The 64055-nt window shown below is 42.9% G+C and overlaps 1 protein-coding gene and 2 long non-coding RNA genes across 7 annotated transcripts; 1 reads left to right on the forward strand and 2 right to left on the reverse strand.

Annotated features, from left to right (window-relative positions):
- Window positions 1–7614: 7614 nt before the first annotated feature.
- Window positions 7615–9033, reverse strand: LOC116357803 (uncharacterized). Its single transcript, XR_004205792.1, has 3 exons — window positions 8710–9033; window positions 8375–8490; window positions 7615–8127 (listed from the first exon to the last, which is right to left on the reverse strand). It is a non-coding gene; the product is annotated as an uncharacterized LOC116357803 (long non-coding RNA).
- A 3532-nt stretch (window positions 9034–12565) lies between these two features.
- suds3 (SDS3 homolog, SIN3A corepressor complex component) lies at window positions 12566–31618 on the forward strand. 5 transcript variants are annotated; one of them, XR_002254217.2, is made up of 12 exons: window positions 12566–12783; window positions 20135–20204; window positions 20498–20553; window positions 21303–21374; window positions 21560–21579; window positions 21705–21861; window positions 22315–22410; window positions 22627–22713; window positions 23428–23533; window positions 28783–28947; window positions 29482–29566; window positions 31286–31317. XR_002254217.2 is itself a non-coding variant. In XM_020475705.2 (11 exons), exons 1-11 carry the CDS (start codon window positions 12672–12674, stop codon window positions 31382–31384), a joined length of 960 nt encoding a protein of 319 aa, XP_020331294.1. In that variant the 5' UTR covers window positions 12567–12671; the 3' UTR covers window positions 31385–31618. The 5 variants fall into 5 exon arrangements, 3 of the variants coding, with proteins under 3 accessions (XP_020331294.1, XP_020331308.1, XP_020331300.1); XR_004205795.1 differs by having other exon boundaries at window positions 28783–29566; window positions 31286–31618; XM_020475705.2 differs by lacking the exon at window positions 28783–28947 and having other exon boundaries at window positions 12567–12783; window positions 31286–31618.
- LOC116357806 (uncharacterized) lies at window positions 15562–18513 on the reverse strand. Its single transcript, XR_004205796.1, has 2 exons — window positions 16640–18513; window positions 15562–16478 (listed from the first exon to the last, which is right to left on the reverse strand). It is a non-coding gene; the product is annotated as an uncharacterized LOC116357806 (long non-coding RNA).
- Window positions 31619–64055: the final 32437 nt, after the last annotated feature.

Raw genomic sequence — 64055 nt, forward strand, 5'->3', positions numbered from 1 at the left:
TGACATAACATTGAAGGTTGTGCAATGTAACAGGAATATTTAGACTTATGGATGCCACCCATTAGATAAAATACGTAACGGTTCCTTATTTCACTGAAAGAATAAACGTTTTGTTTTCGAAATGATAGTTTCCGGATTTGACCATATTAAATGACCATAGGCTCGTATTTCTGTGTGTTATTATGTTATAATTAAGTATTTGATTTGATAGAGCAGTCTGACTGAGGGGTGGTAGGCAGCAGCAGGCTCGTAAGCATTCATTCAAACAGCACTTTTGTGCTCTTCACTGTGCTTCAAGCATTGAGCTGTTTATGACTTCAAGCCTATCAACTCCCGAGATTAGCTAGGCCTAACCCGGACAATGCTAGGCCAATTGTGCATCGCCCCACGGACCTCCCGGTCACGGCTGGTTATGACAGAGCCTGGGCGCGAACCCAGAGTCTCTGGTGGCACAGCTGGTGCTGCAATACAGCGCCCTTAACCACTGCACCACCCGGGAGGCGGTATCAGCTTTTTTTAGTACTCCAATAATCGGTATCGGTGTTGAAAAATCATAAATCGATCGACCTCTAGTACATACCCCAACCAGAAGCCATAGATTACAGGAACAACCGCACTGAGCTAAAAGGGTAGAGCTGTCGCTTTCAAGGAGAGGAACTCTAACCCGGAAGTTTATAAGAAACAATCAAACAGGCTAAGCGTCAGTACAGGACTAAGATCTAATTGTACTACACCGGCTCCGAAGCACATTGGATGTGGCAGGGCTTGCAAACTATTAGACTATAAAAGGGAAGCTTACCAGATGAGCTAAATTACTTCAACGCTCGCTTCGAGGCAAGTAACACTGAAACATGCATGAGAGCATCAGCTGTTCCGAACGACTGTGTGATCACGCTCTCCGCAGCTGATGCGAGTATGACTTTTAAACAGGTCAACATTCACAAGGCCGCAGGGTCAGACTGATTACCAGGACGTCTACTCCGAGCATACGCTGACCAACAGGTAAGTGTCTTCACTGACATTTTCAACCTCTCCCTGTCCGAGTCTGTAATACCAACATGTTTCAAGCAGACCACCCAAGTCCCTATGCCCAAGAACACTAAGGTAACCTGCCTAAACGACTACTGACCCGTAGCACTCACATCTGTAGCCATGACGTGCTTTGAAAGGCTGGTCATGGTTCACATCAACACCATTAATCCAGAAACCCTAGACCCACTCCAATTTGCACACCGCCCTAACAGATCCACAGATGACACAATCTCTATTGCACTCCACCCTGCCCTTTCACACCTGGACACGCCTCCGACCGCAAGGCACTACAGAGGGTAGTGCGTACGGCCCAGTACATCACTGGGGCCAAGCTTCCTGCCATCCAGGACCTAAAAATTGTCAAAGAGTCCAGCCATCCTAGTCATAGACGGTTCTCTCTGCTACCTCATGGCAAGCGGTACCGGAGCGCCAAGTCTAGGTCCAAGAGGCTACTAAACAGCTTCTGCCCCCAAGCCATAAGACTCCTGAACATCCAGCCAAAACTTCCGATTCCATTGTATCCCTCAGTAGGTTGGCAAAGAAGTTGCTGGGTCGAGAGCCAGCCTTCACTCCCTCTGCCAGAGCAACAATGAGAAGGTTATGACTTCTGGACCGGCGCTCCAAGTCGACCACATTCACGGAAAGCCTCTGTGCAATGTCCTGCAAAGATGTGCATAGCTTCTCGAACTCATCGATCCTACCAGCATTGAATTCAGAAGCCTTCAAGATCGACAATATTCTGGCCCTGCGAAGCAACTGTTCGAATGGTGTTCTCGATTTCTAAGTCCAGTTCATCAATAGCAGCTTTGAAATCCTCAGCTATAGCAACACATAGTTCTCCCAGAGCCAGGGTAAGTTCTGAAAGTGTCATGTTATTACCTGTGCCTTCCGCCATGGCCGTCTTGTTGTTTGGTGGGGAGGCCTCCGATGGAGATTTCTTGTCCTTTAGTCGCCTATTACTCAACATGTTGACATAAAAAGTTAAACTATTGTATTAAAAAGAGACGCATGTAAAAAAAGTGCGATGAAGTAGGTTAAGTTAGATTGTTTCGTAGAAAGTTGTGGGAGCCTCTCAAACAACCGTTCACTCCAACATGCTAGCGCCACTCCCCTATTATTCTACAATGTAGAAAATAGTACAAATTTTGAAAAACGCTTGAATGAATAGGTGTTCTAAAACTTTGGACCGGTAGTGTAGGCATGTGGGAGAGGGAATTGAACAGGTAGAGGTGTGGTTGGGAACATGGTATAGTGAACTTTTACAACCTGTGTTAGAGAGTTGATGGCCCTTGGGAATGTAGCAGGTCAAGATAGGAGACAGATAATGTGGTGTGGGGATTTTAATGCTCATAGTACGCTCTGGGGAGGGTTACGGACTGATGTCAATAGACAAGTGTTGGAGGAACTACTTGATGAGAAAGGGCTTGTGAGTCTTAATGATGGCATGGGAACAAGGATTGACCCAGTAACTACAAATGAATCTGCTCAGGATCTAACTCAAATTCAAACGGCAGGCAGATGTAGTTGGGAGGTTTGGGAGAAATCTACAGTGGGTAGTGATCACTATCATATCATGTGTATTGTAGGAATGAGGGTGGAAGATTCAGTAGGAAATGGATTGAGGAGATGGATATTTGGGAAAACGGAGTGGGGTCAGTTTCAGGAGTTAAGCGATATTTGATCTCGATTCAAATATAGAAACAGCAAATGATCGAGTAAGAGGAGCAATAGTAGGGGCCGCAAGGCAGGTGATTCATATGGGTATAAGGGGGAGAAAGAGTAACACAGTTCCCTAGTGGACTGAAGAGTGTAGAGAAGCTGTGAAGAATAGGATCAGGGCTTTCAGAATGTTGAAAAGGTCCCATAATTACCAGCACCTGATTCAGTATAAAGAAACATAATCAGTAGTGAGGAGGATCATTGGCTGAGATAACCCAGTTTAAGCTACTGCACTCTTTATCATCTCCTGGAAATTATGAGATGTGTTACATCATGATGGCTCAGTTCAGTGACAGGGAATGGGGAAAGTATTGGGCCTTTATACAATAAGGTGTGGCAGGAAGGGAAACTGCCTGGAAGTTGGAAGCAGGCTGTAGTGCCGATATGGAAACCAGGGAAAGAACCTACTAGTCCTTCAAGCGATTGGCCCGATAGCGTTGGCATCTCATGTATGTAAACTTATGGAAAGGATGATAACGGAAAAGCTGACTTACTTTCTGGAGAGTAGACGACTAATATCACCAAATCAAAGTGGGTGCAGGAAAGGAAGGGGAATGATGGATCCTGTACTATAACTTGAGTCAGTAATACAGAAGGCACAGGCAAATAAGGAGGTGGTGGTAGCTGTTTTCTTCATTGTTAAGAAGACCTATGATTTGGAAGGAAGGCCTACTTAAAGCTGGATATGATGGGGGTTGGTGGAAGGGTTTTTAACTAGATAAAGGATTTCATTTTTGGGCGATCAATACATGGGGAGCTCTATGTCAGAAAGCTATGAGGTAGATAATGGTAACCCCCAGGGAAGTGTCAAGTAATTTTTGTTGTTCTCCATAATGAGGATGTATTATACCAGGTGAGACCTGATATTGTGAGGTCATTGTTTGTGGATGACGGGGCACTGTGGAAGAGCTAAAGAAATATTGCCCATACAGCCAGGAGAGTTCAAGAAGCAATCAGTGAAGTTGAGCAGTGGTCCTTCGGGTTGGGCTTCAAGTTTTCAGTTGAAGTTTTCTAGAAGGGATATTGGGGTGGAAATATACTTGAAGTTGTATGGAAGGAATCTGGAGAGGATAGGAGTGTTTAGGCTCCTGGGGGTCTGGTTTGACACTCAAATGACATGGACAGAGCATATTAACAGAGTAGTTGTCAAAGGGAAAAAAAATATTGAATGTGATGCGTTGCCCATCAGGAATGGGGTGGGTGGCAGATAGAATGGAGTTAAATGCTATATATAGCGCTGTTAAGGTCATCACTGATTATGGAAGTGTAGCATATAGATCAGCAGCTCAGGCATCTTTAAAAAAGCAATATGTAATCCAGACCCAAGCCTTGAGAATATTTTGAGGAGCACTCAGGACCTCTCCAGTGGCAGCGATGCAGGTAGAGTTGGGAGTGATGCTGTTAAAGTTAAGAAGACAACAGCTAACCATGACATATTGGGTAAATCTACAACAACATATTGTTACACAGTCTACAGAAAAAGGTGCTCACAGTGCTGGGAACATGAACAAAATCTGAATACAAGTTTTGGGTGGATAGGCAATGGCATGGAGAGAGAGAGTTTAGCCCCTCTGTGGTTCTTTCTGCTATCCCACCTTGGTTGCTCCCTAAGCCAGTGATATATCTAGGGTTGATTGAGAGGGTAAGAGCTGTTGAGGAAGGAGTAGATTAAGTTGTACGTGAACATTTAACACAATACTATGCTTTCTTGAATATATTCACAGATGGATCTAAGGACCCTAAGCAGGAAGGACAGTTGCAGCTTTTAGTGTTCCTGAGTTTTACGGTGGCAGTGATAAAAAGAGCAACAGGTAATTTATCTGATTACACAATGGAGTTGATGGGCCTACTCTTGGCTGCAGAGTGGGTGGAGGTGGTGAGGTCAGACAGAGTAGTCATCTGCTCGGACTCCTGTGCAGCACTGATGAGCTTAAATTAATTTGCCTCTCAGCAGACAGGATGTGTTGTATGAAGTTTTGCAGTGCTTGTATAAGGTGAGACAGATGGGGGTATTTGTGATGTTCCTATGGGTACCAGCTCATGTGGGAGTAGAGGGGAATGAGGATGGCAGGTTATCACCAAGCAGGCTCTTAAATATCCTAATGTTGAGATGGAATTGTCAAATCAGTGAAGCCATGAGGTTAATTCAAAATAGTGGTTAAAAACAAAATGGCAAGGGTTGTGGAAAAGTAAGACACTTGTATAAGATTCAGGAACAGGTGGGGGCAGGGAGGTCATCAGGCTGAGAGAGAAGGGAGGAAAGTGTAATCACAAGGCTGAGACTGGGACACACAAGGCTCAATAGTACATTGAAATTGGTGGGGAAACATCCGACTGGGAGGTGTGATCATTGTCAGGAGGAGACGGACAGTGGAACATGTTTTGTTTCAGTGCCAGAAATATGGGAGGGAAAAGGAGCGATTTATTAGATTTGAGGCGTAATGAGGTTGAAGAGCCAAAATTAAATGAACTGCTGGAGAAATCTTCAGGGGGTGTAGTATTTCATTATATATTTTGTTTCCTTAGGGAGACGAGAATATTGGGTAACATTTAGACCTTAATAGGTTATTAAAATTATTAGGTTATTAAATTATTGCATCTGAGCTCCTAGAGTGTGCGAAGCTCCTTTTCTTTTTCAAGTGTTCTACTCCACTAGCCAGCACCTCGCCTAAACAGGTGTGGGTTTCTTTCGCCTCCAGGATTTAGACCTTCCCTGTCTCTGGTCCACACTCCAGTTAAGTTAATGGCAGTAATGCACCTTAAAGTTAGCTGCCAAAATCTACAGAAGAATAGAGGAGGAGGTGTGACAGTTTGGCCCTTTCCGACAATAACCTCGGACAGGGCCAACCAGGCAGGATATAACCACACCCACTTTTCCAAAGCACAGCCCCCACACCACTAGAGGGATATCAACAGACCTTACTTACTGCCCTGAGACAAGAGTGAGTATAGCCCATTTAGATCTCCTCCAATTCAGTTGCCCGAAAGGGTGCAAAACCGGACAAGAAGATCAAGTCAGTGACTCAACCCACTCAAGTCGAGTATAGCGGAAAAAACCCTGGCATGACGTGATGCACTTCCGACTTCAACTGTATGCATATATATACACACACACACACACACACACACACACACACACACACACACACACACACACACACACACACACACACACACTTCTTGATACATTTATTCCTGAACAGTCTTTATATCTATTGGACCTAGGTCTTAGGTCATGATACTGAAAGAACAGCAACTGTAATACCAACGCAGAAGTGCAATTTTGTAAAACACAAAGGGCCAGTGGTGTAGTAGATGCTATGTGCAGGTACAGTTGAAGTCAGAAGTTTACATACACCTCAGCCAAATACGTTCAGTTTTTCAAAATTCCCTGTCTTAGGTCTGTTAGGATCACCACTTTATTTTAAGAATGTGAAATGTCAGAATAATAGTAGAGAGAATGATTGATTTATTTCAGCTTTTATTTCTTTCATCACATTCCCAGTGGGTCAGAAGTTTACATGCACTCAATTAGTATTTGGTAGCATTGCCATTAAATTGTTTAACTTGGGTCAAACATTTCAGGTAGCCTTCCACAAGCTTCCCACAATAAGTTAGGTGAATTTTGGCCCATTCCTCCTGACAGAGCTGGTGTAACTGAGTCAGGTTTATAGTCCTCCTTGTTCACACACACTTGTTCAGTTCTGCCCACAAAATGTTCTATAGGATTGAGGTCAAGGGCTTTGTGATGGCCACTCTAATACCTTGACTTTGTTGTCCTTAAGCCGTTTTGCCACAACTTTGGAAGTATGCTTGGGGTCATTGTCCATTTGGAAGACCCATTTGCAACCAAGCTTTAACTTCCTCACTGATGTCTTGAGATGTTGCTTCAATATATCCACATAATTTTCCTTGCTAATGATGCCCATCTGTTTTGTGTAGTACACCAGTCCCTCCTGTAGCAAAGCACCCCCACAGCATGATGCTGCCACCCCCGCTCGGCTTGCAAGCCTCCCCCTTTTTCCTCCAAACATCATGATGGTCATTATGGCCAAACAGTTATATTTTTGTTTCATCAGACCAGAGGGCATTTCTCCAAAAAGTACAATATTTGTCCCCATGTGCAGTTGCAAACCGTAGTCTGGCTTTTTTAATGGCGGTTTTTGGAGCAGGGGCTTCTTCCTTGCTGAGCGGCCTTTCAGGTCATGTCGGTATAGGACTCGTTTTGCTGTGGCTATAGATACTTTTGCACTTGTTTCCTCCAGCATCTTCACAAGGTCCTTTGCTGTTGTTCTGGGATTGATTTGCACTTTTCACACCATAGTACGTTCATCTCTAGGAGACAGAATGTGTCTCCTTCCTTAGCGGCATGATGGCTGCGTGGTCCCATGGTGTTTATACTTGCGTACTATTGTTTGTACAGATGAACGTGGTACCTTCAGGCATTTGAATATTTGAATATTGCTCCCAAGGATGAACCAGACTTGTGGAGGTCTACAATTTGTTTTCTGATTGTATTGGCTGATTTCCCCATGATGTCAAGCAAAGAGGCACTGAGTTTGAAGGTAGGCCTTGAAATACATCCACAGGTACACCCCCAATTGACTCAAATGATGTCAATTAGCCTATCGGAAGCTTCTAAAGCCATGACATAATTTTATGGAATTTTCCAAACTGTTTAAAGGCACAGTCAACTTAGTGTATGTAAACTTCTGACCCAGTGGAATTGTGATACAGTGAATTATAAGTGAAATAATCTGTCTGTAAACAATTGTTGAAAACATGACTTGTCATGCACAAAGTAGATGTCCTAACAGACTTCCCAAAACTATAATTTGTTAACAAGAAAATGTGTGGAATGGTTGAAAAACAAGTTTTAATGACTCCAACCTATGTGTATGTAAACTTCCAACTTCAACTGTATATATCATATAACCACCTATTTTTCCAGTGAGCATTGCTTATACTCACTTCTTAATCCCCACTGATGCATATCAAAGTAGTGTAGGGATATGACTTATCAATTATGTAGTACAATCTATGTAGTACCATCATGCACAAATTAACCTACACAATCACAAAGTATGTGAAATAAAGTCACATGCGCGCAGCACACATAGCCTAGTTTCAGCGGAATATCATCTGCAGGCAGCAAGACCAACTGGTTTTGGCATGGAGCTCACAGAAGAATGTCATCGGTAGGGTAGATAGACAACTGCTAACTAAGGCAACAATGGTTATGCAAACCATGTATTGAATGAGTTGGGTCCAAAGGCTTTTTGTGATGCGCAGGTCAGTCATCGTGTACTGTTTGCATCAGGGGCGTGGGCATGAGTGGGCCTGGACACATGCCCACACACTAGTGAGCCAGGCCCACTAAGTCAAAAAACAAATAAAGAATACATTATTATTACAAAAAATACTCCTCACTTCTTCAAAATGGTCTCCTGTTTTAAGCATTGTTGTGGACTTAGTTTTTTTTAAATTATTACATAACATTTGTTGTTTTTCTTCTAAGTGTGATTGAGTGTTTAAATATATATGAAAACTTTTCACATAAGGAGCCTTTCCTTCACTGGGTGGGCCATTTGAGAAATCTTGGCCAAAATTTGAGTATACCCACTTCTCCAGGCACCACAACACCACTGCATAGGGCCGATGGAAAGACAGCAGTCAAACACAGCATGATGTTAAAGGATAAGCAGTCCATTCCTTCGGACATAATAAGCCAGTAGGTCCCTATAATAAGAATACAAAAACACAACCATTAGGCTAAGCATTTCCCAATCAAAATTGACCAATCTAAATTATTACTTCCCATTACAACAAAACATTTCACATTAAGCACAAAGTAACTAGGGACCTAAAGTTTAAATGCAACAATGTTTCACACGTTATTTTCAAAGAGATGGCTAACAACAGCTATCGAGCTCCAATAACAAACACAGTTCCACTCACCAGATGACGATAATTTGAAAATGAACTTCTTGTTGAAAGTTATTCTTGAAAAGGGAGAAGCTAACAAATTACAAACAACATCCTCTTCAATAACACCTGCTGCAGCCACTGCAAACAAGCCTATAACAAAAGATGGCTTACTAGTCTGTGGGAAAACTACAGCTTGCAATTGCACAGTGACCTGTTGGCCTTTGAAGGCAGAAGTTTCCATTTGTTTTTGTAAAAACGGTCCCACCCTTTAGAAGTCACAATGTGATTGGTTTATTCCCTCACAAAATTTGCCCTAATACAGTTAAATGGCAGATGCCTTCTATCTAGCTTCTGATGGCCTAGCCAATCAATGGCTTCTTCTTCGATGCGGTTCAACGGCGATGGGCATCCAATGTTAATGGTGCATTACCGCCACCAGCTGGATGTGGTATTGAATAAGAAACAAAAAACATTGCGGGAAAGGGGGAAAATAACACCATACAAAATTCAAAATTAAACACATCAACTGACAAAACCCATCCCACTTCTTCAATCACAGTCCACTCCAAAATACATCCCTACACAGGCTCATGGGCCTGTGATGGCAGAAGACTCACCGACAGGATTTCTTGCACAGCCTCGGCTCTGAAATCACAAAGACCCCAAAAACGTAGAGTCCACCTTTTTAACTTGTAGTATTTCACTATCCCTTGTTTGATGAAAAACCCTTACTGCTCATGGTGATGACTACTACAATTGTTTCTTCCTCGCTACTCATTCCTTCCAATCTTCGCACCGCCTCAAAAAAGGAGACACGCTGGACACTCCTTACCCTTGCCACCTCACTCTCCTTCACCCTAACGGAGCATTCCAGGAACTCAGGTGAATGTTCACCTCCACAGTTGCAGCTTTTCACTTCATCTGGCATACAATACTCTCCCCTTCTGCACACACTTGACATTTAATGACACTGAAGGGGATTGTGCACAAAACAATCTTACAGGACATGAATCCTAACTTTATATGAGAAGGGAGAGACTCTTCAAAGAGCAGTAGCATGGATGAAGTGAATTTATTTACCATACAGGTCAGTTGACGTGCACCAACCACTCCATCAATGTCTTCAGTAATATACTCTGCCTTTATTTCTTACGCAACCCCAGAAATAACCCCCTTGATAGGTCCCCGGCTACGAAAATCCATACAAGAAACATTCCATCTTTTTGAGACTTCTTCTGACGTCTCTCACCGACACCACACTTTCCTCCAACACATTTCAGATTTTCCTTGGAATGTTTCCCAAGTAGCATTGATCCAAAACCTTCACTCCGACTAAAAACGTGTCTAGTGGTTTCCTATTTTCCCACTACAGCTTTACTCCTCGTTTCTCTTTTTCTTTGCCAATGTAACCCACTCATTCCTACTTTCTGTACTATTAGCTTCACCCGACTCACTAGCAATTTCAAACAAAACTTAAGTTTCTGCCATCTCCTCCCCGTCACACCCATCCTTGATCGGCTTTTCTTCCCACCCTCTTTCCTAGCCAATGGCTGATTTAGCTAGATAGAATCTTCTCCCCAGAGACCACCAAAGAAAAATCCTGATTGGATATTTTTGCCTCGCTTCAGTGTTAACCATTTCCTTTCCAATAAAAACTGAAGAGATTAAATCAGAACATCATTGAAAATAATAGTAGAATTAGAGTTATTCATATTTTATTTTTTATAAGTCCTAAAAAGGCCCTCATTGTTTCCCACTGGGTTTGAGTTAGTAATACTTTGTAGAGTGGCTCTAATTTCCCTCAGCATGCATTTTTTCACCATTCTGAATGTCTTTTCCATATGTTTTTTTCTGAAATATGAACACAGAAATACTGGACATTTTGAACTCTTATTACTGTGTCGATTTGACAAAAATTCAATCATGGTCTTAAAGGACAGATACAGAGCATTGGTCTGATGCCATTTAAAGGTAATTTACCATCTTCACGAGTGCCGTCTCAGTACTATGATGGGGTCTAAAACCAGGCTGGAGCGTTTCGTATACATTATATGTTTATTTGACATTTATTTAACCAGGCAAGTCAGTTAAGAACACATTCTTATTTTCAATGACGGCCTGGGAACAGTGGGTTAACTGCCTGTTCAGGGGCAGAACGACAGATTTGTACCTTGTCAGCTCGGGGGTTTGAACTCACAACCTTCCGGTTACTAGCCCAATGTTCTAACCACTAGGCTACGCTGCCGCTATGTCTTCAGGAAGGCAGTGAGTTGCTGCTTAACAGCTTTTTCAAAAATGTTTTAGAAAAATGGGAGATTCGATATAGGCCAATCTTTTTCTTTTTTTTCCCGGGTCAAGTTTTGGATTTTTACAGGAGAGGCTTTATTACTGCCACTTTTAGTGAGTTTGGTACAGATCCGGAGGATAGGGAGCCAATTATTATGTTCAACATAGGAGGGCCAAGCACAGGAAGTAGCTCTTTCAGTAGTTTCATTGGAATAGGGTCCAGTAGGCAGCTGGAAGGTTTAGAGGTCATTACTATTTTCGTGAATGTGTCGAGAGATACAGGATTAAAAAACTTGAGGGACACCATTGATCTTAGGTCCTGGCAGTTCTGTGCAGACTCAGTACAACAGAGTTTTGGAGAAATATGCAGATTCAAAGAGGAGTCCGTAATTTGCTATATAATGATCATGCTCTTTTCATCAAAAATGTTCATGAATTCATCACTGCTGAAGTGAAGGCCATCCTCTCTTGGGAATGCTACTTTTTAGTTAGCTATGCGACAGTAAAAAAATAATGTTGGATGGTACTGTCTTTCCAAGCTACTCTGAAAACTTCCAGTTTGGTGGAGCGTCATTTCCGTTTCAATTTTCTGGAAGCTTGCTTTAGGGCTCGGATATTTTCTGTATATCAGGGAGCTAATTTCTTCTGACAAATGTTTTTTGTTTTTAGAGGTGTGACTGCATCTAGGGTATTACACAAGGTTAAATTTAGATCCTTGGTTAAGTGGTTAACAGATTTTTGTACTCCAACATCCTTTGGTGGGTGGTAGGAGTCTGGAAGGGACCGTTACAGTGTCTTGAATTTAAAAAGTTGGGCCTTGTGGCAAGTGTGTGCAGACGGAATAAATATGTTGTGGAAGAGTCAGTGGATACACAGTGCTGCAATTGTGGTGGAAACCACGTTCCCGAGTTCCAGGAATGCCCTGTATTGGTGAAGGAGGTCGAAGTAGCAAGAATCCGGGCTTTCCACCAAGTCTCCTATACAGAGGCAGGCAAATGGCAGGAGCAAGTGCAAATGAGTAAGAAATGGCAATGGATGCCCCGCAGCCTGCAGAAAGTATTGTTCATCAGTTGAGGGATCCTGAAGTGCTGAAAGTTTAGAAGGTTTATTTTGTTGTGTTTATTGTGCAGGTGATACATTGTACAAGTAAAACTAGCAAGAAATCGAAGAAACTTGACATAATTGTGAATGCAACAAAAAGGCTTTTGGATCTCCAGGACTTTATGGCTGAAACAATGCATTATGTTTTCGTTTTTCCCCCTGTGTTTCTGCGTTAAAGTTCCCCAGTTTTCACCACACACAGTAGGTGGCGGCATGCACCTCTAAATACTATAGAAGAAGAATCATCACAACAATCACAACAACAACAACAACAACACCACCTCGAAAATCGTGGCGCTCTGCACGAGGACTGACCTCGTAAATGCCTACTTAGACAACACACATCAGGTGCAGTTATAGGGAAAACGGCTATTTAACGTACACGTGATTCAATTAGTACATGTTTTAACCACAACGGTGTGATAAAATCACCCCCAAAAAATATAAATGTACTTTTGTGAATTTGAGATTTTGGTCAGGCGCGTTGGCGGCCATCTCACATATATTGGGGTCTTAACAGACGTAGGCGCTGTTTTGTTATGTACAGCAATTCAAATCGATTGTTTATCTAACGTTTGTTTACAATTTTACTAGCTAGCCATCATATGGCTTCCACTTTACTATCACCGATGGTAGATTATTACAATGATGAAGAAGAACTTGATAGTGTGGACGAGGACGATGATCGAAGCTTCAGGGGAATAGACTCGGAAGAAGGTAACGTTAGCTAAACTAGCTAGGTTCACTGACGCGTTAGTTAGCTTTAGCTGGCTAACGCGTTACACATGTTATATTTACTAAGGAACATTAATTCACGTTAGATTTTTTAAATATTATATTAACTTTTTTATATTTTTATAAACTCATTCCCATTGAACTGTAAAGGCAGTACGTTTGAGCTGACGTTAGCTTGAGCAACGATGTAACGATAGTTAACTTACAGTACTGTAGCTAACTAGCTAACCACACATTATGGAATATAGCTTTATTTGTACAATTTTACAAGGCTTTTGATACAGTTGAACATTTTCTTTTTGAGACTTCGATTTTGGGGGTTTGGTCTATTTTCGAAGTGTAGTTAAGACACTTTCCAATAATAGTAACAGCTCTGTTAAATTATCCCAATGAACTTCACAGAGATTCGACATTAGGCGCGGAATTAAACAAGGATGCCCAGCTTTTATATTTTGGGGTCACACAAGTTATGGCAAAATATCAATATGTATAGTTTTAGATACATTCAGATACAAGATAAAGAGAGAATATTCACAATTTGCTGACACATTTTTTATTAAATATATTGAAGTCAGGAAAGCTATTGAATATATTAATTCCTTCTCACGTGTATCTGGTTTATCCCTGAATATTAGAAAATGTGATTTATTTGCGTTGAAAAAATGTGACCTGAAACTCATTATGTAATATCCTTGTAAAAGATGTGATCACATATCTTCGTATTAAAGTTAGCAACGATCAGAAAGAAAGGGACAACTTAAATGTATCTCATATTGTAGAGAAAATTGTAAAGAGATTTAACTGCTGGTTATTAAGAGATCTTTCTTTATCTGGACGTGTACTTTTGTCAATCTGAAGGTCTGTCAAGGTTGGTGTTTACCTCCCTTGCCTTGGATGTTCCTCTACAACTAAAATGGTTGATACTAAATTATTTTACTTCATATGGTGGACTAAACCTCATTATTTAAGAAAAGCGGTAATATGTAGAACCCAAAGTGAGGGAGGGTTGAATGCTCTGGATTTTAAAACTTATAATATAATCTAAGTTAAAATGGATTACAAAACTATTTAAGAAATAAGGATTGCATTTGGAATATAGTCCCAAATTTAATATTCCAACAGATTGGTGGTCTAGAATTCTTGCTCAAATGCAACTTTGATGTGGGTTAGATCTCTATTAAGTTTGCTAACTTTCATAAACAAGTTCTTCTAACTTGGAACCTCATGTACAAACACAATTTTTCCCCACATAGATATACAATCTGGAATAATAGACATAAGATACAAAAACAAGTCTTTGTTTTTCCATAACTGGTTTGACAACAGCATTATCTGGGTTAAACAATGATTGAATAATGATGGACAACTATATGATTTTCCAGAATTCATGAGAACACACAAATCCCGAGGAATTTCAAATAGTTGTTAGAGCTGTCCCTAAAGGTGCTATTCTTCTTTTATGAGAATAACAGTACTCCAAGTGCTACTGTTGAGGATTTTGTAGCCTCTGTACGACTAGAATGAATTGACATTTTAAACTATAAATGTAATAACGTGTATAAAAGAACTGTCAAGATGTTACTATTCCCTCTGCTAGAATATACTAGAATGCAGCCCTAGGACAAGTGAACTTGAACAAAGTCTTGTTGTCTGGGAAATACTGTATCTAAAAAGGTGAAAGAAATATCATACAAACTAATTCAAAGAATCTACCCTGTAAAAACCTTTATTATACAGTTTCAAAATAACTATTGATAACGTGTATTTTGTGGTTGTAGCCCAGAGACTCTTGACCATTTATTTTGGGATTGTTCTTATTGTCAGAAGGTTTTGGGTTGAGTTAAAAGAAACTAGCTACTATTCATGTTTATTTGAAAGACTCTTATATTGTTTTAATTTGATCCAAATGATATGGACCCTGATTTAACTTTCATTTGTTTATTTTTCATGGCAGACAATTTATCCATGAAATGAAGTGGGCGGAGAACAAACCCCTCTACACATTTGTCAAAGAAATTTTCAAAATTACATTTAAATTCTATCAGTAAGTGTAAAAACCCAAAAGCAATTGGTATCATAAACCTTTTTGACAAATTGAAAATGTATCACTGTCACATCCTGGCCATAGAGAGGCTTTTATTCTCGATCATGGTTAGGCCAGGGTGTGACTAGGGTGGGCATTCTAGTTTCTTTATTTCGATGTTGGTGTGGTTCCCAATCAGAGGCAGCTGTCTATCGTTGTCTCTGATTGAGGATCATATATGAGTTGTCCTTTTTCGTTTGGGTTTTGTGGGTAGTTATTTTCTGTTTAGTGTCTGCACCTGACAGGACTGTTTCTGTTTTCACTCTTTGTTATTTTGTTTGAGTGTTTTGAGTAATAAATTTATCATGAACACTTACCACGCTGCGCTTTGGTCCATGCCTTCTGACAAGAGACATGACAATCTCGATATGTAACACTGTTAGGTTTTTGTACTCTTGTTTGTATATTTCTGTGATTGTATTTGTTTTGTTACTTAATAGAAAAAAAATACAAAACAAAAAAAGATGACGGGCCAGTTTAATCAACAACACCACAGTAGCTCTTTTCAGTGAGTTGGCTCAGCTCACCAAAAAGAGACGGCTCTTTTGGCTCCCTAACGGCTCTTTAAAAAATATATATGTTTTGTATTTTTTTCTAGTCAAGCAGTTTGCGATAGTTTGACTATAATAGATGTTAAAACAATTCTTATTAAATTAAATTATATTCTACCTTCAATCTATTTAAAAATGCATTGGTTTATTAAAAAGAATGCTACTAAACATTTGCATTTAAAGTATAACTAATGTATATAAACAAAGTGCATATAAATCTAACCATTCAAAACGAATACAATCTGAACAACATAATAATAGAATATTGCACCATATCAGAAATAAATAAATGTGCATAATTGCAGCAACCCACTTTAAACATTAAACTAGTCCCTCTTATCTCTCTTCTTTAGTGCCATGTTATAACCAGCAGCACACAGCAATGCTGACCATATTTTACTTTTATGAGAGATTTGCATTCAGAAATGCAAGCTGCCTCACTTGAGGGGCTGATGCGGTTTCTCCTCTTAGTAATTATTTGTCCCGTTTTCGAGAAGACCATCTCAGAGGGAACAGATGTGGCCACTATGCAGAGTCTCCCTGTCATGACTTTAGTAAGCTGTGGGTAGACAGAGGCTTTGTTCTTCCACCAGCTCAGAGGACCTGCAGATCTTTGTAGGAGGGGCTCCTCCAAATAGGATCGGACCTCCATTATGGCATCTGCTGAGGGATTCCTTCGTGCTGCATCCCCAGTTTCTCTCTCGTCAAACAGCAGACATTTGTGGCACTACTGCTGGTGCTTCTGCTCCATCTGATCCCTCTTCTTCCTGTTGCCCTGGTGCCTGAGCCAACTCACTGCTGGGGCTGTCCCTCCCTGCTGCTGAGGTTATTCTTTGAAGAGCCTTATCAATCGCTCTGGCATCAGTGAAGGCTAACTTCTTAAACCTGGGGTCAAGTGCAGCGGTTTCTGATAGCACGTGATTATATTCCATTCTGTGGAACTTTCTGTCAATTGATGAAAATAGGGTGTCCATCAACTCTGTCGCATGTCCTGTGGTTACATTTGCTTCTCTCTAGCGGCTGGCTGTGATTCGCTGCAGACCCTATCACAGGAATATAATTTGAGGCTGTCACATAGCTGAAAAAAGCTTCAAACAGTTCATTAGTTAATGTTTTGTCTACTGATACTACATTCTCATCTACTGCTCATATAGATATATAATACTGGATTAAATAATGATGTAGTAATAATTGCTTACTGTACCTCTCCACAGTGACCTGCTCAAAGGGTTCCTGGACTCTGCACACCTCCTCCACCACCTCCCATTCCTCTTGGGTCAGAGCATCAACGGGTGCATTGACAATGGCCATGGTAGAGATGATGGCATCCTTTGACTCAAGAAACCGCTTAAACATATAACATTTTGAATTCCACCTTGTAGTGCAGTCTTGTTTAGGCCTCAGCTCAGCCATCCCCATCCGGCATGTGTAGACTTTAGTTTTTCAGCACCTACTGTGCTCCTGTGGAAGTTTTCCACAGCTGCTTTCACTTTGTCCACAGTGGGCTTCATCACCTTCAGAGCATCTCTTACAATCAGTTTGATTGTGTGGGCAAGACATGGATGATAGGTCCATTTAAACATTTATGGCTTTGGTTATGTTAGCTGCATTGTCGCTAACACAACAGACTACTTTTCCATCTACTTGCCATTCTCTGGCCACTCTCAACAGTTCCTCTGCCAAGTTCTCTGAGGTGTCTGTCGCTGAACTCCAAGCAGTCCAGAAGACAGCTAGACATCGAAAAATCTTCATTGAAGTGACATGTAACCAACATGTAAGAACTGGTTACCCTTGATGTCCAGCAGTCAGGCAAACTGCAGTAGCTTTTTGGACTCCTTCCCGCACTGAAGCCTGTGTGCTCTCTTACAGTTGTGGAATAAGGGATTTTGAAAGGGTTTCCTGCTTAGAAATGATAGCGATAGTCTAAATCCAATGTACACAATTCCAAAACCTCGGTCCTCCACGATCGAAATTGGTTGGAAATCGGCGGCAATCATTTTAGCCAATGCAATATCAATTTGGCCTTGTTTTGCTACAGACACACTTTGGCATAAACCGGTACATAGAAGACTGTGTTGCTGTGGGTTGCGGAGTAGGCCTACTTAACTGAGTGGATACATCTCCACGTGTGGAGGTGCTGGCTCCACCACTATCACTAGCAGGCTCGCTAGTTTCTCGAAGCTTCACAGTTCGCATATGCCGGTGTAGGCTGTGCGTAGGACTGGCTTTATATGAGATTTTGTTTTGGCAAATTCTACACCGTGCTCTAACATTGTCTACATTATTAAAATGCATCCAAATGCTACTGTGCTTCCGACTAATTTTCCAGCTGTTGTTTTCACAGCTGTCCTTCCTCTCTCCTCTGCTGCTAAGTGTGTGACTGAGTGAGTTGGCTCGGCCCTCCCTCACGCATATTTGGTCATTGGTTGACACTGTCTGATTTGACAGGAACAGGTGAGGCTGTTAGTCTGAGCAGAGGGTCAGAACGAATGTGTGTGCGCTTGAGCATTTAGGCTTATTATTAATTTATTTTTTATTAGTTTTATTAATTAAAATCTTTTGATTATTCATATCTTCATTTGTTTATATTTGTATAAATAGATTCGTCTCTTCTGATATGCTCTAGATCCGACTCGTTCGCCAACGGCCCATCACTACACCACAGGCTTCTGATTCGTGGTGGATCTGGCACCACGACGAGTGAACCAGAATCAGGCAGGGTTTACAGGAGACGTTGAATATGGCGATTTTCATTTTAAACGCCATATTCTGGTTCACACGAGGAGTAATGTTAGTAGCTAGCTGGCAAGAAAGCTACCTGTCACGGAGGAGTTCATGTATTTTTCAACTTTCATGGTTTGCATCCAAGCCTGGTTGTAAAAGTCTTCTAACGAGTTAACGTTACAGCAAACCGTGTTCTGGTCTGGTGGTGGACAGATTGCTAAAGTTAACGTAGAAAGCGTTCATCTTGTTACCCCCATGCACTGGAGTCTCAATTCTGCCATCTGGATCGTTTGAGTTTGAGTTTATTTTTATTTTTACAGGGACAGTGCACATTAATCAACATTTCAGTAAAAGTGCCGGTTTTAGCCAACCGGCTAATTTTCAACCGCAGTCCCTGGGCAGGTTATTAAAAACAATTACAATATAGACAATAACAACATAGAACAAGCAAGACATAGCATACAGACAGAGCAACATAGGACAAGCAAGACGTAGCATACAGACAGAGCAGCATAAAACAAAAAGCAGCAAGACAAAATTCATAAAAGCAACAAAGTGTTTCCACACCTCACAAGCTACAGACAACAGACAACATGGAGTGGCAACACACAGCTAGGGACCATTTAATGTTTAAAATATTAGTAGTAAAGTTAGGAACAAGTCAGGGCAGGCAGTAATTCTCAGTAACGTTAGAACATTGACATGTGACAAGAAAATGGCTTTACCACCTATGATTTAATTGATTGGCCTGTTCTGACACATTCTTGGTGTGAAATATATATGAAACGTGTTTTATTTTTGTTATTATCCTTGCATGTCGATGAAGGTGGTTGGATAGTTAGATTGAGGCCCGGCCAAGCTCATTCAAATTTTCAGCAATGACGCTAGCCAACAATGTTAACTGACTTTGATGGATAGTTGTTTTATCAAAGGTAAGGTCATCCATTTTTAAACTGTCTAGCTAGCGTAATTTTTGTCGACTAGTAGATATCTAGCTAACGTTAAAGTACAATCCGCTGACAAGTAACCGGCAAAACCTTTGCGCTGGCAAGCTCAGTAGCTTGGCAACTAACGTTTGCTAGTTGACTAACGAACTAGTCAGGGTGGCTAGGTAGGTAATGTCACGCAACGTTCTGCAAAACACAGGTCAAGCTCACGAGATTGAATCTAAGAAACTCGCTTAATTAGCTAGCTAACCAAGTCTTCTGAGTGAGTCTTTGCTAAGCTAGTTAACGTTAGCTTGCCACATCACACCGCACGCCTGGAACTTGGTTCCATCAGCTACGCAATAGAAACTGTGCTAGCAAGTCAACATGCGGCAAACGTTCGGCGCTCAAGGTAAACAGTTCGCCATTGAGAATTAGTTGGATGGTCAAATGAGAAACGACTAATTACTTGAGTCGGTAGCTTTCTGCCGTAGTACATTTCTTTCTGCGACGTTTCAGCGAGAAGTTGATACAAACGAGCCAGGTTGTTCGCGGAATGTCTGGCGTGCTAGTTTACCACTTTGCTTGTGACCGTAGTAGCCTGCTAAGTCAGTTAGGTAGCGAACTACCTAGTTTATCCTATGACATAAACTAACTTAGCTACTACCCAAGCTATATTAGAATGTATCAGTGGGGGGGAACCTGTGCCCTTTTATCAGCCTCCGCACCTCGTTTTTCTGTGTTTTGGTATGCGTTTATGTAAGTTTAAACAAATAGCTGGTATCCGAGTCATGGGTGACGCAAATAATGTTAACTTTACTGTGTGCATATGTTTTTATTAGTCTAACGTTACTACGATTTCCGGTCTCTTTATGGAGGACCGCATGTCCTAAAAGTATTCATATCATTGATTTGGGAATGGGATTGACCAACGTGTTCTGAAAATGTCTTGGCATGCCATATGATATTGCCTAATTTGGTACCTTAGGTTTAAGGTTATAGCTAGTATACTTTAATAATTGACATCAGGCTTTTTTGCCCTTTTTCAGACACTGAAGACGCCAGTGAAACTGACCTAGCGAAACACAACGAGGATGACTATGTGGAAATTAAAGAACAGTGAGTTTTCCCCAAAATGCATGGATAGATTAATCAGGGCTCTCCAACCCTGTTCCTGGAGCGCTAGGTCCTTCACTCCAACTCTAATGTAGCACACTTGACTCTAATAATTTGCTTGTTGATAAGCTGAATCAGGTTAGTTACAACTGGGGTAGGAGCGAAAACCTACATGAGGGTAGCTGTACAGGAACAGGGTTGGAGAGTCCTGGATGTTCAAAATGTAGCCCGATATTGAAGGACTAAATGTACAGATACAGTAGTTGGTTGTGATAATCATGTTTGTTTTGTTGCAGGATGTACAAAGACAAGTTGGCATCATTGAAAAGGCAGTTGACGCAACTCCAAGAAGGTAATGTCACTGTTTCTAATTATCCTCACTGCAGTTATTTTATTGTTTTTGAAATTTAACTAGGCAAGTCCGTTAAGAACAAGTTCTTATTTACAATGACGCCCTACCCCCGTCCAAACCTGGAAGACACTGGGCCGATTGGGAGTCCCATAGAGAGCGGCACACAATCACGTCCGGTTGTGATATTGAACCAGGGTCTGTAGTGACGCCTCTACCACTGAGATACAGTGCCTTAGACCGCTGCCTCTCTCAGGAGCACTTTAATTTATGAATTCAACCTACTCCGTGGCCTTGTGGTTAGTGTCCGCCCTGAGATTGGGAGTTTGGGTCCTAGCTGAGTCATAACCAAGACTGTAAAAATGGGACCCGATGCATCTCGGAGATAGATTGGCGGTAGCCCTGTGATAGACTAGTATCCTGTCCATGGGGTATATTTGTACATCAAGCTGCCTCACGCTACAGAAATGGGCTCCTGCTCCTATGAGCTGTTCTGTCTCGCGCAAGCTAAGGCATGTGCAAGGCTACTTTATTTATGAATTTGGCCTATCCTATACTCTATTAATCATCCTCACTGTAATAACAATCTATTTGATAAGCAATGTCATAAATCCCTCAACATGCTGAAGTAGTAGCTTAGCAGACCTTTATCATTTGACACAACTGTTACGATGACACTTCAGAGGTAGTGTTGTTCCTTGCAAAAATTGGTTGAACGTTGGACGTTACATGCTGTTTCCTCATCTCTGCAGGAACACTTCAGGAGTACCAGAAGAGAATGAAGAAGCTGGACCAGCAATATAAAGAGAGACTACGCAATGCTGGTAAGATCACTGTGCACTGTTTTTGAACTAGATGGGTGTTTTAGTAGTTTTCCACGTGTAGAGTCCATATTCTTTATCATTTGATCTTGAACTCACCCAAGGATGTGCAGGTTTTGTGACATACAGGGAGTAACTGATGTTTCAGTTAACATGAGCGTTACCGTTGTGTTGTCTGTTTCCTACAGATCTCTTCCTCCAACTCGAGGTAAGACACGTTTGATATTATTACTTGACATTGTAATTCCATTGAATAATTAGCCTGCCATGATGTCCTTTTGACACAGTGAACATCCCTGGGCCTCTCCTCCTCTCTTTTTCTGTCTATCACAGACAGAACAGGTGGAAAGGAACCACATCAAAGAGAAAAAAGCGGCGGTGAAGGAGTTTGACGATAAGAAGGTTGAGCTGAAGGAAAATTTAATTTCTGAGCTGGAGGAGAAGAAGAAGATGATAGAGAATGAGAAATTAACAATGGAGTTGACCGGCGGTAAGGAGAATCACTGAAAAAGATAACAGAGAAATCTTCCCCCCTCATGTGGGGATTAAAAAGAATGAGAGAAAGAGAAAAAATTTGAGGAAAGAAGACTATGTAGGCTAATTTATTTCTGTTCATGCAGTAGAAGTGTTTTAGAAATGAGAGGGAGAGCTTTTAAGCCAATCTCAGATCTCACAGCCTTGGTATTAACATGGGTGCCAGTTGGCCTAGTCTTAGATGCATTGTGTTCTCTTACTCAAAATGTGCATATTTCATGCTAATCACTCAACTGATGATCTTGTTACTGTGCAGTAATGTTATTAAAACCTGTAAGGTCATGTAACTTTACGTAATGAAAATACTTTACATATATTATAGTTATCAATATACTGATATACATTTAATCTGTTTTAGTTATTTCTTTGAGTGTCAGCTGCAGTGAGCTCATGGTTTGTTTCCCTTTAGATTCTATGGAGGTGAAACCCATCATGACCCGGAAGTTGAGGAGGAGACCCAACGATCCAGTCCCCATTCCAGACAAACGAAGGAAACCTGCACCTGATATCCTTTACAACTCTCTGCTTGTTTATATAAGGTTTGACCCGAGCTATGCGCTGTGCAGAATCCATCTGTCTTCAATAACAATCTTGTCTTTACTTATTTTCTTTAGTTACAGTACATTTCCCATTTCTAATTTGCACAGATGTTATTTACAGAAATATTATTTGGAGTATCTGGGCACAAATTATGATATGAGTTGTCCTTAACTAGGCACACCTCAGTTAAACTATTTGCTAACAGACGAACAGATAATGGAAGATCTGCGAACACTGAACAAGCAGCTGAAGTCTCCCAAGCATCCAGGTTTTACTACTCTTATGATTGTTTCAGTTAGTCTAAAGACCTATTCAGCTAAAATGAGAAAGTACATCAAGTTATTAAAGGATGGCCTCCCGGGTGGTTAAGGGCCCTGTACTGCAGCGCCAGCTGTGCCATCCGAGTCCCTGGGTTCGTGCCCAGGCTCTGTCGTGACCGGCCGCGACCGGGAGGTCCGTGGGGCGACGCACAATTGGCCTAGCGTCGTCCGGGTTCGGGAGGGCTTGGTCAGTAGGGATGTCCTTGTCTCATCGCGCACCAGGGACTCCTGTGGTGGGCCGGGCACAGTGCCCGCTAACCAATGTTGCCAGGTGCACGGTGTACCCTCCGACACATTGGTGCGGCTAGCTTCCGGGTTGGATGTGCGCTGTGTTAAGAAGCAGTACGGCTGGTTGGGTTGTGTAGCGGAGGACGCATGACTTTCAACCTTCGTCTCTCCCGAGCCCGTACGGGAGTTGTAGCGATGAGACAAGATAGTAGCTACTACAACAATTGGATACCACGAAATTGGGGAGAAAAGGGGTAAAACTAAATAAATAAATGAAAAAAAGTTATTAAAGGATTTTAGTTCAGAAAATATTATATTAATTTTAGATACCATTGTTTAATTTAAAAACCTGCCCAGGCTGTGTTAGTAAGTTAACTATTTACATTGAAATGATTAGATAGATTTGTGTTCTCATGCCATGTTTTCTTCCCCAGTGTCTCCGTCTTCTCCAGACCATATGCCCACCACTCCAGTAGAGGCCCCTTCACAGCGCTATGAAGCCCGCATCGAAGAAGGAAAGCTCTACTATGACAAGAGATGGTACATACAGTGCATTCGGAAAGTATTCAGACTCCTTGACTTTTTCCACATTTTGTTACGTTATAACCTTATATTAAAATGTATTCAATTGTTTTTTTTCTTCCCCCCAATCTACACACAATAACCCATAATGACAAAGCAAAAACAGATCTCTCCAGAGATGTTCGATCGGGTTTAAGTTTGCGCTCTGGTTCGGCCACTCAAGGACATTCAGAGACTTGTCCAGAAGCCACTCCTGTGTTGTCTTGGATGTGTGCTTAGGGTTGTTGTCCTGTTGAAAGGTGAACCTTCGCCCCAGACTGAGGTCCTGAGCGCTCTGGAGCAGGTTTTCATCAAGGATCTCCCTACTCCGTTCATCTTTCCCTCGATCCTGACTAGTCTCCCAGTCCCTGCTGCTGAAAAATATCACCACCGCATGATGCTGTCACCACCATTTTTCACCGTTGGCATTAAGGCCAAAGAGTTAAGTCTTGGTTTCATCAGACCATAGAATCTTGTTTCTCATGGTCTGAGAGGCCTTTAGGTGACTTTTGGCAAACTAAGCGGCTGTCATTTGCCTTTTACTGAGGAGTGGCTTCCATCTAGCCACTCTACCATAAAGGCTGGATTAGTGGAGTGCTGCGGAGATGGTTGTCCTTCTGGAAGGTTCTCCCATCTCCACAGAGAGTGACTCTGGAGCTCTCAGTGACCATCGTGTTCTTGGTCACGTCCCTGACCAAGGAAGTTTTCCTCCGATTGCTCAGTTTGGTTGGGCTGCCAGCTCTAGCAAGAGCCTTGGTGGTCCCAAATTTCTTCCATTTAGGAATGATGGAGGCCACGGTGTTCTTGAGGACCTTCATTGCCGCAGAAATGTTTTGATACCCTTCCCCAGATCTGTGCCTTGACACAATCCTGTCCCGGTGCTCTAAGTACAATTCCTTCAACCTCATGGCTTGGTCTTTGCTCTAACATGCACTGTCAACTGGGACAATATGTAGACCGGTATGTATTTCCAAATCATGTCCAATCGCTTGAATTTACCACAGGTGGACTCCAAGTTGTAGAAACATCTCAAAAATAATCAATGGAAACAGGATGCACCTGAGCTCAATTTTGAGTCTCATGGCAAAGGGTCTGAATAGTGAAGGTATTTAAAAAAATATATATATATATTTTTTTTAAATACCTTTGCTGAAATACACTGCTCAAAAAAATAAAGGGAACACTAAAATAACACATCCTAGATCTGAATGAATGAAATATTCTTATTAAATACTTTTTTATTTATATAGTTGAATGTGCTGACAACAAAATCAATTATCAATGGAAATCAATTTGGATTTGGAGTCACACTCAAAATTAAAGTGGAAAACCACAATTGTAAAATGAGAACTTGTTCTCAACTTGCCTACCTGGTTAAATAAAGGTGAAATAAAAAAACTACAGGCTGATCCAACTTTGATATAATTTCCTTAAAACAAGTCAAAATGAGGCTCAGTAGTGTGTGGCCTCCACGTGCCTGTATGACCTCCCTACAACGCCTGGGGATGCTCCTGATGAGGTGGCGGATGGTCTCCTGAGGGATCTCCTCCCAGACCTGGACTAAAGCATCCGCCAACTCCTGGACAGTCTGTGGTGCAACGTGGCGTTGGTGGATGGAGCGAGATGTGCTCAATTGGATTCAGGTCTGGGGAACGGCCGGGCCAGTCCATAGCATCAATGCCTTCCTCTTGCAGGAACTGCTGACACACTCCAGCCACATAAGGTCTAGCATTGTCTTGCATTAGGAGGAACCCAGGGCCAACCGCACCAGCATATGGTCTCGCAAGGGGTCTGAGGATCTCATCTCGGTACCTAATGGCAGTCAGGCTACCGCTGGCGAGCACATGGAGGGCTGTGCGGCTCCCCAAAGAAATGCCACCCCACACCATGACTGACCCACTGCCAAACCGGTCATGCTGGAGGATGTTGCAGGCAGCAGAACATTCTCCACGGCGTCTCCAGACTGTCACGTCTGTCACATGTGCTCAGTGTGAACCTGCTTACATCTGTGAAGAGCACAGAGCGCCAGTGGCGAATTTGCCAATCTTGGTGATCTCTGGCAAATGCCAAACGTCCTGCTGTAAGCACAACCCCCACCTGTGGACGTCGGGCCCTCATATCACCCTCATGGAGTGGGTGTCTGTTTCTGACCGTTTGAGCAGACACATGCACATTTGTGGCCTGCTGGAGGTCATTTTGCAGGGCTCTGGCAGTGTTCCTCCTTGCACAAAGGCGGAGGTAGCGGTCCTGCTGCTGTGTTGTTGACCTCCTACGGCCTCCTCCACGTCTCCTGATGTACTGGCCTGTCTCCTGGTAGCGCCTCCATGCTCTGGACACTACGCTGACAGACAGAACCTTCTTGCCACAGCTCGCATTGATGTGCCATCCAGGATGAGCTGCACTACCTGAGCCACTTGTGTGGGTTGTAGACTCCGTCTCATGCTTCCACTAGAGTGAAAGCACCGCCAGCATTCAAAAGTGACCAAAAGATCAGCCATTTATTGTCAATCAGTTTTGCTTCCTAAGTGGACAGTTTGATTTCACAGAAGTGTGATTGACTTGGAGTTACATTGTGTTGTTTAAGTGTTCCCTTTATTTTTTGGAGCAGTGTATAATAAAACATGTTTTGTCTTTGTCATTATGGGGTATTGTGTGTAGATTGAGGGAATTAAATGTCTTCAATCAATTTTAGAATAAGGCTGTAACATCAGAACATTTGGGAAATGTGAAGTACTCAGAATATTTTCTGAATGCACTGTACATACATACTTTAAAACTTCAATTAATAGCCCAGTAGTTTCTTCACAATCACTGAACACACCAGCGGTTATTGGAGACGGGCTTCTATTTTAGCCACACAGCTTTTGCTTAATACATTTTTGAAAACTCAATACTACCACACTGTAATGACAAATCCATCAAAACTCAGACTTGGCTGCCAATCTTGCACCCCTGATTTTTGAGCTTCAGCACCATTTAAAAAAAATAAATAAATAGGTAAGTCGGTTAAGAACATTCTTATTTACAATTACTTCCTAGGAACAGTGGGTTAACTGCCTTGTTCAGGGGCAGAACGACAGATTTTTACCTTGTCAGCTCGGGGATTCGATCCAGCAACCTTTCGGTTACTGGTCCAACAATCTATCCACTAGGCCCCCTGCAGCCCCTTTTAAAAGGGACCGGTGGCTATCCGAGACTGCTTTTAATTTAAGTTTAATGTAATTGCATGCGAAGCTTGTTCAATCACAATGGCCTTTGTTTATCTTCACTTTAATTTGTTTTATTACTTTTTTTTTAAACGCAGAAGAAAAAGGGGATTTTCATTTAGGTTGATAAAGTCAAACTTAGGTCCACTGTGGTCCTTTTTATTGACACATTTTTTTAAATCCCCAAAAATGGGGCAAACATGTGACCTACTAAACTGGTTTATTATTATAGAATATTGAGTTTTTAATCCATGATGCAGTTGACTTATTAGCCACTAGATGGCCACACAACCGTATAAATACTATACAACAGGAATTGTAGCCTTTACTGGCTGTATTTCTGGCATGTCTGCAAAGGTTTTAGTGAACTTACCTACAAAATACTATCTGCCCTCTGGTCAGTAGAGAAAGGTTATGTCTTACTAATGGTGGGAATGTTGGTTATCTGCTACCATGGATTTACATTCCACTATCATGGAGCAAGAACATGGCATTGGCCATTCTGACAGAAAAGACTGAATGTTGGCTTTACTTGGATAATCCGTCCTCTCAGGCCCTTTGGGTAGAGAGGGAGAGTCTAGCGCTCCCTGCATAGGACATCAAACGTCAATGAATAATTCCTTTTGAAGAGTGGAAATTTGAAATGTGTTCCTTTTCCATGACTTTCATGTAGCCTCTAAATTTTGAAATGAGGGAGGGCTCAGGTGATGGACCACTAAGTAGTGCTTGCTGCTATCAGTCTCACTCTGTTGTTAACCGTGAAACTATATGGCTTTGGTGAGGATACTGGATATACCACAGTACATTTCCCCATGGACACATCTCCTTTCAAAGTGATTACTGTCTGTTTAGTCTGTTCCACCTGCTTCTGCTCTTACCTCAGGATGACTCTCCCCCAGACAGAGTATATGATAATCCAAGATTACCTGGCTGGCTGTCATACAGGACAAGCAGATTCTGTTAGATTACCTTTTAAAATTACATTAAATAGATAGCGTGTGTGCAGTACCAGTCAAGAGTTTGTACACACCTACTCATTCCATTTTTTTTTTTTTTTTTACTATTTTCTACATAGTAGAATAATAGTGATGACATCAAAACTATGAAATAACACATGGAATAAAGTAGTAACCAAGAAAGTGTTAAACAAATCAAAATATATTTGAGATTCTTCAAAGTAGCCACTGTTTGGCTTGACGGCTTTGCAACACGCTTTTAATTCTCAACCAACTTCATGAGATAGTCGCCTAGAATGCATTTCATTCAACAGGTGTGCCTCAAGTTAATTTGTGGAATTTGTTTACTTAGTGTGTTTGAGCCAATCAATTGTGTTGTGACAGCCCTGTTTGGTAAAAGACCAAGTCATATTTGGGCAAGAACAGCTTAAATAAGCAAAATGAAACGACAGTCCATTACTTTAAGACACGGTCAGTCAATCTGGAAGATTTCAACTTTTTAAAGTTTCTTCAAGTTTAGTCACAAAAACCAAGCGATAAACTGGCTCTCGTGAGGACCACCACAGGAAAGGAAGACCCAGCGTTAACTCGTCTTCAGCGGATATGTTCATTAGTTACCAGCCTCAGAAATTGCAGCTCAAATAAGTGTCAGAGTTCAATTAACAGACACAACTCAACATCAACTGTTCAATGGAGACTGCATAAATCAGGCCTTCGTGGTTGAGTTGCTGCAAAGAAACCACTACTAAAGGTCACCAATAAGAAGAGACTTGCTTGGGCCAAGAAACACGAGCAACAGACGTTAGACTGATGGAAAGCTGTCCTTTGGTCTGAGTCCAAATTGGACTTTTTTCGTTCCAACTACTGTGTCATTGTGAGAAGCAGAGTAGGTGAACGGATGATCTCCACATGTGTGGTTGCCACCGTGAAGAATGGCGGCGGTCTGATGGTGCTTTGCTGGTGACACTGTGATTTATTTAACCAGCATGGCTACCACAGCATTCTGTAGCTATACGCCATCCCATCTGGTTTGTGCTTAGTCCCACTATCATTTGTTTTTCAACAGGACAATGACCCAACACACCTCCAGGCTGTGTAAGGAATATTTGACCAAGGAGTGATGGAGGGCAGCATCAGATGACGTGGCCTCCACAATCACCCGACCTCAACCCAATTGAGATGAGTAGGACCGCAGAGTGGTGGAAAAGCAGCCAACAAGCTCTCAGCATATGTGGGTACTCCTTCAAGACTGTTGGAAAAGCATTCCAGGTGAAGCTGATTGTGAGAATGCCTTGACAGCTTTGCACATTCTTGGCAAAGGGTGGCTACTTTGAAGAATATTAAACAAATCAAAATATATTTTATATTTTAACACTTTTCTGGTTTCTACATGATTCCATATGTTTTTATGACATCACTACTATTATATAATGTAGAAAATAGTAATAATAAAGGAAAAACCCTTGAATGAGTAGGTGTCCAAACGTTTGTCTGGTACTGTATGACATTCTTACCTGAATGGACTGATCCCTGCTCTTACCCCCTCACTCAATGTCAGTCGATTAAACATTAGAGGAACTACATTTAAATATTTTGCCTTTTTAATTTAAATGTCCGTTTTTTTAAGGACACTGCTTAGAAATGTCTGAAATGGCTGACTACAAGGTAAGATAATGATCATACTTTCATTTCCAGCATGGGTGTTTAATTGCTACTGGTTGTTTTTTTGGCTCATGTAGTTTTGTTCTTGTCTTGACCCTGTCAGGTACCATAAGGGCCAAGCCATCTACCTGGAGTCAAAGGAGAATACCAAGATCAGCTGTGTCATCAGCTCTGTGGGAACAAATGAGGTGGGTGTCAGACCCTTATAGCACAAATAACTTACACCAGGCTACCGGCTGTCTTTAGTCCTTGCATACTACACTGAACAAAAAATATAAACGCAACATTTAAAGTGTTAGTCCCATGTTTTATGAGATGAAATAAAAGATCTCAGAAATGTTCTATACTCACTAAAAGCTTATTTCTCTCAAATGTTGTTTACGTCTCTGTTGGTGAGCATTTCTCCTTTTCCAAGATAATCCATCCACATGACAGGTGTGGCATATCAAGAAGCTGATTAAACAGCACAATCATTACAGATGCACCTTTTGCTGGGGACAATGAAAAGCCCCTCTAAAATGTCACAGAACACAATGCCACAGATGTCTCAAGTTTTGAGGGTATGTGCTATTGTCATGCTGACTTCAGGAATGTCCACCAGTTGTTGCCAGATAATGTAATGTTCATTTCTCTACCATAAGCTGCCTCCAATGTCATTTTAGAAAGTTTGGTAGTATGTCTAACCAGCCTCACAACCGTAGACCATGTGTAACCACATTAGCCCAGGACCTCCACATTTGGCTTCTTCACCTGCGGGATCGTCTGAGACCAGCCATCCGGACAGTTGATAGAACTGTGGGTTTACAAAACCAAATCATTTCTGCACGAACCGTCTCAGTGAAGCTCATCTGCGTGTTTGTTGTCCTCACCAGGGTCTTGACCTAAAAGACTTTAGTGGGCAAATGCTCACCTTCGATGGCCACTTCGATGGCTGGGGAAGTGTGCTCTTCACAATGAATCCCGGTTCAACTGTACCGGGCAGGTGGCAGACAGCTTGTATGGCATTGTGTGGGTGAGAGGTTTCCTGATGTCAACAACGTGAACAGTGTGCCCGTGGTTATGGTATGTCCAGGCATAAGCTACAGACAATGAACAGAATAGCATTTTATCAATGGCAATTTTAATGCACAGAGATACTGTGACGAGATCCTGAGGCCCATGTCGTGCCATTCATCCTCCGCCATCACCTCATGTTTCAGCATAAAATGTAAGGGCCGATGTCGTAAGCGTCTGTACACAATTCCTGGAAGCTGAAAATGTCCCAGTTCTTCCATGGCCTGTATACATGTCACCCATGTTTGGGATGCTCTGGATCGATGTACGACAGCGTGTTCCAGTTACCGCCAATATCCAGCAACTAAGCACAGCCATTGAAGAGGAGCGGGACAACATTCCAAAGGCCTCGATCAACAGCCTGATCAACTCTATTTGAAGTAGATGTTGCATGAGACAAGAGTTGGTCACACCAGATTTGGACTGTTTTTTGGATCCATGGCCCTACATTTTTAAGGTATCTGCGACCCACATGCATATCTGTATTCCCAGTCATGAAATCCATAGGTCAGGGTGTAATTAATAGAAATGGACAGATTTTTCCTCATGAACGGTAACACAGTATAATCTTTGAAATTGTTGCATTTTTATTTTTGTTCAGTGTAGTTCAAGACTGCACAAACTGATCTGGTGCCAGGCTACACAGCTACAGTTATGCGTTTTAGCCGTATGTCTTCTACAGTTTTGGAATCTTAGACTGCATGACTTAAAATGCTGTGGAATGTTAGGAATTGTGTGACATATTTAGATTTTTGCTGCTTTTTCATCCACTGAACTTGTGATTTTCCCCTACAGATGCTCTTTCTTATTGCATGGAGAGCTAATGAGTAATTTGTTCTGTTTCCCCCTCACAGATCTGGGTGAGGAAGACCAGTGACAGCACAAAGATGAGGATCTACCTGGGACAACTGCAGAGAGGAGCGTTTGTCATCCGACGGCGGTCGGCGGCATAGAACACATGCCCCTTCCTTCTGTTTCTCCATCCATCTCTATAGCATCTCCCTCATTCTGTTTCTTTTTCTTAGTAAAGTATGTGGCTTCCTTCATGTTGATCCCCCTGCCCTACTGTGTGCCTGAGGAAGTTTCCTCAATGACTTCCTGAAGTTTCAACTAGGGATGCACCGATATAAAATTTTTGCCCAATATTGATATTTTCCTTGCCAAATAAAACGATACCCGATATTTAACATTTTTGCGGCCTTTTAAGCATTCTAGTACAGTTAAATAGTTAACACGCAAACGGGCGCAGCGGTCTAAGGCACTATCTCAGTGCAAGAGGTGTCACTACAGTCCCTGGTTCGAATCCAGGCTGTATCACATCTGGCCATGATTGGGAGTCCCATAGGGCCCAGTGTCTTCTGGGTTTGGCCGGGGTAGGGCGTCATTGTAAATAAGAATTTGTTCTTAACCGACTTGCCTAGTTAAAAGTTACACACACCAAAATAAAGCAAAGCAGTGCGACAAAAACAGTTACACATAAATGTACAGTCAATAACACAGTAGAAAATCAATGTACAGTGTGTGCATATGTAGAAGAGTCAGGCGAGGCGGTAAGGCAATAAATAAGCCATAGAGGTGAAATATTTACAATTTAGCATTAACACTGGAGTGATAGATGTGCAGATGATGAATGTGCAAGTAGAGATACTGGGGTGCAAGAGGGTAAGTAATAATATGGGGATGCTGTAGTTTCGGTGTGCTATTTACAGATTGGCTGTGTACAGGTACAGTGATCGGTAAGCTGCTCTGACAGCTGATGCTTAAAGTTAGAGAGGGAGATTTTTTTTGTTGCAATTCGTTCCAGTCATTGGCAGCAGTGAACTGGAAGGAAAGGTGGCCAAAGGAAGTGTTGGCTTTGAGGATGACCAGTGCAATATACCTGCTGGAGCACGTGCTACGGGTGGGTGTTGCTATGGTGACCAGTGAGTTGAGGTAAGGTGGGGCTTTACCTAGCAAAGACTTATAGATGACCTGGAGCCAGTGGGTTTGGTGATGAATATGTGGTGAGGGCCAGCCAATGAGCATACAAGTCGCAGTGGTGGGTGGTGACAAAATGGATGGCACTATGATCGACTACATGTAGTTTGCGGAGTAGTGTTGGAGGCTATTTTGTAAATGACAGCGCCGAAGTCAAGGATCGGTATTATAGTTTTACAAGGGTATGTTGGCGACATGAGTGAAGGCGGCTTTGTTGCGAAATAGGAAGCCGATTCTAGATTTAATTTTGGATTGAAGATACTTAATGTGAGTCTGGAAGGAGAGTTCACACTAACCAGACGCTTAGGTATTTGTAGTTGTCAACATATTCTAAGACAGAACCGTCCAGAATAGTGAATCTAGTCGGGCGGGAGGGTGCGGGCTTAAAGAGCATGCACTTAGTTTTACTAGCATTTAAAAGCAGTTGGAAGCCACGGAAGAATGTTGTATGGCGTTGAAGCTCTGTTGGAGTTTTGTTAGCACAATGTCTAAAGAAGGGTTGGATGTATACAGAATGGTGTATAGGTGGATCAGAGAATCACCAGCAAGAAGAGCGATAACGTTGATATATACAGAGAAAAGAGTCGGCCCGAGAATTGAACCCTGTGGCACCCCCATAGACTGCCAGAGATCCGGACAACAGGCCCTCCGATTTGACACACTGAACTCTATCTGAAAAGTAGTTGGTGAACCAGGCGAGGCAGTCATTTGAGAAGCCAATGCTATTGGCTCTGCCGATACGAATGCGGTGATTGACAGAGTCGAAAGCCTTGGCCAGGATGAAGACTGCTGCACAGTACGGTCTTTTATCAGTGGAGGTTATATCGTTTAAGACCTTCAGCGTGGTTGAGGTGCTTGGGCAAGTTGCTGCAGGGAGTGCTGAGATGTTGGCCGGGGTAGGGGTAGCCAGTTGGAAAGCATGGCCAGCTGTAGAAAAGTGCTTATTGAATTTCTCGATTATCTTAGATTTATCGACTGACAGTGTTTCCTATCCTCAGTGCAGTGGGCAGCTGGGAGCAGGTGCTCTTATTCTCCATGCACTTTAGTGTCCCAAAACTTTTTGGAATTAGTGCTACAGGATGCAAATTTCTCTTTTGAAAAAGCTATCCTTAGCTTTCCTATCTGACTGAGTATATTGGTTCCTGACCTGATTATTCAACGCTAATGCAGAACGCCACAGGATGTTTTTGTACTGGTCAAGGGCAGTGAACTCTGAAGTGAACCAAGAGCTATGTCTGTTCTTAGTTCAATTTTTTTTTGGAATGGGGCATTCTTATTTAAGATGGTGAGGAAAGCACTTTTGAAGAGCAACCAGGCATCCTCTAATGACAGGATGAGGTCAATATCCTTCCAGGATACCCGGGCCAAGTCGATTAGAAAGGCATGCTCGCTGAAGTGTTTAAGGGAGTTTTTGACAGTGTTGAGGGGTGGTCATTTGACAGCGGACACATTACGCACGCAGGCAATGAGGCAGTTATCACTGAGATCCTGGTTGAAGACAGCAAATGTCTATTTAGAGGATGAGTTGGTCAGGATGATATCTAAGAGGGTGCCCATGGTTTTGGATTTAGGGTTGTACCTGGTAGGTTCCTTGATAATTTGTGTGAGATTGAGAGCAACTATCTCAGATTGTAGGACAGCTGGGGTGTTAAGCATGTCCCAGTTTAGGTCACCTAACAGTACGAATTCTGAAGATAGATGGGGGTGATCAATTCACATATGGTTTCCAGGGCACAGCTCGGGGCTGAAGGGGGTCTATAATGGTGAGAGACTTGTTTCTGGAAAGGTGGGTTTTTATAAGTAGAAGCTCAATTTGTTTGGGCACAGACCTCTGCAGGCTATCTCTGCAGTAGATTGCAACTCCGCCCCCTTTGGCAGTTCTAACTTGTCGGAAAATGTTATAGTTAGGGGTGGAAATTTCAGGATACTTTGGTGGCCTTCCTAAGCCAGGATTCAAACACGGCTAGGACATCCGGGTTGGCGGAGTGTGCTGAAGTAGTGATTATTATTTATTTTTTAGGGAGGAGGCTTCTAATGTTAACATGCATGAAACCAAGGCTTTTATGGTTACATAAGTCAAAAATGAGAGCGCCTGGGGGAATGGGAGTGATTCTGGGAGCTGTAGGGCCTGGGTTTACCTCTACATCAACAGAGGAGGAGTAGGGTAAGCGTACGGCTAAAGGCAATAAGAACTGGTCATCTAGTGCGTTTGGGAACAGAGAGTAAAAGGAGCAGATTTCTGAGCACGGAAGAATAGATTCAAGGCATAATATACAGACAAGGGTATGGCAGGATGTAAGTACAGTGGGGGTAAACCTAGGCGTTGAGTGAGGATGAGAGAGGTTTTGTCTCTAGAGGCACCATTTAAGCCAGGTGAGTTCACCGCATGTGTTGGGGGTGGAACAAAATGACTAGATGAGGCATTTTGAGCTGCGCTGGAGGCTCTACAGTGAAATAAGACAATCTCTAACCAAAACGGCTGTAGACAAGGCATATTGACATTAGGGAGAGTCATGTGTATCTGAGTGATCATAGGGTCCAGTGAGTATCTAGGCTGGAGACATGGCGATTCAGACAGCTAGCAGGCCGGGGAAAGCAGATGGACCTGCGGGGGACATCAACGGAAGAGCCTGTAGAAACCCCCTCGGACGCTGTCGTCGGCAGATCAGTTGTGATGGATCGGCGGTGCTCAGTGTCGGCAGTAAAGGGGTCCAGGCCAATTGGCAAAAGAGGTATTGAAGCCCAGGAATTGGATGATGGATCTCTTCAGCTAGCCGGGAGATGGTCCTAGCTCCAGGCTAACTGGTGCTTGCTTCGGGACAGAGACGGAGGCTGTCCCGAAGAGGCTGGCTTATGTCCAAGCTAACTGACTACTAACTAGTTAGCTGGCTAGCTACTGATTAGGGTTTCAGTTCTAAACTATAAAAAAAAATCAGATTCTTACCACATTGGGTGAAGCGGTTTGCAGGAGAGTATGTTCAGTCTAGACGGAAATGGAGAAAAAAAAAAAATTCTATAACTAGATTTGCCCGGTACAAAACAAAAACAGAAGTCCGAGTGCTACGCGATCTTGGAACAGATGTTTAGTTGTTGGAAGTGTGCGCTTAGTATTTTTCTGCTTTTCTGTGTAGTGCTGTATTTTTCGTGCCGTCATTACATCATCTTCCTACATTTATATAGGTGTACACGTCAGCTTTGAAATCGGTTTTGCACATCGTCGTTAAACTAGACATAGGGCCAATGCCGATGTTGGCATTTTTAGTTAATATCGGTAGATTTCTGATACGCTCATAGATCTATCTTGCATCCCTAGTTGCAACCAATCAGGACAACTGGAAGGGAAGAGCAAGACTGTAAACCAAGCATTCTGTCCATTATATTTTTTTAAACATTTTTTAAATTTCTTTTTAAATTTTTGGCCATCTTCCAGCACAGGTGGAACCATTTTACCTAGAAGGTTTTTATTCTATTGTCATGATTCAAGCCCTGTTACAAATAGCCTGTAGGCTTTGTGTAGAGCTGAAAGGAATGGATTGCACTGATATAAGACATTTTGTAATAGCTCCACCATGCCTGAGAGACTTCTGAACTTTTTCCATTTTGCGTACACTATCCACTCCTCTCAGATCTACACAAGTGCATAGGGGCTCAAAGCTGATGGATAGGACTTACATTTCTTTCTACACTTAACACATTTCTGTAACAGTTTCCTTGATCTGCCGTTCAGCCGGAATCATGCCATGTTTTCTAAGAGCGACGCTTGTCTGAACTGCACCATCAATACGTGGAGGAGGGGGAAATGGACACAACATTTTCATATTGTCTTTTCATCTGGTAAATTGTCTGTTTATAGTTTTTTTGCTCCTGTTATATTGACCTTTTTTTTTATTGCTTATAAAAAAATATATAATGTATTGAATTGACTTAAGGTTTTAATTTGTATCTGTGATATTGATATTAGATGAGTCTAATTCACTCGTGGAATAGCTATCGGACGTGGCTGGGAAGATGAAACTTAACAATTTCTATTTGTACGTTTTGTGCGTTCCATTTATTAAAGATGTTATTGCCTTTGAGTTGACAAATCTACAAACAATACCCAATAATGAGGAAGTGAAAAGATTTTTAGAATTTTGAAGTTTTATTTTAAAAAAGAAACGTACCTTATTTACAAAAGTATTCAGACCCTTTGCTATGAGACCAGAAATTGAGCTCAGGTTTATCCAAGACAACGCAGGAGGGACTTCAAGACACGTCTTTGAATATCCTTGAGTGGCCAAGCCAGAGCCCGGACTTGAACCCGATCGAACATCTCTGGAGAGACCTGCAAATAGCTGTGCAGTGATGCTCCCCATCCAACTTAACAGAGTATGAGATGATCTTCAGAGAAGAATGGGAGAAACTCTTCATACAGGTGTGCCAAGCTTGTAGTGTCAAACTCGAGGATGTAATCCCTGCCGAAGGTGCTTCAACAAAGTACTGAGTAAAGGGTCGGAAAACTTAACAGTACCAGTCAAAAGTTTGACATCAGTACCAGTCAGAAGTTTGATATAAACTATGAAATAATCCACATGGAGTCGTGTTAAAACAAAGTGTTAAGCACATCAAAATATGCATTTTAGATTCTTCATAATAGCCACCCTTTGCCTTGACAGCTTTGGACACTTGGCATTCTCTCAACAAGCTTCACCTGGATTGCTTTTCCAAGGTTCTTGAAGGATTTCCCACATATGCTGAGCACTTGTTGGCTGCTTTTCCTTCACTCTGCAGTCCAACTCATCCCACACCATCTCAATTTGGTTGAGGTTGGGTGATTGTGGAGGCCAGGTCATCTGATGCAGCACTCCATCACGCTCCTTCTTGGTCAAATAGCTCTTACACCGCCTGGAGGTGTGTTGGGTCATTGTCCTGTTGAAAAACAAATTATGGTCCAACTAAGTGCATGCCAGATGGGATGGCGTATAGCTGAAAAATGCTGGGCCATGCTGGTTTAGTGTGCCTTGAATTCTAAATAAATCAGTGTCGCAAGCAAAGCACCACCACCTCCATGCTTCACGGTGGGAACCACACTTGCAGAGTTCATCTGTTCACCTATTCGGCGTCTCACAAAGACTAGTTTGAACCAAAAAATCTTACATTTGGTCTTTGACCAAAGGACAGATTTCCACTGTCTAATGTCCATTGCTCGTGTTTCTTGGCAAAAGCAAGTGTTCTTATTGGTGTCCTTTTAGTAGTGGTTTCTTTGCAGCAATTTGACCCTGAAGGCCTGATTTCATGCAGTCTCCTCTGAACAGTTGATGTTGATGTTACTTGAACACTCCGAAGCATTTATTTGGGCTGCAATTTCTGAAGCTGGTAACGATAATGAACTTAACCTCTGCAGCAGAGGTAACTCGGGTTCTTCCTTTCCTGTGGCGGTCCTCATGAGCGCCAGTTCCATCAGAGCTTGATGGGTTTTTGCGACTGCACTTTAAGAAACATTCAACGTTCTTAATTTTCCGCATTGACTGACCATGTCTTAAAGTAATGATGGACTATTGTTTCTCTTTGCTTATTTGAGCTGTTCTTGCCATAATTTGGGCTTGGTATTTTACCAAATAGGGTCATCTTATGTATACCATCCCTACCTTGTCACAACACAACTGATTGTATGTATTATTTCTTGCATTGTTAGCCCAGGTAACCTTACGTGTTTATATATACAGCCGGGAATAACTATTGGATATCAGAGGCGTCAACTTACCAGCACTACGACCATTTATACGGCTTTCCTGAAGTTGATCCATTGTTCTGACCAACCAAGGCATTCAAACTGATTCCAGAGGCTGACCCAAAACAACATTGCCGCAGATGATGTAGACTTGAGGGGCTTTCTGGTCAGACTTCAGAGGCGTGCACACCTCTCACCGCTTCTGAATATATTACTCGCAAGTGTCCAGTCTCTAGATAACAAGGTAGACAAAATTAGGACACGGTTTGCTTTCCAGAGAGACATCAGGGAATGTAGCATACTCTGTTTCACGGAAACATGGCTCTCTGGGGGTATGCTGTTGGAGTTGGTACAGCCACCGGGATTCTTTGTGCGTCACGCCGACAGAAATAAACATCTCTGCGAAGGAGGGCTGGGGTGTATGTTTCATGATGAACGACTCATGGTGTAATTGTAACAATGTACAGGAACTCAAGTCCCTTTATTCACCTGACCTAGAATTCCTCGCAATCGAATGCCGACTGTATCATCTCCCAAGGATTCTCGTCGGTCATTGTCACAGCCGTGTATATCCCCCAAGCTTGATTCCACGACGGCCCTCAATGAACTTCACAGGACTCTATGCAAACTGGAAATCATATCCTGATGCTGCATTTATTGTAGCTGGGGATTTTAACAAACCAAATCTCAGTCAATCAGCATATTGATTGTAGTACCCGGGCTGGCAAAACACTGGATCACTGCTACTGTAAATTCCGTCATGCATACAAGGCCCACTAATGTGTGTTTATACTGTATTTTATACCATCTATTGCGTCTTGCCTATACCGCTCAGTCATTGCTCCTCCAATATTTATATGTACATATTCTTAGTCCATCTCTCTTTCTTAGATTTGTGTGTATTAGGTAGTTGTTGTGGAATTGTTAGATTACTTGTTAGATATTGCTGCACTGCCTGAACTAGAAGCACAAGCACTTCGCTTCACTTGCAATTACATCGGCTAACCATGTCTGACAATACATTTTATTATTATAACTTTTAAGGCACACCTATTTGATGCATTCATTGATGCATTCCATTCCAGACTACCTCATGGAGCTGGTTGAGAGAATGCCAGTGTGCAAAGCTGTCATCAAGGCAAAGGGTGGCTATTTGAAGAATCTGAAATATAAAATATCTTGATATCTTTTTTTTTGGTTACTACATGATTCCATATGTGATATTTCATTATTTTGATGTCTTCACTATTTTTCAACAATGTAGAAAATTATCAAAATAAGAAGCCTTGAATGACTATTCCTGTCCAAGGTTTTTATTTTTAACCTTTATTTTACTAGGCAAGTCAGTTAAGAACAAATTCTTATTTTCAATGACGGCCTATGAACAGTGGGTTAACTGCCTGTTCAAGGGCAGAACGACAGATTTTGTACCTTGTCAGCTCGGGGATTTGAACTTGCAACCTTTCGGTTACTAGTCCAATGCTCTAACCACTAGGCTACACTGCCACCCAAGGTTGACTGGTACTGTATGTAAATGTGATCTTGTAGGTCATTTTTAAAAAGATTCATTTGCTTTGTCATTAAGGGGTATTGTGTGTAGATTATTAGGGGGACAAATCTATTTAATCAATTTTAGAGCAAGGCTGTAATGTAGCATATGTGGAAAAGGTCATGAGGTCTGAATACTTTCCGAATGCATTGTACTTACTGTTGAGCAGTGGTAGAAAAAGTACCCAATTATCATACTTGAGTAGAAGTAAAATTACCTTTTTTTTTTATAGAAAATGACTCAAGTAAAAGTCACCCAGTAAAATACTACTTGAGTAAAAGCAAAACAGCACCATTTTCTAGTTTTTAAATGTATGGCTAGCCGGGGAACAGTCCAACACGACATCTTTACAAAAGTAGCATTTGTGTTTAGTGAGTCTGCCAGATCGGGGGCAGTAGGGATGACCAGGGATGTTCTCTTGATAAGTGCGTGAATTTTACAATTTTCCTGTCCTGCTAAGCATGAAAAATGTAACTAGTACTCTAGGGTGTAAGGGAAAATGTATGGAGTATTGTCTCTAGGAATGTAGTAAAAGTTGAATAGTAAAGTACAAATGCCCCCCCAAAAAACACTTTATACCACTATATACCACTATTTTCAATGGCTAGTACTATAATTATAAGCCCAAGTCATCCCAAATTTTAGTTCCTAGGGCTTCCACTAGAATTCAGTCTTTAGAAAGAGTTTCTGGCTGAAAGTATTTTTACTTAAGTACTTTACACCATTGCTGTTGAGGATACATTTATTATTCTTTATATACAGCACACCTGTCAGTCACCACCGATCTAGTATTCTGTACTGGTATGTTAACAACTCTTCATATCCACTTTAACTTAGCCAACAGGTCAGTTTCTACCTTACCTTTTGCCTCACCATCTCAATTCTATGACCCTGATTGTTGAGGTAGAAATGGCCGACAAGTCCTTCCCCACTAGAATACAATGTACCCCCCTCTCCCAACCTTTACACTCTGAATCAATAGGCCCTGCGCATTAGTCTCACCTTGCCAGGAGTAATATTCATCAATGTCTTCAGTGCCTTTTTGTTGTTTGTCTCATGTCTCCGTTACACCCCTCATCTGAATTAAACCCGATGAGAGGTTTGTTTGCCTCGCATAATGGAGCGTCCTTTCAAGGATCTGCAATTAATGTGTTTTTGCTGCTTAGTCGGTGCTAAATGCAAGGCCCTGACCTCTGTTTTTGGAAGCCCCATATGTGATCAGAGTGCTCAGTGTCTCTGTCCTTTTTTTAAACGAGCCTGTAACAAATGGCTTTCTCCTGTCTAGTTAGTTTTAATCAAGAATTGGTCTCTTTGTGGATTGCGATGGGGTAGCAATGCTAATGGCAGAGCATTTACTTGATAGCCATTATTACTGTGGACATCTTTCTGCTGGCTGGGCCTTTCTCTGTGCGTATAATCAGTCATAAATCTACTGTTGGCGTGTGTCTGCAGTCACAAATCTAACTACCGCATGTTCGCTTTCACCCAAGCCATTTTTTAATTGATCCTGGATCAATGGCTCATCTCTGATTTGCAGATATTTCAGAGCAAAGTGTAATGGGGGTTCTGAGCAGGAGTGTGAATATTGACATTGCCATTCTCCTGCTGTACTACTGACGTCAGTCTTCTCTAAATGGATGTAATTACCTGTTCAGAACCTGTATTACATATCTTCTCAAAGTATAAGTGCTGATCTAGGACCAGGTTTCCTCCTGTCGAATTCATGATCTGAAGGGCAAAGCTGGTCCTAAATCAGTACTCCTACTCTGAGACACTTTGTTGAATACAGAGCTCTACACCACATGGTTCCTAAAACCGAAACCGGAGTGATGTGTGTGTAAACGTCTGATTAAATTCTGTAGCCTAATCTCAGCGAGCTATCTGACCAAACCTGCATGTGACTGCTGCTGTTAACACGTACACACACTCGCCTGGCTCAGAAGGAAACCGACATGGACACTTTGGTTGAGGACAATAGAATCTGCTACGTGGGTAGACAGTGAGTGTAAAAATCCACATGTGTTGATTTTCTTTGAGTACAGGACCATTGTTTTAGGCCAGAGCCATATATTTACATATTGCTCTGCAGGACTGAAAGCTCTCATGGATGATGTTGATTTAAGGAGCTGGCTGTTGAAAATGCATATTGACTGCGCTATCACCAAGTGGCCTATAAATGGGCTAGTAAATGAAAATCAGCATCACTTCCACCCACTGTGTATGTGTTGGGAAACTCTCATTAGAGACATTTTGCACTGTGGTTATTGCTTGTGTGCATAAAGGCACACCCAAGGCATCATTAAAATCCATCAGCTTCACCCCCCCCCCCCCCCTACCCCAGCAGCCTCCTACTGTGTGTCTGTATGTGGCAGCCTCTTCCTCTCCTTAAACTGTATTCACTCCACCCTGTGTGTGTGCAGCGCATCATCCCAAAGCTCTCTTGCTCAGTACTATCTGTTAGACTTGCCTTTGGTGGTCTTAAGAGGTCCTATAAAATCTGATTTAAGTATTTCAGGGGGAAAATTCATTCTGTTTTCTCTTTTTTTGTTAATGTTTAATTGAGAAGGTTTTTGGGAAAGCCTTTCCATCTATTCGCAGACAGTTATCATTAGCATTATCGTTAACGGCTACACAAAGACTAGACTAGACATAGGCGCACAACGTGCACACGGGCATTCTTGTGTACATTTTGTTCATGTTTTATGATTAACATGGGCAAATAATGAAGTTCAATATATTTACTTGATTTCCTAAGTTCAATACATATTTTGAGTGTTGCTGAATTTGGATTTAATGTCTGCATTACGTGATTCTGTCTGTTTTCTGCAACTCAAATTTTATAGAGCTGTCTGGGACTGGTCTGAGTGGGGAGGGGAGGGGAAAACTAGCTGTTATTGGCGGAGAGGGTTGGAACTCTTTCTTATTGGTCTATTAACTAGTTTAGCACTTGGTTATTTATTTAGCCTTGTTGCCACCAGGCAGGCCAAAACTCCATCCCACCAAAAACAGGCACATTTTAGGCGGTCTCAAAGTATTATTCCAACCTCAGTGTGGAGATATACACTACCGTTTTAAAAGTTTGGTCTCTTGGAAATGTCCTTTGTTTTTGAAAGAAAAGCAAAAAATGTTGTCCATTTTTAAAATAACATCAAATTGATCAGAAATGCAGTGTAGACATTGTTAATGTTATAAATGGCTATTGTAGCTGGAAACGGCTGATTTAAAATAAAAAGGGTTTTATTGAATACGGAGGCGCATGATCAGCAACCATCACTCCTGTGTTCCAATGGCACGTTGTGTTAGCTAATCCAAGTTTAGAAATTTAAAAAGGATAATTGTTCATTAGGAAAGCCTTTTGCAATTATGTTGGTACAGCTGAAAACTGTTGTGCTGATTTAAAGAAGCAATACAACTGTTCTTCTTTAGATTAGTTGAGCATTATCAGCATTTTATGGGTTCGATTAGGCTCAAAATGGCCAGAAGAAAATAGCTTTTTTCTGAAACTCGTCACTTTATTCTTGTTCTGAGAAATGAAGGCTATTCCATGTGAGAAATTGCCAAGAAACTGAAGATCTCATACAACGTTGTGTACTACTCCCTTCACAGAACAGTGCAAACTGTCTTAAACCAGAATAGAAAGAGTGGGAGGCACCGGTGCACAACTGAGCAAGAGGACAAGTACATTAGTGTCTAGTTTGACAGACACCTCACAAGTCCTCAACTGGCAGCTTCATTAAATAGTACCCGCAAAACACCAGTCTCAACGTCAACAGTGAAGAGGTGACTCCGGGATGCTGGCCTTCTAGGCAGAGTTGCAGGCTGGCCAATAAAAAGAAAAGATTAAGATGGGCAATAGAACTCCGACACTGGACAGAGGAACTCTGCCTAGAAGGCCAGCATCCCTGAGTCGCCTCTTCACTGATGACATTGAGACTGGTGTTTTGCGTGTACTATTTAATGTTACGTTACAGCCTTATTCTAAAATGTATTAAACACACCACCCCATAATGACAAAGCGAAAACGGTTGATTTTTGTTTGCCAAGTAAATATCTTAAATACGTTATTTATATAAGTATTCAGATCCTTTGCTATGAGACTCGAAAATTAACTTTAGGTGCATCCTCCATTGATTATCCTTGAGATGCTTCCGCCCATGGTAAATTCAATTGATTGTACATGATTTGGAAAGGCACAAACACACACTTGTCATTTCTGCAGCATTGAAGATCCCCAAAAACACAATGGTCTCCATTCTTAAAAGGAAGAAGTTTGGGACCACCAAGTCTCATCTGAGAGCTGTCCACCTGGCCAAACTGAGCAATTGGGGGAGAAGGGCCTTGGTCAGGAAGGTAACCAAGAACCCGATGGTGACTCTGACAGAGCGCTAGTGTTCATCTGTGGACATGGGGAGAACCTTCCAGAAGGGAAACCATCTCTGCGTCACTCCACCACATCAGGCCTTTATGGTAGAGTAGCCAGATGAAGCCAGTCCTCAGTAAGAGGCACATGACAGCCCGCTTGGAGTTTGCCGAAAGTCACCTAAACTTCGACCATGAGAAACAAGATTCTCTGGTCTGATGAAACCAAGATTGAACTCTGTAGCCTGAATGCCAAGCTTCACGTCTGGAGGAAACCTGGCGTGGCAGGTGGCAGCATAATGTGGAGATGTTTTTCAGCGGCAGGGACTGGGAGACTGATCAGGATCGAGGCAAAGATGAACAGAGCAAAGTACAGAGATCCTTGATGAAAACCTGCCCCAGAGCGCTCAGGACCACAGACTGGGGCGAAGTTTCACCTTCCAACGGGACAACGACCCTAAGCATACAGCAGGAGTGGCTTCAGGACAAGTCTCTGAATGTCCGTGAGCGGCCCAATTAACAGGTGGGCCTTCTTAAAAGTACATTTCTGGAATTTCTTCCCTTCTTAATGTGTTGGAACCAATCAGTTGTGTTGTGACAAGCTAGGGTGGTATACAGAAGATGGTCTTTTACCAAATAGGGCTAAGTCCATATTATGTAAAGAACAGCTCAAATAAGCAAAGAGAAACAACAGTCCCTCATTACTTTAAGAAATTAAGGTTAGTCAATACGGAAAATTTCAATAACTTTGAACGTTTTTTTTTTCAGGTGCAGTTGCAAAAACCATCAAGCGCTGTGATGAAACTGGCTCTCATGAGGACCGCCACAGGAAAGGAAGAGTTCATTAGAGTTACCAGCCTCAGAAATTGCAGACCAAATAAATGCTTCACAGAGGAGAAGTAACAGACGCATCTCTGAATCAACTGTTCAGAGCAGACTGGGTAAATCAGGCCTTCATGGTCAAATTACTGCAAAGAAACCACTGCTGAAGGACACCATTAATAAGAGACTTGCTTGTGCCACGAAATACGAGCAATGGACATTAGACCGGTGGAAATTTGTCCTTTTAGTCTGAGTCCAAATTGGAGATTTTTGGTTCCAACCGTCGTGTCTTTGTGAGACTCGTTGTGGGTGTGAGGATGATCTCTGCATGTGAATTTCCAACCGTAAAGCATGGAGGAGATGGTGTTATGGACCAGGAGGGAGGCGTGCTCAGGGCTTGGTTTGCATCCCTCCTGGAGAGGGTGTCCGCATTGCCGTGCTGGGGCCCCCGACCTGTAGATGACAGGGAAAGGGAATCGCTATAAGGACAGGAACCAGCGGGTGACACTGTCATTCGTGTCCTTACCTCTTGCCACCCACATAAGGGGGGGGCATGGTCAGTGATTAGGGTGAACTTCCTCTTGAGGTAATACATGAGGGTGTACAGTGCCCACTTCACGGCGAGGCACTCCTCGACAATCAAGGAGCTCCCTGCTGACATACATGAGGTGCGCCTTGCCTTCCTGCTCTTGGGACAAGACAGCCCCTACCCCTGTGTCAGATGTGTCTTTCTGGACCAGGAGGTGGTTGCGAACATAGTGGAACACCACCTCGGTGCGATGGACGGAAGACACGTGCCTTCATTAGATATGTGAGTGGAGAAGCTATTGTGGCATAGTTCGGTACAAATTGACTGTAGTAGCCTGCTAACACCAGGAATGACTTCACCTGCCTCTTGGTTCGGGGGACCAGCTATTCCCTAATGGCAGCGGTTTTTTTCTTCCTCTTGCGGCTTCACATTTCCCCTTCCGATTTGATAACCCAGGGACTCCAGCTCGGCGTAGCCCAGCTTTCACTTGTGGGGGTTTGCGGTTAGCCCCGCATCCCTTAGCGCATCCACCACTGCCTGTAACCTACAGAGATGGGACTCTGTCACTGTGCACGATTGTCATCCAAATAAGCAGCAGCGTACTAAGTGCGGGCGCAGGACGGGGTCCATGAGTCGCTGAAAGATTGCTAGGGCCCCATGGAGCCCGAAACGAAGATCCCGGTAGTGGTATAGCCCGGGAGGTCGCTGCCAGTGGAACCTGCCAGTACCCCTTCATTAAGTCCAGGGTGCTGACTTATCTTGCCTTCCCCAAGCGGTCGATCAGTTCATCCACCCGGGGCATGGGGTAGACGTTGAATTTACTGACCTCGTTCAGGCCCCGAAAGTCATTGCAGAAGCGGACGGTTCAGTCCGGTTTCGGTACCAGCACTATAGGGCTAGACCACTCACTGTGACTTCTCCAGTACCTCCATCTCTAGCATTGTCGTCACTTCGCGCTTGAATGCTGCTGTCCGTGCTTCCAGTATCCGGTATGGCCGTTTACTCACTTTTTCACTCGACGTGTGTGGATATGATGTTCCACAAGATCCGTGGGCCCTGGCACCTCGGAGAACACGGCCGTATTCCGCTGAACCAACTTTCTGAGCTCTTTTTAATGGATTGGGCTTCTTCCCTCGTGGCAACTTCGACAGAGGGCTGGTTCTGCAGTGGCCGGGTCCATATTACGCACAGTGCCTCTCGTGCGTGTCACTTCTTCAGTAAGTTATCATGGTAAAGCTTATAATTGATGTCGCCTACCCACTCAACGATGTCATAGGGCCCATGCCACATAGCCAGGAATTTGCTCTCTTATGGGGATCAGCACCAAGACCTTCTCACCTGGGTGGAACTCTCGTGGTTGAGCCCCCCCGGTTGTATACATGCTCCTGGGCGTGTTGCGCCTGGGCCATGTGTTCCCTCACCACTGGCCACATCGCCATCATCCTCTCCCTCATCTCCACCACACTGTGTAGGGGGATTGGTTGCTCTTCTCAAACCTCCTTGGATAGGTCCAGCTGTCCACGGGGCTGATGGCCATACAGGAGCTCAATGTCGAAGAACCCAGTGGACGCTTGGGATACCTCGCGCACTGAGAACATCAGGTGGGGTATCAGCTGGTCCCAGTTCCTCCCGTCTCTCGATGACCTTCTTCAGCATCTGCTTTAGGGATCTTATTGAAGTGTTCGACTAGCCCGTCTGTTTGTGGATGGTACACTCTGGTCCTCACCTGTTTGATTCGTAATAGATTGCAGACTTTCATTACATGCGACATGAATGCAGTGCCCTGGTCAGTCAGAATTTCCCGCGGAATACCCACCTGGCAGAATAAATGGAAGAGCTCCCGTGAGATACCTTTTGCTGCCGCCATGCGTAACAGGATCACCTCAGGATACCGCGTGGCTTAATCCACAATTACCAGGATGTATTGGTGTCCCTTCGTGGTCTTCACCAATGGACCCACCAAATCCATCGCCACCCCGCTCAAACAGCATCAATATAATGGGCAAGGGAACTGAAGGGTTTCTATAATGTGCCCTCAGAGCTGTGATCTGGCACTCCAGGCAGGTACGGCAGTAGTCCTCCAAGGCGTGCTTGACTCTGGGCCAGTGGAACCGTTTCCCGATCTGCTCCCTGGTTTTCTCCATCTGCTAGACAGTCCTAACATACAGGGTGGGAGAGAGAATAAAGTAGATGTCACGGGTCAAAATTTTGATTGATGACCCTATGTGAACCTATGTGAACTCTATGTGAACCCTATGTAGTGATGACGTGTGCATGTCTTCTGGTCAGGCAAGCCTGGTTAGGTGGGGGCTATGGGGTGAGTAAGGGTCCATTTGACAGGCCGTTAATGATTGATGACCCAAGCCTGATAGGCAAGCCTGGTTAGGTGGGGGCTATGGGGTGAGTAAGGGTCCCTTTGACAGGCCGTTAATGATTGATGACCCAAGCCTGATTTATGACCCTATGTAATGATTTATGACCCTATGTCATGTAGAAGGGTGCATGCCCTGGGTTGAGTAAGGGACCATGTGTCAGGTCAACCTGTTACTGTTTCTCACGGTTTGGGTTGGTTAAGGCCCCTTATAAAGCCGCTGAACAATACCTGTTTAAGACTGTACATGATAACCCCCCTGAATATTAAACAAAAATGACACCTATGCCAATTTTAGGGATGTTATGCTCGGCTTGTCATGAACCCAGTGACCAAAGCCTTGAAGAAGTTCTGTGTGAAGCTCCAGAATGTTTTAAAGGATTTTTGGGTACGAGTGAGGGCCACATGTCTTACATATTCCACCCGGAGGATTCTACGGTAAAGATATTCACAGACCGTGGACCCAAACCCCTTTATCCTGCAAAACCTGGGAGTTTTCCCCCGGCTCTGGGGATGAGAGAATGGCTAAACATCAGGCTGGCTCTTTGTAAAATTGAACAGGTCCTAAGTGTTACAAATGTGCCAGGATATGCGTTGGAAGAACAGGTCTGCGGCCGCAGTGATCTCAAGGCTCTAAGAATTGCTTCAATGGACTATAGCCCTGACAACAAAGTGACAATTTTAGCCTGTGACCTTTATGATAAGGCTAATGCTACAAAGTCTGTCAATTCTCCGGTAGCTTCCAGAGCACGCAAACATGTAAACTTTTTTATTCCTGTGTTTAGTTTTAAATGGGTGGATTATCCAATTTTCATAACACTTATGAATAAGCTGGACATTCTCTTCCAAAATGGGGAACAGTTAAAGCGCTGGGCGAGGCTTTCCTTGAGACAGAGTCAAGACCAAAAGGCCCGACGGAGGATCTACCCCTGGAGTGAAAACTTACCATGTGTTGATGGACATAGCAAGAGAGCCTTGCCTTTTGAGGGTGAACTCGACACGGACAATGGCGGTTGGTTGCATAAGCTCCCAGGATCTGTAAGAAAGGCATCGTAAAATACCTTAAGAATGTAACGATATAAAATGTATGTACTAAATATTTTGAATGAAATAAATGGTTTTAAAATCAGAATCTCACCACGTTATGAACTCTCGCGTTTGTTCACTCTTAGCGCAGTCTGTCCCTGAGAAAAATCTTGCGGAAAAAGCCATGTGCGCGCGCATGTGCGTGAGGGAGTTTTCTGTAGTGGCTGTGTGTGTGTGTGTGTGTGTGTGTGTGTGTGTGTGTGTGTGTGTGTGTGTGTGTGTGTGTGTGTGTTTCAAAAACAGAAAAAGGGGGGCGGGTTGTTTGTTAAAAAAATACCCTTGCATGCCTGGTGGGTCGTTTGAAACCAAGGTTTACACTAGCCTGCAAAACAGATGCCTACCCCCCAACAATAATATTGTGTCTTACGACTCCTAATCTTAAAGGCCTTTCATAAAACAATTTTTTTAGGTGGGCTAAAAAGTCATTCATCCCAGCGATGTCGAGAACAACACACCCCATGCATCTAGGTGCTAGCACCCCGGAGATTTTAGAAGCTCCAAAAGGATCCTAATGTTTAGACACACCCAATACCATGTGTTTGAAATGTGTCAAATATACCATGGGCGGGGGTATAGCCCGAAAAAAACGACAAACCCCAAATGCTATGTAAAAAATCATTCAGGGGTTTTTCTCTAGGTCGTAGGGTACAAAAGCGCTAGAAACCATGGGCAATGTTAGCAGCGTTTTAGTTCCGATGCAAACAGCACCTCCAGAAACTCCAAGAATCGTTATCGGACTGAAGCGTTAAAAAAGATAATCGGGGAAAAAAGTCTAATGGATCTATCGCAAGGTGAGTTCTTGAAATAAATCTTTATTAGATTTGGTTGTTGTTGGGGAATTGTTTGAAAAGCGTGGGATGTTATAGAAATATTAAACAATCATTAGGATCAGTATGCTTACCGTATAACAAGGCAATATTAGCTAAAGTGATTATAGCTTTAATATTGTCGAATGTTTTATAGATTCTGAAGCATTCACGCAGATACTCCGAGGTATAACTGAGCTCGAACCATCCAATGGGGCTCCGAAACAAAGTGCCGACAAACAAACGCCTGCCCTGAATTGTCAACGTAAGTAAGCTCCAAGAATTCCATACATAAAAATATTTATACCTTAAAAACAAAAAGTGTGGGCATCTTATATTAAAAGTTATTTTATATGTTTACAGAGGACCTAAAGCCTAGAAGGTTAAACGATGCCCTATGGAGCCTGAACGGTTTCTGCGAAGCATATGACTACGAGACAATTCTGCCCTACTCCCAGGATGTATTTACACAAAAGCAGCGAACAGAGACTTTAAACGGCAGGTCAACTCCCCTTGGCCAGGACAACGTTGTCCCCCATATTTCTAAACACCAAAGGATAATTAGTGCTCAGATCCACAGTTCCGCTTCACCCGAACAATTCTACTTGGCCGATATTCACGAGACGTCGTTCCAAGGACTAGGTATGAATCAATTATATATTATTATTTATATATATTATTATTTTAATATTTATATATTTTTTTTATGCCGGAATATGTTAAAACAAGGCCTAATGCTGTTTTTTGTTTGTTTGTTTGTTTTTTTCAGGCTCACCATCTACCGAACCTGCAGATGCTGTAATACAGGTTGAACAAAGACATCAGCCCCTGGTTTCAGAGCTTCTTCAGAACAGCCCTCGTCAAAAAAGCCGAGGTATTTAATTAATGTATTGTTAATATATAGGCTTATATCTGAAATGTATTTGGCATTTTTAACATATTTGAGGGTTAATAACCTATTTGTGTATGTATTATTTTTATTTCAGACTCCTCACCGGCTTATGAACACAACGCACAAACATCGGAGGATGCCCAGACAAGCATCCCCGAGGAGGCTCCAAAGACACCAGCGAAACCTGATGATGTCAAAGATTTAAATGACATTTCTGAGGTAGACGATTTGATGTTCTGTGAAGCTGCCAACCTTCTTGAATCGGCCAATTCTGTGGGGGAAACAGCAGATTCTGAAATAGACCAAGAACGTTTTTTCAAAGCGTTTACCCTGGGTTTAAAATCACGAAAGGCTCTACTCCAGAGGCGCATGTGTATTCTACTCGAGCATCAATACAATCAGGATGTGTCATTCTGGCGTAGCGAGCTACCCCGTATGTTAAAAAACATTAGGGCTAAAACAAGCAAATACCGCCGTTAAAAAACACACATGTAAACACACACACACACACACATCCTTAATTAGACAGATGGCGCCCCCTATAGACCAAAGTGAGACAATTGAAACCCTCTTAGCCAGGATCCCTACAGAGCTCCAAGATATAGTTAACCATATGAATGATTCGGGGGTAATTGACATAATGACAATAGATGAAAATCTATTATCCCAGATTCCCTCCGAACTCATAGACATTATTACACGTATGAATGAGTCAGGGCCTTCCGAGGAAAACATGTTAACACAGATTCCCGAAACCATCATATCTCTAATTACCCAGCTTAACGCGAGCCCTAGGTTTAATTCGGCCCCACAGACACCTCTAAGACAGCCTTTAACAACATTGTCCGAAGAGTCTGAAAGTCAATATGATGTTTTTGAACAGTTGGACAAATGTCTAGCAAATCTGGAGGGGGGTGGTCTTGAGATCAGTGTACAGAACGAGAGCGCTAGGTTTAATTCGGCACCCCAGACACCTATAAATCAGCCTTTAACACCAATGTCCGAAGAGTCTGAAACCCAATACGATGTTTTTGAACAGTTGGACAATTGCCTAGCAAATCTGGAGGGGGGAGGTCTTGATCGAAGTGTACATGTTTTGCGTCGAAATAAATTCAACAATATTGAGGTTCGCCAGTTTTTCAATTTCGCATGGGGGGGTCAGATTCGGGAATATGCTGTGTTTTACGTAATGCTTATGGACACTTTGAATGAACTGTTAGCGAGGATTAGAGATTATAGCGAACCTAGGGATCTCTTACAGTTGGAAATTTGTGGAGACAGTCTACAGAGCAAGGTATCGCTTATTTTACAGAATGGTGAAGCAGAGCTTGAACAATTTGTTAAACTGCTAGAACGCCTTGTTCAGTCAAATTTAAACGTGCTAGCAGATAGGACCCTCGAACTTGTAGTACAATTAGTACGCCAACCACAAGGGGGCGGGGGTCAGAGACGAAAGCTCGAGAGTTTAATGCAGTCCGAAATCATAAGCAATAAAAGGGCCTATCTCATAAACGTTCACAATCCAGGTAATAAGCTATGTTTTGCCATAGGTTTGGCCCACTTACTCAGCCCAGGATGTACTGATCAAGCCGCGTTACATAAAGCTCGAGAGCTACAAACTGCGGTGGGTCTCGGTATACAGGATGCTGTGGCTTTCTCAGACATAGTCAAATTTGAAAACTTTCTGAACATCAAGATTGTGGTTTTGTACCACAGTAGGGCTAATGACGCTCTCCTCAAGTTCCAAAATATACCCGAACCACATCCTAAGACTATGTACTTTTATGTGCAAAATGAGCATTACTATGCCGTAACTAACATCACAGCCTTTTTAGGCGCGCCATATGTCTGTCCAGCCTGTCATACCGGCTACACACGCATGGGGGGGCACTCGTGCCGTTACAACTGTTCAGTATGTCTGGATAAACATTGCCCTATGCAGCCGCTAAACTTGACCCCCTGTGCGGATTGTCACCGCACATGTCGTTCGGCCTACTGTTACGAAAAACACAAAACTGAAACATGGCATCCCAAGGCATGTAAATCTGTAAGCAGTTGTGACATTAACAAGAAATGTCCAAAATGTCATTGCAATTACAACCTTAAAATAGATAGCCCTAAACCTCATGTTTGTGGAATTATACACTGCCCAATCTGTAAAGGTCCTTTGAAAAGCAGAGACGCGGAAGCGGTTCAAGAAGTAACACATGAGTGTTACATTCAGCCCTTGGCTGAAGATGAACATACAGAGAAATATGTGTTTTATGATTTTGAGACAACTCAGCAATCAGGGGTTCATTTGCCTATTTTTGTGTCAACCATGACTTTCAAGGGTGAAAAATGGTCGGCCGAGGGACCCGATTGTGCCCGACTCTTTCTAAAACATTTTAGAAAAGCCCAGTACAGAAACTTCACGTTTATAGCTCCTCTGGAGTAGAGCCTTTCGTGATTTTAAACCCAGGTAAACGCTTTGAAAAAACGTTCTTGGTCTATTTCAGAATCTGCTGTTTCCCCCACAGATTGGCCGATTCAGAAGGTTGGCAGCTTCACAGAACATCAAATCGTCTACCTCAGAAATGTCATTTAAATCTTTGACATCATCAGGTTTCGCTGGTGTCTTTGGAGCCTCCTCGGGATGCTTGTCTGGGCATCCTCCGATGTTTGTGCGTTGTGTTCATAAGCCGGTGAGGAGTCTGAAAATAAAATAATACATACACAAATAGGTTATTAACCCTCAAAATATGTTAAAAATGCCAAATACATTTCAGATATAAGCCTATATATTAACAATACATTAATTAAATACCTCGGCTTTTTTGACGAGGGCTGTTCTGAAGAAGCTCTGAAACCAGGGGCTGTGTCTTTGTTCAACCTGTATTACAGCATCTGCAGGTTCGGTAGATGGGAGCCTGAAAAAAAACAAACAAACAAACAAAAAACAGCATTGTTTGTTTAACATATTCCGGCATAAAAAAATATATAAATATTAAAATAATAATATATATATATAATATATAATTGATTCATACCTAGTCCTTGGAACGACGTCTCGTGAATATCGGCCAAGTAGAATTGTTCGGGTGAAGCGGAACTGTGGATCTGAGCACTAATTATCCTTTGGTGTTTAGAAATATGGGGACAACGTTGTCCTGGCCAAGGGGAGTTGACCTGCCGTTTAAAGTCTCTGTTCGCTGCTTTTGTGTAAATACATCCTGGAGTAGGGCAGAATTGTCTCGTAGTTCATATGCTTCGCAGAAACCGTTCAGGCTCCATAGGGCATCGTTTAACCTTCTAGGCTTTAGGTCCTCTGTAAACATATAAAATAACTTTTAATATAAGATGCCCACACTTTTTGTTTTTAAGGTATAAATATTTTTATGTATGGAATTCTTGGAGCTTACTTACGTTGACAATTCAGGGCAGGCGTTTGTTTGTCGGCACTTTGTTTCGGAGCCCCATTGGATGGTTCGAGCTCAGTTATACCTCGGAGTATCTGCGTGAATGCTTCAGAATCTATAAAACATTCGACAATATTAAAGCTATAATCACTTTAGCTAATATTGCCTTGTTATACGGTAAGCATACTGATCCTAATGATTGTTTAATATTTCTATAACATCCCACGCTTTTCAAACAATTCCCAACAACAACAAATCTAATAAAGATTTATTTCAAGAACTCACCTTGCGATAGATCCATTAGACTTTTTTCCCCATTATCTTTTTTAACGCTTCAGTCCGATAACGATTCTTGGAGTTTCTGGAGGTGCTGTTTGCATCGGAACTAAAACGCTGCTAACATTGCCCATGGTTTCTAGCGCTTTTGTACCCTACGACCTAGAGAAAAAACCCTGAATGATTTTTACATAGCATTTGGGGTTTGTCGTTTTTTTCGGGCTATACCCCCGCCCATGGTATATTTGACACATTTCAAACACATGGTATTGGGTGTGTCTAAACATTAGGATCCTTTTGGAGCTTCTAAAATCTCCGGGTGCTAGCACCTAGATGCATGGGTGTGTTGTTCTCGACATCGCTGGGATGAATGACTTTTTAGCCCACCTAAAAAAATTGTTTTATGAAAGGCCTTTAAGATTAGGAGTCGTAAGACAGATATTATTGTTGGGGGGTAGGCATCTGTTTTGCAGGCTAGTGTAAACCTTGGTTTCAAACGACCCACCAGGCATGCAAGGTATTTTTTAACAAACAACCCCGCCCCCCTTTTCTGTTTTTGAAACACACACACACACAACACACACACACACACACACACACACACACACACACACACACACACAGCCACTACAGAAAACTCCTCACGCACATGCGCGCGCGCACATGCTTTTCCCGCAAGATTTTTCTCAGGGACAGACTGCGCTAAGAGTGAACAAACGCGAGAGTTCATAACGTGGTGAGATTCTGATTTTAAAACCATTTATTTCATTCAAAATATTTAGTACATACATTTTATATCGTTACATTCTTAAGGTATTTTACGATGCCTTTCTTACAGATCCTGGGAGCTTATGCAACCAACCGCCATTGTCCGTGTCGAGTTCACCCTCAAAGGCAAGGCTCTCTTGCTATGTCCATCAACACATGGTAAGTTTTCACTCCAGGGGTAGATCCTCCGTCGGGCCTTTTGGTCTTGACTCTGTCTCAAGGAAAGCCGCCCAGCGCTTTAACTGTTCCCCATTTTGGAAGAGAATGTCCAGCTTATTCATAAGTGTTATGAAAATGGATAATCCACCCATTTAAAACTAAACACAGGAATAAAAAAGTTTACATGTTTGCGTGCTCTGGAAGCTACGGAGAATGACATTGACAGACTTTGTAGCATTAGCCTTATCATAAAGGTCACAGGCTAAAATTGTCACTTTGTTGTCAGGCTATAGTCCATTGAAGCAATTCTTAGAGCCTTGAGATCACTGCGCGCAGACCTGTTCTTCCAACGCATATCCTGGCACATTGTAACACTTAGGACCTGTTCAATTTTACAAAGAGCCAGCCTGATGTTTAGCCATTCTCTCATCCCCAGAGCCGGGGAAAACTCCCAGGTTTTGCAGGATAAAGGGGTTTGGGTCCACGGTCTGTGAATATCTTTACCGTAGAATCCTCCGGGTGGAATATGTAAGACATGTGGCCCTCACTCGTACCCAAAAATCCTTTAAAACATTCTGGAGCTTCACACAGAACTTCTTCAAGGCTTTGGTCACTGGGTTCATGACAAGCCGAGCATAACATCCCTAAAATTGGCATAGGTGTCATTTTTTGTTTAATATTCAGGGGGGTTATCATGTACAGTCTTAAACAGGTATTGTTCAGCGGCTTTATAAGGGGCCTTAACCAACCCAAACCGTGAGAAACAGTAACAGGTTGACCTGACACATGGTCCCTTACTCAACCCAGGGCATGCACCCTTCTACATGACATAGGGTCATAAATCATTACATAGGGTCATAAATCAGGCTTGGTCATCAATCATTAACGGCCTGTCAAAGGGACCCTTACTCACCCCATAGCCCCCACCTAACCAGGCTTGCCTATCAGGCTTGGGTCATCAATCATTAACGGCCTGTCAAATGGACCCTTACTCACCCCATAGCCCCCACCTAACCAGGCTTGCCTGACCAGAAGACATGCACACGTCCATCACTACATAGGGTTCACATAGAGTTCACATAGGTTCACATAGGGTCATCAATCAAAATTTTGACCGTGACATCTACTTTATTCTCTCTCCCACCCTGTATGTTAGGACTGTCTAGCAGATGGAGAAAACCAGGAGCAGATCGGGAAACGGTTCCACTGGCCCAGAGTCAAGCACGCCTTGAGGGACTACTGCCGTACCTGCCTGGAGTGCCAGATCACAGCTCTGAGGGCACATTATAGAAACCCTTCAGTTCCCTTGCCCATTATATTGATGCTGTTTGAGCGGGTGGCGATGGATTTGGTGGGTCCATTGGTGAAGACCACGAAGGGACACCAATACATCCTGGTAATTGTGGATTAAGCCACGCGGTATCCTGAGGTGATCCTGTTACGCATGGCGGCAGCAAAAGGTATCTCACGGGAGCTCTTCCATTTATTCTGCCAGGTGGGTATTCGCGGGAAATTCTGACTGACCAGGGCACTGCATTCATGTCGCATGTAATGAAAGTCTGCAATCTATTACGAATCAAACAGGTGAGGACCAGAGTGTACCATCCACAAACAGACGGGCTAGTCGAACACTTCAATAAGATCCCTAAAGCAGATGCTGAAGAAGGTCATCGAGAGACGGGAGGAACTGGGACCAGCTGATACCCCACCTGATGTTCTCAGTGCGCGAGGTATCCCAAGCGTCCACTGGGTTCTTCGACATTGAGCTCCTGTATGGCCATCAGCCCCGTGGACAGCTGGACCTATCCAAGGAGGTTTGAGAAGAGCAACCAATCCCCCTACACAGTGTGGTGGAGATGAGGGAGAGGATGATGGCGATGTGCCAGTGGTGAGGGAACACATGGCCCAGGCGCAACACGCCCAGGAGCATGTATACAACCGGGGGGCTCAACCACGAGAGTTCCACCCAGGTGAGAAGGTCTTGGTGCTGATCCCCATAAGAGAGCAAATTCCTGGCTATGTGGCATGGGCCCTATGACATCGTTGAGTGGGTAGGCGACATCAATTATAAGCTTTACCATGATAACTTACTGAAGAAGTGACACGCACGAGAGGCACTGTGCGTAATATGACCCGGCCACTGCAGAACCAGCCCTCTGTCGAAGTGCCACGAGGGAAGAAGCCCAATCCATTAAAAAGAGCTCAGAAAGTTGGTTCAGCGGAATACGGCCGTGTTCTCCGAGGTGCCAGGGCCCACGGATCTTGTGGAACATCATATCCACACACGTCGAGTGAAAAAGTGAGTAAACGGCCATACCGGATACTGGAAGCACGGACAGCAGCATTCAAGCGCGAAGTGACGACAATGCTAGAGATGGAGGTACTGGAGAAGTCACAGTGAGTGGTCTAGCCCTATAGTGCTGGTACCGAAACCGGACTGAACCGTCCGCTTCTGCAATGACTTTCGGGGCCTGAACGAGGTCAGTAAATTCAACGTCTACCCATGCCCCGGGTGGATGAACTGATCGACCGCTTGGGGAAGGCAAGATAAGTCAGCACCCTGGACTTAATGAAGGGTACTGGCAGGTTCCACTGGCAGCGACTCCCGGGCTATACCACTACCGGGATCTTCGTTTCGGGCTCCATGGGGCCCTAGCAATCTTTCAGCGACTCATGGACCCCGCCTGCGCCCGCACTTAGTACGCTGCTGCTTATTTGGATGACAATCGTGCACAGTGACAGAGTCCCATCTCTGTAGGTTACAGGCAGTGGTGGATGCGCTAAGGGATGCGGGGCTAACCGCAAACCCCCACAAGTGAAAGCTGGGCTACGCCGAGCTGGAGTCCCTGGGTTATCAAATCGGAAGGGAAATGTGAAGCCGCAAGAGGAAGAAAAAAACCGCTGCCATTAGGGAATAGCTGGTCCCCCGAACCAAGAGGCAGGTGAAGTCATTCCTGGTGTTAGCAGGCTACTACAGTCAATTTGTACCGAACTATGCCACAATAGCTTCTCCACTCACATATCTAATGAAGGCACGTGTCTTCCGTCCATCGCACCGAGTGGTGTTCCACTATGTTCGCAACCACCTCCTGGTCCAGAAAGACACATCTGACACAGGGGTAGGGGCTGTCTTGTCCCAAGAGCAGGAAGGCAAGGCGCACCTCATGTATGTCAGCAGGGAGCTCCTTGATTGTCGAGGAGTGCCTCGCCGTGAAGTGGGCACTGTACACCCTCATGTATTACCTCAAGAGGAAGTTCACCCTAATCACTGACCATGCCCCCCCCTTATGTGGGTGGCAAGAGGTAAGGACACGAATGACAGTGTCACCCGCTGGTTCCTGTCCTTATAGCGATTCCCTTCCCTGTCATCTACAGGTCGGGGGCCCCAGCACGGCAATGCGGACACCCTCTCCAGGAGGGATGCAAACCAAGCCCTGAGCACGCCTCCCTCCTGGTCCATAACACCATCTCCTCCATGCTTTACGGTTGGAAATTCACATGCAGAGATCATCCTCACACCCACAACGAGTCTCACAAAGACACGACGGTTGGAACCAAAAATCTCCAATTTGGACTCAGACTAAAAGGACAAATTTCCACCGGTCTAATGTCCATTGCTCGTATTTCGTGGCACAAGCAAGTCTCTTATTAATGGTGTCCTTCAGCAGTGTTTCTTTGCAGTAATTTGACCATGAAGGCCTGATTTACCCAGTCTGCTCTGAACAGTTGATTCAGAGATGCGTCTGTTACTTCTCCTCTGTGAAGCATTTATTTGGTCTGCAATTTCTGAGGCTGGTAACTCTAATGAACTCTTCCTTTCCTGTGGCGGTCCTCATGAGAGCCAGTTTCATCACAGCGCTTGATGGTTTTTGCAACTGCACCTGAAAAAAAAACGTTCAAAGTTATTGAAATTTTCCGTATTGACTAACCTTAATTTCTTAAAGTAATGAGGGACTGTTGTTTCTCTTTGCTTATTTGAGCTGTTCTTTACATAATATGGACTTAGCCCTATTTTGGTAAAAGACCATCTTCTGTATACCACCCTAGCTTGTCACAACACATGATGGTTCCAACACATTAAGAAGGGAAGAAATTCCAGAAATGTACTTTTAAGAAGGCCCACCTGTTAATTGGGCCGCTCACGGACATTCAGAGACTTGTCCTGAAGCCACTCCTGCTGTATGCTTAGGGTCGTTGTCCCGTTGGAAGGTGAAACTTCGCCCCAGTCTGTGGTCCTGAGCGCTCTGGGGCAGGTTTTCATCAAGGATCTCTGTACTTTGCTCTGTTCATCTTTGCCTCGATCCTGATCAGTCTCCCAGTCCCTGCCGCTGAAAAACATCTCACATTATGCTGCCACCTGCCACGCCAGGTTTCCTCCAGACGTGAAGCTTGGCATTCAGGCTACAGAGTTCAATCTTGGTTCATCAGACCAGAGAATCTTGTTTCTCATGGTCGAAGTTTAGGTGACTTTCGGCAAACTCCAAGCGGGCTGTCATGTGCCTCTTACTGAGGACTGGCTTCATCTGGCTACTCTACCATAAAAGCCTGATGTGGTGGAGTGACGCAGAGATGGTTTCCCTTCTGGAAGTTCTCCCCATGTCCACAGATGAACACTAGCGCTCTGTCAGAGTCACCATCGGGTTCTTGGTTACCTTCCTGACCAAGGCCCTTCTCCCCAATTGCTCAGTTTGGCCAGGTGGACAGCTCTCAGATGAGACTTGGTGGTCCCAAACTTCTTCCTTTTAAGAATGGAGACCATTGTGTTTTTGGGGATCTTCAATGCTGCAGAAATGACAAGTGTGTGTTTGTGCCTTTCCAAATCATGTACAATCAATTGAATTTACCATGGGCGGAAGCATCTCAAGGATAATCAATGGAGGATGCACCTAAAGTTAATTTTCGAGTCTCATAGCAAAGGATCTGAATACTTATATAAATAACGTATTTAAGATATTTACTTGGCAAACAAAAATCACCGTTTTCGCTTTGGGTCATTATGGGGTGGTGTGTTTAATACATTTTAGAATAAGGCTGTAACGTAACATTAAATAGTACACGCAAAACACCAGTCTCAATGTCATCAGTGAAGAGGCGACTCAGGGATGCTGGCCTTCTAGGCAGAGTTCCTCTGTCCAGTGTCGGAGTTCTATTGCCCATCTTAATCTTTTCTTTTTATTGGCCAGCCTGCAACTCTGCCTAGAAGGCCAGCATCCCGGAGTCACCTCTTCACTGTTGACGTTGAGACTGGTGTTTTGCGGACTATTTAATGAAGCTGCCAGTTGAGGACTTGTGAGGTGTCTGTCAAACTAGACACTAATGTACTTGTCCTCTTGCTCAGTTGTGCACCGGTGCCTCCCACTCTTTCTATTCTGGTTTAAGACAGTTTGCACTGTTCTGTGAAGGGAGTAGTACACAACGTTGTATGAGATCTTCAGTTCTTGGCAATTTCTCACATGGAATAGCCTTCATTTCTCAGAACAAGAATAAAGTGACGAGTTTCAGAAAAAAGCTATTTTCTTCTGGCCATTTTGAGCCTAATCGAACCCATAAAATGCTGATAATGCTCAACTAATCTAAAGAAGAACAGTTGTATTGCTTCTTTAAATCAGCACAACAGTTTTCAGCTGTACCAACATAATTGCAAAAGGCTTTCCTAATGAACACATTATCCTTTTAAATTTCTAAACTTGGATTAGCTAACACAACGTGCCATTGGAACACAGGAGTGATGGTTGCTGATCATGCGCCTCCGTATTCAATAAAACCCTTTTTATTTTAAATCAGCCGTTTCCAGCTACAATAGCCATATAACATTAACAATGTCTACACTGCATTTCTGATCAATTTGATGTTATTTAAAAATGGACAACATTTTTTGCTTTTCTTTCAAAAACAAAGGACATTTCCAAGAGACCAAACTTTTAAAACGGTAGTGTATATCTCCACACTGAGGTTGGAATAATACTTTGAGACCGCCTAAAATGTGCCTGTTTTTGGTGGGATGGAGTTTTGGCCTGCCTGGTGGCAACAAGGCTAAATAAATAACCAAGTGCTAAATAGTTAATAGACCAATAAGAAAGAGTTCCAACCCTCTCCGCCAATAACAGCTAGTTTTCCCTCCCCTCCCCACTCAGACCAGTCCCAGACAGCTCTATAAAATTTGAGTTGCAGAAAACAGACAGAATCACGTAATGCAGACATTAAATCCAAATTCAGCAACACTCAAAATATGTATTGAACTTAGGAAATCAAGTAAATATATTGAACTTCATTATTTGCCCATGTTAATCATAAAACATGAACAAAATGTACACAAGAATGCCCGTGTGCACGTTGTGCGCCTATGTCTAGTCTAGTCTTTGTGTAGCCGTTAACGATAATGCTAATGATAACTGTCTGCGAATAGATGGAAAGGCTTTCCCAAAAACCTTCTCAATAAACATTAACAAAAAAAGAGAAAACAGAATGAATTTTCCCCCTGAAATACTTAAATCAGATTTTATAGGACCTCTTAAGACCACCAAAGCAAGTCTAACAGATAGTACTGAGCAAGAGAGCTTTGGGATGATGCGCTGCACACACACAGGGTGGAGTGAATACAGTTTAAGGAGAGGAAGAGGCTGCCACATACAGACACACAGTAGGAGGCTGCTGGGGTAGGGGGGGGGGGGGTGAAGCTGATGGATTTTAATGATGCCTTGGGTGTGCCTTTATGCACACAAGCAATAACCACAGTGCAAATGTCTCTAATGAGAGTTCCCAACACATACACAGTGGGTGGAAGTGATGCTGATTTTCATTTACTAGCCATTTATAGGCCACTTGGTGATAGCGCAGTCAATATGCATTTTCAACAGCCAGCTCCTTAAATCAACATCATCCATGAGAGCTTTCAGTCCTGCAGAGCAATATGTAAATATATGGCTCTGGCCTAAAACAATGGTCCTGTACTCAAAGAAAATCAACACATGTGGATTTTTACACTCACTGTCTACCCACGTAGCAGATTCTATTGTCCTCAACCAAAGTGTCCATGTCGGTTCCTTCTGAGCCAGGCGAGTGTGTGTACGTGTTAACAGCAGCAGTCACATGCAGGTTTGGTCAGATAGCTCGCTGAGATTAGGCTACAGAATTTAATCAGACGTTTACACACACATCACTCCGGTTTCGGTTTTAGGAACCATGTGGTGTAGAGCTCTGTATTCAACAAAGTGTCTCAGAGTAGGAGTACTGATTTAGGACCAGCTTTGCCCTTCAGATCATGAATTCGACAGGAGGAAACCTGGTCCTAGATCAGCACTTATACTTTGAGAAGATATGTAATACAGGTTCTGAACAGGTAATTACATCCATTTAGAGAAGACTGACGTCAGTAGTACAGCAGGAGAATGGCAATGTCAATATTCACACTCCTGCTCAGAACCCCCATTACACTTTGCTCTGAAATATCTGCAAATCAGAGATGAGCCATTGATCCAGGATCAATTAAAAAATGGCTTGGGTGAAAGCGAACATGCGGTAGTTAGATTGTGACTGCAGACACACGCCAACAGTAGATTTATGACTGATTATACGCACAGAGAAAGGCCCAGCCAGCAGAAAGATGTCCACAGTAATAATGGCTATCAAGTAAATGCTCTGCCATTAGCATTGCTACCCCATCGCAATCCACAAAGAGACCAATTCTTGATTAAAACTAACTAGACAGGAGAAAGCCATTTGTTACAGGCTCGTTTAAAAAAAGGACAGAGACACTGAGCACTCTGATCACATATGGGGCTTCCAAAAACAGAGGTCAGGGCCTGCATTTAGCACCGACTAAGCAGCAAAAACACATTAATTGCAGATCCTTGAAAGGACGCTCCATTATGCGAGGCAAACAAACCTCTCATCGGGTTTAATTCAGATGAGGGGTGTAACGGAGACATGAGACAAACAACAAAAGGCACTGAAGACATTGATGAATATTACTCCTGGCAAGGTGAGACTAATGCGCAGGGCCTATTGATTCAGAGTGTAAAGGTTGGGAGAGGGGGTACATTGTATTCTAGTGGGGAAGGACTTGTCGGCCATTTCTACCTCAACAATCAGGGTCATAGAATTGAGATGGTGAGGCAAAAGGTAAGGTAGAAACTGACCTGTTGGCTAAGTTAAAGTGGATATGAAGAGTTGTTAACATACCAGTACAGAATACTAGATCGGTGGTGACTGACAGGTGTGCTGTATATAAAGAATAATAAATGTATCCTCAACAGCAATGGTGTAAAGTACTTAAGTAAAAATACTTTCAGCCAGAAACTCTTTCTAAAGACTGAATTCTAGTGGAAGCCCTAGGAACTAAAATTTGGGATGACTTGGGCTTATAATTATAGTACTAGCCATTGAAAATAGTGGTATATAGTGGTATAAAGTGTTTTTTTGGGGGCATTTGTACTTTACTATTCAACTTTTACTACATTCCTAGAGACAATACTCCATACATTTTCCCTTACACCCTAGAGTACTAGTTACATTTTTCATGCTTAGCAGGACAGGAAAATTGTAAAATTCACGCACTTATCAAGAGAACATCCCTGGTCATCCCTACTGCCCCCGATCTGGCAGACTCACTAAACACACATGCTACTTTTGTAAAGATGTCGTGTTGGACTGTTCCCGGCTAGCCATACATTTAAAAACTAGAAAATGGTGCTGTTTTGCTTTTACTCAAGTAGTATTTACTGGGTGACTTTTACTTGAGTCATTTCTCTATAAAAAAAAAAGGTAATTTTACTTCTACTCAAGTATGATAATTGGGTACTTTTTCTACCACTGCTCAACAGTAAGTACAATGCATTCGGAAAGTATTCAGACCTCATGACCTTTTCCACATATGCTAACATTACAGCCTGCTCTAAAATTGATTAAATCGATTTGTCCCCC

Source organism: Oncorhynchus kisutch, linkage group LG3 (assembly GCF_002021735.2).
Source record: "Oncorhynchus kisutch isolate 150728-3 linkage group LG3, Okis_V2, whole genome shotgun sequence".
NCBI lineage: Eukaryota > Metazoa > Chordata > Actinopteri > Salmoniformes > Salmonidae > Oncorhynchus > Oncorhynchus kisutch.

What these genes read in the sequence shown, in the direction of transcription:
- suds3 (XM_020475705.2), top strand. Translation starts at nt 12,672, where the DNA reads ATGGCTTCCACTTTACTATCACCGATGGTAGATTATTACAATGATGAA. An exon ending in GTTGACGCAACTCCAAGAAG is followed by an intron (nt 20,554 to 21,302) that starts GTAATGTCACTG and finishes TCATCTCTGCAG; the next exon opens with GAACACTTCAGGAGTACCAG. An exon ending in AGAGAGACTACGCAATGCTG is followed by an intron (nt 21,375 to 21,559) that starts GTAAGATCACTG and finishes TGTTTCCTACAG; the next exon opens with ATCTCTTCCTCCAACTCGAG.